This window comes from Cynocephalus volans, chromosome 16 (assembly GCF_027409185.1).
Source record: "Cynocephalus volans isolate mCynVol1 chromosome 16, mCynVol1.pri, whole genome shotgun sequence".
Taxonomy (NCBI): Eukaryota; Metazoa; Chordata; class Mammalia; order Dermoptera; family Cynocephalidae; genus Cynocephalus; species Cynocephalus volans.
Genome location: NC_084475.1, coordinates 43066210 through 43130020, shown reverse-complemented (window position 1 = coordinate 43130020; position 63811 = coordinate 43066210). Strand labels below are relative to the sequence as shown.

Below are 63811 nucleotides of genomic sequence, written 5' to 3'. Positions count from 1 at the left end.
CCAACAGCCTTTGAAATTAAAGTCAGACCCCCTTAAAAAAAAACAAAATACTGAAATGTGCATCTTTCATCTGCCAGCCACCTTCGGTATTCTGGAGAGAGAATATTATTTCATGTCCTTACAATGGTTGTATATCTTAACAGAGGACTATATCATACATGAATATTGATATTTTACCTTAACTAAAGCAGTCACAAGAATAAAAGCCACTGACCTTTGGCCTTTCAGATATGTTTCCAACAAGTTGGTGGGCACCTAATGAAAAGTATCAAGTAAACTGATGAACATCAAGCATTTTAAAAATATTTTAAAAATGTATTTGCCACAGTTAGATAAGAGGAACTAGGTTAATTTTGAAACTCTCAGTTTCCTTTTCTCTGAACTAGTCACTAGTGTGTTCTTTCCTTTGCAGGAAGTTGCAAACATGAGAAAAAACAAAAACAAAAACACAAAACCTAGTTGGCATTATTTTTAGCTTTCCTCTGATTTGGATATAGCTAAAGTCCTTACTTTTTCTTATGGCAACTAACAACTATTCAAGGAAGAAAAAAATGAAGCAGAAGGGAGTAGTAGGGAATTGTGCCAAAGGGCATGTGGCAGGGTTATTGTCACAAAGCTGAGCTGCTGGAATCCAGACAGCCTGAGAGCTGATCGGCTCTGCTCTGCTTCCACCTATGAGGGCTCCCTCTACAACGTAAAGACTCAAGTGTTGCCTAAATTAGGTCTCTCCCAGGCTAGGTGCCAGGGCCCTTGAAGAAATAGTTCGAACTTCTCAGTTCTAGACCTTCCTCTGAATATTAGTACTTTGGTAACTGTGGTACCTAATCCTTGGAGGTCACAGGGTTGTTGCAATGGTGAATTATTTACAAACTGAGTTTAAAATAGCAAGGATGATCTATTTTTGCAAAATTTTTTTAAATTCAGCTTAAGAAAACAGTACATTATGTTAGGAGTCGGCAAAGTATGGCCTGCTGCCTTTTTTGCATAGCCTGCAAGCTTAGAATGGATTTTACACTTTTAATAGATTGAAAAAATTAAAAGACTATTATTTCATGACGTGAAAATTATGTGACATTCAAATTTCAAGTTTGTAGAAATTTGTTTTCTCTCATTATATGAGTACCTATACCATGTTCTCAAATTTGCTTTTTGGCCTGTAAAGCCTAAAATGTTTACTGCTGGGCTTTACAGAAAAAGTTTGCAGATCCCTGGTTTAGAAGAGTGTGGAACTGAGTGTCAGGCAGATCTGCATTGGGCCCCAGGACTGCCATTTACTGATTGTATGACCTTGAGCAAGATATCTAACTTTTCTAAGCCTCAGTTTCCTCATCTATAAAATGGGTATACAAACAGTATTTAACTTGGAGAGGGTTGGAAAAATAGAATAATTTAATCAGGCTCCCCTCACCTCAGGGCCAGTTGGGGATGGTTCAGTAAACATTGTGTGTGTGTGTGTGTGTGTGTGTGTGTGTGTGTGTGTGTGTGTGCGCGCGCGCGCGCGTGTGTGTGTGTGTGTGTGTGTGTGTAGGGGGGGTGAAGTAAGTGCATCTGCCCGGCACGCCACCTTGGCTGGCATTTACTGCCTGCGGCAGCAAGTGTCAGCACAACCATGCTTTCCAACCTACAGCTTCCAAGGACCTTTCGGCCAGTTATCTAGCTCATAGACCTGCGTGTAAGGGGTCTAGTGACCCAGCCTGGCATCTGAGGGGTCTGGGGACTCAGCCTGGCATGTGAAGGGTTTGTGACCCAGTCTGTGAATGGGCTTGAGGGGTCTGTGGGCTCCAGACCCAGCCTTAGCTCGACCATCAGCCCAGTCGGTACAAGATTACTGGCAGGTAAAAGAGCCCGACAACTAGCATGGTCATGTACCTAGACAGAGAGTTAAATAAGATAATGCATTTAATGTGCTCAATACATTATCATTATTGTTATTATTGTTGTTATTTTGCCACAAAGTGAATGAGAGTAAACAAAATAGCAAAGCTAAATGAGGAGGAAGTGTTAAGTTACCTTAGAAACTCTTAATAGATTCTACCATATTATATGTGTACTTAAGAAATTTTTAGCTTATTTTAAAAGGCATTTGAATTAAACAATAATGAAAGCTCACTCAGAAGAGATAAAATTGATAATTCCTGTGTTCGCAGTAAGAAAGTCCTACCCAGCTATCCAGGGGAAGCTGAGAATACGAGTCGTATATGTGAATAAATCAAAACCCTTGCCCTTTGAAATGCCTGCTTGCTAAATTCTGTCCAGTCACCAGATACAGCAAAGAAAGTGGCAGTACTTCACAGAATCCATCAATAGGTATTTTATTGATGAGGAATATGGAAATAGACTAAGGGACACACTTTGTGAAGCTGTGATATTTATACTCCTACCAGAAGTCAGGATTTGAAGCTCCCAAAGGCAGTGCCTCCCTACAAATGCACACTGGCACCCCCACATTTTGATGTACAGATGGGCCTTTAACTTTTTTAAAAAATAGCAGCTTTTTTGATATAAAAGTTCACATATGAGACAAATCACCAATTTAAAGTGTACAACTCAATTGTTTTTAGTATATTCACAGAGTTGTGCTAACATCACCATAATCAATTTTAGAAATTTTCCTCACCCCCAAAAGAAACATGTACCTATTAGCAGTCACTCCCTGACCTGCTGCTTCTGGCAACCAATAATCCACTTTCTGTCTCTATAGATTTGCCTATTCTGGATACTTTGTATAAACGGAATCAAACAAAATGTGGTCTTTTGTGAGTGGCTTTTTTCACTTAGCCTAATGTTTTAAAGATTTATTTATCTCGTAGGAGCTATCAGTACTTCGTTCCTATTTACTGCCAAATAATTTACCATTGTATGTATATATATCACATTTTGTTTATCTATTCTTTACATTTTGCTTATCCATCAGTTGATGGACATTTGGGGTACAACTCCTTTGCTCTGACCGAGGCTCCATACTGTTCCAGCAATGCTTGTTGGCCACCTTGACAGCTGGCCTTATGGGACACAGGTTGTTCTTTGTGAGAGAAAAGAGATTTTAGTATAACATTCAGCCAGACCCATTTAAAGAAATCTGCAAGAACTTACTTGAAAGATGTGTAAAAGAAGGTGGCAGGGCTGTAATCGCTTCTGTTTAGGCAGTAGCGCGGTACTGAACGGTCAGTAAGTGAATAGTGCGATGCCTATGGGTCTGATGTTACTCCTTCCTTTAGGAAGCCAAAAACCCCCAATATTCCATGGCATTCCTGAACCCAACAAGTTCATGAATCATTGTGTTGAGGCCTTAATATTACCTATTTTGGGCTGCCCAAAGAGCTTCTCTCCTCTGGTAGAGCAAAGTGAACTCAACCAGCAGGTTCCAGGTATTTGCTTCATTTTCTCTCTTAGCCAGTTGCTGATTACAGTGTCAGAGCTAGCAAAGCATTCAATTCTTGATTTCTCAGGCCGACTGTAGGTATGAGTATGATGAAAAAGCTCATTTGCACTCCTGGAACTCTCTTCCTTAGCTGTATTTTGTAATAGATGTGATAGTTACACCAGACAATAGTTTCAAGATATATATTCACATCAGTAGAACTAAAGAAATAGACATGATATATTTTATGCGGAATTTCAGAGAAGGAAGAAAGGATAGAGTAAAAATATGGCATCTGGATAGAGTAAAAATATGGCTTTGCATCAGATAGATTTTATGACCTAACTTGGCCATGTAATTTATACTCTTTATGCCTCATGTTTAAAAGGGGGATAACAATAGTTCATAGGGGTCTTCTGAGAATTAAATACAGCCAAAATACATGAAGAGATGCTCAACCTTGTTTAATCAAGAAAATGCAAAGTAAGACACGATGAAGTATTATTTTGTACTCAACCGGTTGATAAAAAATTGTCTGATAATACTGACGTATCAATCAGATCCCTCACACATTGTTGGGAAATGTATGAATTTGTACAATCATTTTGAAAAAATAATTGTGCATTTTCTTGTAAAGTGTAACATTTATATAACCTGAGACCTAGCAACTCTCCTTTTACATAGACATCTAAGAGAAACTTGAGCACATGTACACCAGGAAAAATATTCATTGCAGGCCTGTTCATAAGAGCAAAACCTGAAAACTATTGACAAGAATTGGATAAATAAATTGTACGAGTATAGCCACACAATAGCCTATAATACAGCAGTGGAGTTAAAAAAAAAATAGCAATCCCCAGGAGATTATGTATTGTATGAACTTCTTTCTACGAAGTTCAAAAACAAGTACAATTAAGCAACATATTATCTAAGTACATGTATATGTGACAAAACTAAAAGGAAAAAGCGAAATATTTCATGATTGTGGTTACTATCCTAGGCGAGAGGCTGCGTGTTGGAATAGAGGAGCAGCACATAGGTAGTTGTAACTTATTGATAATGTTCTTGGGTTAGGGATGAGGTCAACGGGGTTTACTACAAACATATACAAATATAAAGGAGAGCTATCCACGGATTAGTGGTGACAGAGTACCATGAACCAATGAATAATTAATGAACTCAGGTTACCTAAGGTCCAAGTAAATAATGAGAAAGAAAAATAAATAAAAGTAACGCATGTGCATTGGAAAAATTTAGATACACATTTACAATATGTAACCATAAAAAAAGTTTCACTGGTTATCCTTCAGGTAAAAAGATTACAGTAAACATTGTACTGTTATAAGCTTCCATTCTTTCCTCTATGAATTAAAACAACATTTAAAAAAAAAATGAGACTAAAAACTGTCAACGTGAAAAAAATCTATGTGGTAACTGTTTAGGTCAGGCCACCCACTCCAGGTTCCAACCAGCTTGGCCTATCAAGGCTGAAGACGCTAGACATTGACAGCTTCAGGGCGGGGCCGGTCAAGGTGCCCCAACAGCACCGCGCAGCCTCCTTTAGGTTCAGAGAACACGCCCTGGGGGCGTGCTCAGCTCCCTGAGGGGCGTGTCCAGCTCTCTGGGAGGCGTGGCCAACGGCAAAGAGGTCCTCAGCCGGAGCCCAGGTAGTCTGGTTCGCGTCGCTGAGTGATGACGTCAGACTCGGGCCTGGTGTGGCGAGTTCAGCGTACGCGGCGGCGGCTCGGCGTCTTTGCAGCCGACTCTTGAGCTGAGGGAGAGGCGTGTTGTAGGACGGGATGTTACAGGCTTTAGGAGCTGTGGATGAGGAAGAGGAGCATGCGGAGGAGGACTGTCCTGAATTGGTTCCCATTGAGACGATGCAAGGAGAGGAGGAGGAAAAGTCTGACCCCGGCTCCAAGATCCCAGTCACAATTATCACCGGGTATTTAGGTAACTAACAATCCCGGTCAGAAAATGACGTGAACTCTGGTATCCTGGGATTTTGGGGGCTGTCGGTGCCTCTTCTCCTTAGGCACTGGGATCTCCTGGCCGAGAGCAAAGGTCTTTGAGGTAGGGGCTGGGTCACTTGCTCCTCATATGGGTTGTCTCTCATTTCGGGGGTTTAATGATGCCCAGATCCTTCTGCGATAGATACATTTCTCAAGAGAGTTCGAAAGTTAGCCTTTGAAACAAGGCTTTGAAGCCCGGACTCTCCCCCTAATTATCCGCATGACCTCTGACAAGTTATCTTACCTTTCTGAAGCTCATCCACCTCACGTGAAAACGGAAATAATAGCGGTCACCTGTCTGACCTTATCTGCAAAATGGGGCAGGGAACGCCTACCTTATAAGTCTGTTGCTATTAAAGGATATCCTGTCTGTAAAATGCTCTACACACCTGGGGCATTCCTCAGTAGATTCCCTACGAGCCAAACTCTTCCAGACATTTTTTTTTGAGGTCTGTTTGCAAAGCACGGTGGCAGAAAGAGTAAGAATAAAATCTCCATCCTCCTAGACTAGTTCCCAAACGGAGGACATTCAGGAGTGCACAGGGATATTTGAAACCACAGATTTGTGAACATGGTACAGTTTCCTGAAGGACAGTTTATGCGTTTACACTAGAGGTTCCTTATTAGAAAAGTTTAAGAAATATTATTTTAAAGTCTTACAGCTAAATAAAAGGGCTAGAATAAATACATAACTATATAAGAAATGTAAATAAAGTGATACTATTTCAGGGAAATAATACCATTGCTAGATGCTGCTAGAGACAAGTAGGGACTTCGAACACCTGAGGTCCTTTTATACAAAAATAAGAATTAAGTCTTTGGTGTCTGCATTTTTTCGTGTTGTTAGATTGTAAGTTTATTCTGTTTATTCCCATTTCCCATTTTTACTCAGGACTAATTTTATAAAGGAATTGATTTTTGGTATTTCCCCACTATTATTCAGAGGCTGCTCTACTGAGAAGTTGAGCACATTTCTTGTCCAGACAGTATACTTCAGACTTGCCCCTCTGGCTTTCCCCAGTTTGCTCACTAGTAGATCAGTAGAGCATTGGAGATAATAGTCTGAAGCTCAGAACTGAGAAATAATGCCAGTAACCTTCTTGTTGCTGAATCTAGGGGATACTTTTACTCATTCTTGACCATTTTCTCTTCTATTATGTTTTTTTTTTTCTGATTTTTTTTTTTTTTTTTTTAGCTGTTTCTCTGGCTTTTTTCTAAACTCCCTCCTCCCCCATCTTTTAGCTTCACACCCATTTGCTTTCTATGTTGGTGTTTTACGGCCATCTCAAACTTAACATGTTCAAAATTTAATATCTTACCGTCCCCTCAAAATCTTTCTGCTCCTTTGATCCCAACCACCTGGAATACTTTGAAAGCTTCCTAACTAGTCTTGCTGCCCTTCAGTATATTCTCTATATTAGCCCTAATGATCTTTATAAATGTCAATCCGTTGTGTCGCCTCCTCAGTGGCTTCCATTTGGACTGAAGTTCAGATTCCCTAACATGAGTTACAAGGACCTGTATGATCTGGCTCTTGCTAACCCCTTCAGCCTGCCAAACTGTGGCCCAGCATGTTGAACGAATTTTACTTCTTAAAGGTGCCAGGTATTTTAAGCCATTGGGATACTTTTTTTCTTACTGTTTCTCCTCTAGGTGGATGTCCCTCTTACCTTCTGCATAGCATCTTGTACATCTCCTATTGAATGTATCATCCTGTGACATAATTGCCTCCTTATTCAGCTGAATTCTCATCTATCCCCTCTTCCCTTAATATTTGTAAGTTCCACAAAGGCAGAGACTGTCTTTGCTGTGTTCAGTTGTTTTCACTAAGACCCAGCATAAAGCTGGTCCATAGTACATACTTTTGAATGAATGAACTATGAGAGAACTACAGAAAGTTCATGGATAAATGGAATTAAAAGATAAAAATATAAACTTTATTTCTCAATATAAGCTCCATCAAGTTTAAGACACTTTTGCATGTGATAATACCAGCCATTTAGTCCATCCTTAAAGAACTGAGGGTCCTGGAAATTTAACCACGTCAATGCAACATTTTTACATTATTAACTGAAGAAAAATAGGTGTCCTTTAAAGATTTTTTTAAGATTAGGAAACCAAAAGAAGTCAGAAGGAGCCAAATCAGGACTGTAAGGGTGGATGTCTAATGATTTCCCACTGAAACTCTCAGAGAATTGTTGCTGTTTGATAAGAGGAATAAGAAGGAGCATTGCGATGATGGAAAAGGACTCTGGTGAAGCTTTCCCAGATGTTTTTCTGCTAAAGCTTTGTTTGGCTAACTTTCTGAAAACACTCTCGTAATAAGCAGATGTTATTGTTCTTTGGCCCTCCAGAAAGTCAACAAACAAAATGCCTTGAGCATCTCAAAAACTGTTGCCATGACATTTGCTCTTGATTGGTCTGCTTTTGCTTTGACTGGACCACTTCTACCTCTTGGTAGACATGGCTTTGATTGTGCTTTGTCTTCAGTATCATACTGGTAAAGCCATGTTTCATCTGCTGTTATAATTCTTTGAAGAAATGCACCAGGATCTTGATCCCACTTGTTTAAAATTTCCTTTGAAAGATCTGCTCTTGTCTGCAGCTGATCTGAGTGCAACAGTTTTGGCACCCATCGAGTGGAAAGTTTGCTCAACTTTAGTTTTTCAGTCAGAAGTGTGTAAGCTGAACCAGTCAAGATGTCTATGGGGTTGGCTATTATTTCTGCTGTTAATCATTGGTCCTCTCCAGTTAGGGCACAAACAAGGTTAATTTTTTCCTTGCAAATTGACGTGGATGGTCTGCTGCTGCACGCTTCATCTTCAATATCCTCTTAAAATGGGTTATCCATTTGTCAACTGCTAATTTCTTTGGGACATTGTTCCCATAAACTTTTCATAAAGCGTTAGTGACTTTATCATTCTGCCACCCAAGCTTCACTATAAATTTGATGTTTGTTCTTTCTTCAGTTGTGGCAGAATTGATACAGAAAGTATAGAGGCTCTTTTCAAACTGTCTTTCCTTCTTAGTGCCTCAAGCTAGATTCTAGATTCAGGCATGTTTATAACAAGTTAGTACGAATTTATTTTGGTGCAAAAAAATTTTGCAATCTGTGCGTAGTTTTTCCATAATATGCATTTTCCATGAATTTTTTGAGGACCTCTCATATGTCTTAAAGTCTTTTTCTTCATAATATGGTTAAATGTTAAGCCCTAGTAATTCTGTTAGAAAGTTTCGTACATCCACCCCTTCCTTTTCAACTTTCCTGTCACTGCCCTGTGCAACACATGTTCAGGGCCTCTATCTCACACTTGGACTGGGTTTAAATATTTCCTCATTGCCTTGTCTTTTTAGTCTGTCCCTTCCATTCTATACTTCACACTTTTGTGATATGATCTTCCTAAAGCACTCTAAACATAAGCCTTTATCTCTTCAAAAGCTTTGAAAGGAATATAACCTTAAAATGTTGAAGATGTTAGAACCCCATTCTCAGTAAATCCCTCCTAGTTATACCCTAGAAACTTGCAAATATATTTCGGAAGATACACATGTACAAGCTATGTGTAAAAGTTTTTAGCAGCACTGTTTGTAATAGCAAAAACGCTGAAAACAACTGGAATATCCACCAACAGAAAAACGGATAAATAAATGATGTATTTATACAGTTGAACTACACTACTATGCAGTTAGGGTTTTCTTTTTATTTCCTTTATAAACTTTAGTATGTACGGTTCATAAGACAAATGTTTTTCTTCTACTTGAGTAGAATATATTAGATTTAATATGCCACCTACTGGATAAAGCTAGTGTAGCTCTATGAATTTGTCTTTAAATACTGAATATTCTGTCCATTGTTAACACTTTGTAACTTCATTTCCTATTTCATAAAATCAATTTTATAGATTGTTTTAAGCATACTAAAAGTAGCCATATTTGTGTCTGGTTAATGTTGGATGTTAGAATAAAAGATAAGTCTTTATATGTAAATTTTAGGGAGGTAAGCCTTATATTCTTGGTCCAGAAACATTGTCATCATGTAAAAGGATTTAAATATTTTATGTTTTATAAACTTCATGAATACTTTATTCCTTGGAATCCATTACTTCAGTAATTCCTTGTTTAATAGAAACTTTAGATGCCTTTATGTTTATTATGTTATGAAGAAGTCACATTATTTTTGTCATATTATGTTAAATAACACTGTGTGATTCAAGGAGTATTTGTGAATATTTGCAAAATTTTATGTCTACATGAAGCATTTTGTAATAGTTTACAAAGGGTGCTTAATCTTTTCCTCTAGAACCTTCTATCATATAGTTAAATAATACAAAGTTACTTCAAAAAGTTCATGGAAAAATAGAATTAAAAGGTAATACAAATTACCCAGTATATGAGAAATAGCACACAAATTCTTAAAAACATTAGGACTCTTTATATCTGTTTTGTGCCTTTAAAATTAGTCTTTGAATTTTGTTATTTAAAACATGTATTTTATAGGTGCTGGGAAGACAACACTTCTGAACTATATTTTGACAGAGCAACATAGTAAAAGAGTAGCAGTTATTTTAAATGAATTTGGGGAAGGTAAGTAAGGTTCAGTAAATGTTATATTGCAAGAATTTATAGGATAGTTTATTCCACTGGTGAATCTATATTTTATATTTAAAAATGAAAATGCTAGATATTATAATGTGAACACACTGGTGTGGATAGCTTTGAAAAAATTAGATTAATTTCTATTAAACTTTATTTTGTTTAGTTTGGGATACTGAAATCAGATAGTTTCTAGAAAATTTTATTTTCTATACCTTTGGAATTCATACTAACAATTAAATTAGATTTTTACTATAAATAAATTGACTCCAGAAGTGAACATCTGACACATGAGAGAAAGTGTTTTTCAGGAAATGGAAAGGTGCTTTTGTACTGATTATATTGTTTATTGCAACTGATGAAACATGTTTGAAAATGCTTCTGTTATTATAAGTTCACCTTATTGAATGTTTATTATCTGCAAAGCAGTTAAAACAGAAGAGTTTAAAAATAAGTTCAACATATGGTCTTTGTCCTGAAACAGTTTAAATTGTCTGTGAAAGTAATTTAGCTTAACTTCTTGATTTTTTTATCTTTAATATTAAACTGTGGTTAAAAAAAATCTATACAGTATGGGAAGCCTGTTAGTAATTTCATTTTTGGTTTTACTAAACTAAAGAGAAAAGTGGTAGACAAAAAAATTTCTAACAGCTTTTTTCCCCTAGCTTCTTATTAATTGATCTTCTATTGCATATGGATAACATTTATTATTTCTTACTATTATACTTCAATTTTTCTGGATTATTTTTACAATTTTGTCCTTCACAGCATTCTCAGTACTTTCCTTTATGTTTTATTAATGTCCTATATAGCCTGAATTCTGTAGCAATGCCTTTAAAAGCTCTTTATTATCACCTAACTGAACTGTGAACCAAAAATACATGTGCATGGAAAACTGTTCAGTTTTTTTGGCCATTTGCTTTGATGGACATTTAGAACTCTTCCCTCACTTTAGTATATTTCTTTATTGGAAGAAAAATAAAACATTTAAAATTATTCTTATGTAACAAGCATCTCAAATATACTTTATTCTTTCTCAAGTAAGCATTGTAAGGAAATTCATGTGCATTTTACTAAAAGTTTAATTTTTAAATGAGCAGATGATAGAATGGCCAAAAAACTTCCTCAAAATGAACTTGGGTTTTTACTAATACTGGGAATATTCAGGCAGTCTGTCTAATAGACAAAAACAATTTAGAGGAAGAATGAAAAGAAAAAAATAGACAAGGCAGTCTCTTAAAAGGTCGAAGGACGTACAAAAGCCAGTACACAAAACATACTAGTTTATCTAGAAAGTTTACCATAGACAAGAAAAAAATGACTTCAAGAGAGCCACTTTATTAAGAAATGGGAGTGGGCAAGTAAGACGCCTAAAGAGGAAGTATGTTCATTAATTTTGTATTTGCCTTTTTTAGGGGCTTAAGTCCTCTTAAAGAAAGAAAAGCTAAAATAATCTAGAGTGCCATAATTTGAATATTGAGGCTGTATGAATAGAATGAAAGAATAAACGTAATAAAATGTAGTTTCTGCTATGAAATCTGTTCCATTATTGAATACCGTCATCTTTGTTTTTGGTTGGCTAGTGAACATAACCTAAAGAGTGCTTCTTCTTAATTATTCTAGGAAGTGCAGTGGAGAAATCCTTAGCTGTCAGCCATGGTGGAGAGCTCTATGAAGAGTGGCTGGAACTTAGAAACGGTTGTCTCTGCTGTTCAGTGAAGTGAGGAATGTGTTTACTGTGTGTTTGTTGGTTTACTAGAAATTTTTATTAATTATATTTCCACCTTTGATTTTCTTGTGTAATTTAACTGAATTTACACAGTTTGCTTCATTGTATTTTCAAATAGAAAATAAATTTAGTAGGATGCATTTTTAAAAAGTCATTCTTCCTATCTTTATTTATTTATTTATTTCTACTCTAATGTTTTGGTAATTTTATTGAGTTTTTTATTGTTTTGATGTCTGGATTTATTTAATTAATGTCTGTAGTTTATGAAAATTATTTCATATGTAAAGAATGATTATTCTGAATTTAATAAGTCATTGGTCTTGTTTTCAAGTGTTCAACCTCTCTAAAACAAAAGTAAATGACTATCAAAAAAGAGGAAAACCTTACATTATGTTCCAGCAGTTAAGTTTTCAAGGGCAGTGTCTGTTTTGTTCACCAATCTACCATAGATTCTAGAAGAGTACCTGAAAAATAGTAGCAACTTAAATACTTGTTGAATGAATTATGAAGAGTAATGCTTGTACTGTTAATTTTGTGTATTCTAATGAATTTCAGCGAATAGGTGTTTGGCTTTGAGTCAAATGTGTTAGCAAGGATAAAATCATAACAGACTTTATTGAACAACTAAAATGTAATTCGTTGTATTTTTCTTCACTTTTGATATTATGAAAAAAAAGGGAAATTAAAACCCTGTACCCTAATTCAGAATATAATTAAATGATATTTAATGGCAGTGTCCCTTTATTATATTAAACTACTGTAGTTAAATTTTATCCTTATTTTGGATGTTGATTTTTTTCTTTCATAAAGCTGTAAAAATAACAGATACTGACTATAGTCAGATAAATTGAAGTTACCTCTTCTTTTAAGTTTAATAAAATTAAAGTATTAACTTATCACATATATGACTTCTTTTTACCTATTAGTTTATATGCATCTATTTTTTTCTTCTCAATGGTAAATACTGGACAGACATTTTGTTAGAAGATTAGGAGTTGAATTTTCACATCCCTAAAGATATTTTTGTCTCAGGTTGTTGAATACATTTTAAAATTTTATAATCATTACTTAAAAATATTCCGGTAATCACTGTATGTTATGTTTTGTTGTTCTCCAGGGACAATGGCCTCCGAGCTATTGAGAATTTGATGCAGAAGAAGGGGAAATTTGATTACATACTGTTAGAGACCACTGGGTTAGCAGATCCTGGTAAGAAATGACATTGTCAGTAACCAGAATATAGTTCTTTGACATTTTAAATAGGTGTATTAGAGAAATAGCTAACACAAGTATTAAAGCTTTACTTTAGATTAAAAATTTTGGGGGGTTTAAAAGAAGAAAAATAACTGGATTTTCATTTTCTTTGGCAGATGAATTATCACAGTGCTTTTCGGTACTTTTAAGCTGTTAATAGAATAGACGTTTATTGATTGATTTAAGGTTATTGGTAGAAACAAAAGCTGTTAAAAAATATGGAAATTTAGAAAAAGTAGAGATTGTACTTTTAAGTATATGAGTATATTTGATTGATTATATTGATTATAATATAATCTATAATAAAATGTATAGATTTTATTTCTCTTTACTTTCTGACCCAGCTTTCTTAGAGAGTCATTAAGAGATATATAAAGGCTCAGTTAATTGTTAGCATTTTCTTTTTTACTATAAAAATCGAAATAATTTTATTTGTAAGTGCTGTAATAAGTTATCAAAGAAAATACACAGTTAATTCAAGCTTACTTGATCTTTTTTCTAGTGAAATTAATGATTATCCATAAAATTTTTTATCTCTGAATAGAATTACATCTAAACTCTCATATGGAAAGCCACAAAAAGTCGACCTATTTTTCACAATGAGTTTCTGTTACCTTCTTAACAAACTCTAATTCTAATAATATCTACTTATTTTCCCCAAATGATTTTTAGGTAAAATCTTTATTCTTTATTTGCATAACATTTAGTTCTTGTTCCTTGAGTCTTTCCCATATGGTTATTTCTTTTTTGATCTGGGTTTATGGTATTGGGCTGATTTGTAAAACTGTATTAAAGTTCCTAAGAGTAATTTATTAAAAGGGTTATAGTCTAAAAGAAATAGTGAGGTACATCTACAGAGGCTTCAAATGTAATCAGTGGCTATTCATTATACTTAAAAGTGTTACATAATAACATTGTCTCCATGTTTTCAAGGTAGTATTGAGTTGGGGCTATTTTGGTCCTTATAGTAGGCATGAGTTTTTCATACATTTCCATACTTTTCTCATATGTCTGACTGATGATAGGACTTGGACTCATATGTTGGTGTTAAATATTCAATTAATTTAAATCTGGTAAGATAGAAAAATATATTGTATGCCTCTTTTTGAAATAGCAAATATTAATTTTTTTCATTATAACCAATTCTGCCACTTTTTAGAGAAAATATTCTTGTTACTTTTCTTTGAGAGTACTTGAGTTTAATAAAACATGATTTGGCTTATCAGGCAAAGAAAGAAAGGTTAAAGATATCAGAGAAATCTTTGTACCAATTATAAGTATAAGAAACCAGTTAATGTTTCTTGTTTCTAACTTTCTTTAGAATCATAATTTTATTGTTTGGGTAAAGGTGGAACATTCGTAAACAAAATTTAAACAATACCTAAAAAAATATAGAGAAGAAAGTTTTATATTTGTTTACTACTGATTTTTGGCTTTTTAAATTTTATTTTTGATTATTTTTGTTAGATTTTGTAGAAGAGATTCTGTAATCTAGCTCAGGGTTAGAATAATTAATTGTTGTGCAGGGGCCGTCCTGTGCATTGTCGGACGTTTAATAGCATCCTTGGCTTCCACCCACTAGATGCCAGTAGCATTCCTATAGTTGAGACAATCAAAAATATCTTCAGACATTACCAAGTATTTTCTGGGGAGAAAAATCACCTTGCATTGAAAGCCATTGATTAACTTCATTTGCTTATCTTTACTCTTTCTGATAAATACCTACATATAAATTTTAAATAGTTTGTGTAGCCTGGCAAGTATTACATTAAAGATAAACATCAGGTTTAGAATACACTCTTATAGGTCAACTTAATAACAGGCAAATGTTAGTGGTAGGACTTACAACCTATTTATCTGAATAGAAATCAGTGAATTTTGAAAAATTATAAAATGACTTATGTATGATGTTAGATATTTTATTGAGTGAAGAAGTTAATACTTCTTTAATGACTTATTGTTTGGAGTAGTGATACTTAGTAGATTTACTTTTTTCTCCCTCATTTATTAAAGTCATGTTTTTAGCCAAGAAATGAAGAAAATTATTATTGGCAATTCAGTTGTTTCCCGTTTAGGAGACTCTCCACTTCTTAGCTAAGTAATTGTTATGGTAAAGTAATTTCCTTGAAAAGGACGACATTGATTCAGCCCTGGTTACTCAAAACTCCTATTTCAGTCAAATTGGAAAACTATTAAGTTTTGGGGAAAAAATCAATAGGTATGAGGAAACCATTAGATCTTGTGGCCCTTGCTGTATCTTGCATGAGTAATCACTGTAAAGAGCTGACAGGTATTTCATTGTTGACACAGAGTGATGCTTGGAGGACCACATCTCGTCAGGGTAGGTGGACAGCTTTAGACATTGGAATGAGTTCAGTTATCCTTGTTTTTCCCCTGTACTCATTCTTTTAGACAGGCCTGTCACTAACTGGGCCTGTGATGCTTTGGAAAATCCAATACTTTCCTTGTTCTCAGTTTTCTTTTTCTTGTGTTGTGGCATACTAATCAGGGTGTGTGGTTTGGTACTAAACCAGTTTGTGTCAAAAACAAGTTTTAATTTCTTATTTAGAAATAATTTTTCATCAGACTCAAATTTTATACCAGTACTAAATAAATACTGTGAGGATTAGTTAGTAATCTCATAGAGTGTGTAATTTTAATTCTAGTTCCTTTTTGTCTACAAAAATAACAAAGTATTTTTTGGACAGGGATTTTGGAATTGTCTGTTTTATTTTGCTTTTCCTTTAAAGGTATAATTCATTATTTGTGAACTCATCATATTTAGGAGATGAGAAAATAAAAATAAGTCTTTTGTGCACACAGCCATACTTCCCAAATTGTTTTATAGTATCTGTTGGTAAATTATTATGGCATTGGTGGAAGCTTGATTGTTTGGTTTATATGTGGTACAAATCAAAGAGTTCGTCTTTTTTTTTTTTTTTTAAGGAAATAGAAGGATAGAAATGGATATAAGTAGTTAAAGGTTCTATTGCTATTATTCTCATAAGAAGATTAGAAAACTGGATTTAATTCATACAGGTATTTATCTGCTAATTCCATCGGAACAAATTAAAACGTGGATAGAATCATGTTTCTCAGTTTGAAGAAATATTTTTATTTGATGAATATTGTCTTAATATATATTTTCAGGTGCTGTGGCTTCTATGTTTTGGGTTGATGCTGAATTAGGGAGTGATATTTATCTTGATGGTAAGTTAAATAATTTTATTTTTTAAAATTTAAAAATTTTTGGCCACAAAACTAGTCTTAATACATTTAAAAATACTAAGATCATAAAAAATATGTTCTCTGACCACAATAATGGAAGGAAATTTAGAAAATTCACAAATATGTGGCAATTAATCAACACTATCCTTAGTAAACAATGGGTAAAAAGAAAAATCACAGGGAAATTAGAGAGTACTTTGAGATAAAAATCAAAGCACAACATATCAAAATTTATAGGATGCTGGGCTCATGCAGTGCTTAGAGGAAAATTTATACTTGTACGCACCTATTTAAAAATAAGAAAAATCTCAAATCAGTAGTGTAAATTTCTACCTTAAGAAAATAGAAAAAGAAGAGCAAACTAAACCACAAGCAAATATAAGTAGGAAATAAATATTACAACAAAAATACATGAAATAGGGGATTAAAAAACAATAGAGAAAATCAACAATTACCAAAAGTTGATTCTTTAAAAAGATTGACAAAATTTGCAAACCTTTATCTAGACCAAGAAAAAAAGAGAGAAGACCAAAATTACTAAAATCAGAAATAAAGCAAGGGCATTATTACATTGTTAGTATGGTTGTTTTATGTGGTGGCAAGATTTATTTTCTTTCTCTTTCTCATTTCCATTTTTGTTCTACCTGTGGGTTTCTTTCTTTCTTGTATTTGTGGTAATGATTATTGATTTCTGGATTCCAGATGCAGGACTTCCTTGAGGATTTCTTGTGGGGTTGGTCATGTGGTGGTGAACTCCTCCAGTTTTCGTCTGGAAAATACACTATTTTTCCCTCATTTCTGATGGATAGCCTTGCTGTGTATAGTATTCTTAGCTGGCAGTTTTCTTCTTTTAGTATTTTGGAAATATCATCCCATTTTCTTCTGGCCTGTGGAATTTCTACTGGGGAGTCTGCTGTTAGTCTGATAAGGACTCCCTTATAGGTGACTTGATGCTTTTCTCTTGCTTCTTTTAAGATACTCTCTTTGTCTTTGAGCTTTGCCAGTTTGACTATAATGTGTCTTGAAGAGGATCTTTTTGGATTAAATCTATTTGGGGATCTTTGAGCCTCCTGGATCTGAAGGTCCACGTCTCTCCCTATACCTGGGAAGTTTTCTGTTACTGTTTCGTCAAATAGGTTTTCCATGCCTTTTCCTTTCTCCTCCCCTTCTGGAATACCAATGATTCAAATGTTTGCATGCTTAGGGTTGTCTGCTAGCTCTCTTAGATTTTCTTCATTTTTTAAAATTCTTTTTTCCTTTTTTTTTTGGTCTACCTGGGTTATTTTGAAAAGACTATCTTCAAGATTAGAAATTATTTTGTCTGCTTATTTTAGCCTGCTGCTTAAGCTCTTGGTTATTTTTTGTTCAGAGAATCTTTCAGTTCCATAAGTTCTGCTACATTCTTTTTTAAGGTATGAATCTCTCTGTAAATTTCCTCCATATCCTGGATTTTTGTTTTTTTTTCACTTTTCATCATGTTGTTTAACTGAGTCTTCTCATATCTCAGTGACTTTCCTTAAGATTGTTGCTCAGAATTTATTTTCAGTCATTTCAAGGGTTTCCTGTTTTATAGAGTATGGTATTTGAGACTTACTGTATTCTTCTTTGGTTTTTATATTTCTAGTATCTCTACATTGATGTCTGGTCATCTAGTAGAGCAGGTGCTTCTTCTGTTACTCTGGAGTGGGCTTTGAGGAGAGAGACATCCTCTTCTTTTAGTCTCCACTGGTCACTCTCTTTGTGTCAGCAGTCAATTGCCTGGTGGGCCTCCTGTTGCCATGGTGGCTGTGGCTACTGTTGTGGCAATAAGCTGCTTTTGCAGCAGTTGTGGCTGTGGTGGGCCACCTGAGCAGAAGTGGTATTTTTGGTGTGCTCTCTTGCCTGCTTCTGGGCAGAGCGGGCTGCCCTTGGCTTCTCGATTTTTTTATTCTTAAGTAAAATTTTATTTTTATGGTGATTGGGAAAAACAAACACAAACTGAAGTGTTTTTCCTATACTTTTACTCAACAGCAACCATCGATGCAGAAGGCAGACTTTTGTGACCAAATGTGTTTTTTTCTCCACACACCGAAGCAATTCTTCAGTGGACACCAGCTAGGTGCTCCAATTCATTTCTGACACTGTCTACCTGGAGATAATATCATATATCCCACAGGTTGAGGGCTCAGTCCCCAAGACTGTCCCCCAACCCGCACCAGTGCCAATCGCAAGCTACAGGTTGTTTTATCTGTGCTTCTGACCTATAAATTCTGGCTATAAATAAGGGTTCCCATACCCCCTCCTCAAGTTTGATTGATTTGCTGAGTGGCTCACAGAACTCAGGGAAACACTTACCTTTATTGGTTTATTATAAGGATATTACAAAGGATATAGGTGAAGAAATGTGTAGGGCGAGGTATGGACAAAAGGATGCAGAGCTTTCATGCCTTCCCTGGTCACACTACTTTCCAGAAACCTCCACAAGTTCAGCTGTTCAGAAGTTCTTGGAACCCAGGAGGATTTCATTAACTGGGTATGATTAATTAAATCACTGGCCATATTGGTGAGCAACTTAAACTTCAGCCATTCTCCCGTCCTGGAGGTTGGGGGGTGAGGCTGAAATTCCTGCCTTGGTCTTTCTGGTGATCAAGCCCCCTTCTGAAACTACCAAGGAGCTGCCAGCCATCAGTCAACTCATTAGCATATTGCAAAAACAACACTTCAGAGATTCTAAGAATTTTAGGAGTTGTATGCCAGGAGATGGGGAAAAGACCAGATATATTTTTCACATCTGGTTAAGCTCATTTTTGTTCACGCATATTATAATTTTAATTCCTTGCATAGTTGTCTTTTTAAAACTTATTTAGTTTGATGATAAAGTAAATTTTTTTCAGATAGAGATTCTAAAGCCCCAGACAGATGTCAGGTTTTAATCTCAATTCCCAGTGTAGTGCTTCCACTAAGGTTTTCCTTTTAAAATGCTATGTAGGTTTCCTGTATTGTCTGTTGTTTGATTTATGCATTTAGTATGTTAGAGATTTTCATTTTATTTTATTTATTTTAATCTTTTTTAGTGGCTGGCTGGTATGGGGATCTGATGCCTTGACCTTGGTGTTGTCAGCACCACGCTGTACCTAGTGACCTAACCAGCCAGTCCCCAGAGCTTTTTATTTTAATCAATCAGTGTGAGGATCATATTTCTGCTTTCATTTTCTCTTGGAAGATTAGAATTAAGCACAACCTTCCCCCGCCTTAGTTTATTTACTTTAACACTTTTGGGCAATCTTATTTATAAACTTCATTTAAGACATATTAGAAACTTTCTTAGTTAAGCAGCTGTGTTCCCTTCCTTCTTCCCCCGCTCTTTCACCTTTCTTTAAACTAGGTCTTTCACAGACTAAGGCGTGAAGTTTAAGAAACATTGAAGCTGGACCCTATTATTGGGCCTTAATATATCTGGCATGTAGCTGGTTGAATTTGTTAGGCATCGTTAAACTCATTCTGCTGTTATCTTTTGAAAAAATTCTTTAGCATATATTCAAAGATTGCTGAACTAATTGATCATTTAGAAACAGGTACATGCTATGTAAAACATTTTTGTGAGTTAGGTTTAGTGAGAGATGTTAGGAATAAGACATCCTGGGATGTCTCAGATTTGTTAAGCAATGATTTAAATGTTGGGAAAGTCTTGATTTTGATTATGTAAAAATAAGCTAAAAACCTGTCTTGTGTAATTTATCACATTTCACTATGTAATATGAAATTTGTCTCATCATATTTTGCTTTTAAGCTTTTTAAAGGCCAGGAAAATCTTATTTTCTTATTTATATAATTTAAAATATTTATTTATTTTATATCTTCTCTAGCGCCTTAAAACAGTTCTAGGCACTCAATACGTATTTGAAATGACTTATTAGTGGAATTGATTTAAATTGAAGCATTGGTAAGAGAAAAAAACAATACTTTGTTTTATTGAGTGGCATTTGTGAACTGAAATAGTAGATTAGTTTTAATTTTCATTCTCAGGTATGGTTGTACAATATTAATAAACATCTTTTTTAAAAAAGTGATTAAAATGTTTATTTTTTATAGGTATTATAACTGTTGTGGATTCAAAATATGGATTAAAAGTAAGTTGAAAGATTGTTGTGAGTCGTTAATGTTAAGAGTTGGGAGTATGGGAGTTGATTGTGTTATTTTCCCTATGTTTGTATCTAATTGAAATTTTCCTTAACAAAAACCTTTTTTAGAAAAGTATGCTGAATAATAGATGAAATTTGTGTGTGTTTTTAAATTATCTTATAGTTTCAAATTAAATATTTCTTTTCTATTACTTTGGTTTGATGTGATAAAATTTGGGATTACAATGTTTTGTAATGAGGATAATGGGAGTCAGGATAAAGTTTGGGTATGTGGAATTGCTAACTAGGATTTAACCCCAATATAGATAAGTTTTTCCATATTATAGAGGAAATTGAGCTTGATAAAGCAAATGAGATCATATTTTTCTTGTTTAACTGCCATCAAACACAAGCTGGAAATGAATTTTTTAAAAATACTGCCTTAGGTTGAAGAAATCAGGATTTGTAGGTAGGAATAGTGAGGAGGAACTCCATTAAAAGATATCCTGCTATGAATATTTTTAAGTAGTAAGGTCCTCAAATGCATTTAAATGGACTTCAATTTATAAAATGCATTTAGTAAGATCTATCAAAGTATGTTGTTGCATAAAGTAAAATAGTGTTTCTCAGTTTCTCAAGTGAAATATCACTAAAGGTAGCCGAGACTGAAATCCTCCATCCCCATGTCCATCTCAATCGGGATATAGATAGGGCCCAAAGTAATAAGTTCTTAGGAGTTTAAATTCAGTGTTTAAAAATTTGTGTCAGTTTTGTATTCTCCTCCGTAATGTATCTGAACTTGTTTTTAAAGTTTGTTTTCTTCCAAATCTTCAATGAAATCATGCTCTGGAAAGATAAGTCAGGCTTGTCAAATAGCTACCAATACCCCTTCACTGGCCCTTCAGTTCCCTCAGAGATAGCACACCCTAATTTGAGAGGTTTGGAAGATGATTCCTTTTTTAGGGTTAAAATATAAATTTATGAATAGTCTTAAGAATCAAAGAAAAATCCCAAATACTTTGCTCAGAAATATTTCAATAACTGTTCTGACATCATGATATTCCTAACAAAATGTTCATGGAGATAGTAAACAAACAAACAAAAAAAAAAACACCCAAATTTTTCATTTTGGATGTTTATTATGGGTATGTTTGAATTCACCTCCTCTATAAATTTACTACTGTGTTTGGGATATTTATGGGATAGAGAGCAGCTAGGATATTTTATTTTTTCTTTGATTGACTTTAAATGCCATACCCAAAGTCAAACTCTCTGTGTATTTTATGATTCTAGGAATAATTTTATATGTAAAGCTGGATATGGAGAAGAGTTAAGTAGAATCTATTATCAGCATGATAGAGGCCAAAAAAACAAAGCACTATTCTGAATAATGCAAACACAGTAAACATTTAACCCCCTGCCACCTTTATAAAACCTCTTAAATTATTAAATCAATATACCTGCACAAAACTGACATACTGTCAGGATAATGGAAACTTTAGATTTTCTAAGTCGGATGCGAGATAAATAACTTTGCTTTTATATAAGGAATTTGCCAACTTGTCCAATTCCTTTGGTTGCAAAGCTTGACCTCAGTAGCTGCTTGTAATTCAGAGAATTCTGAGGCAGTACAAGTAATGACACTTGGATAATGGGCAGCAATTTAAGGGTGTCATGCTTCACAGAGCCAGTCCATCACAAGTAAAGCTGAGAAATGGTACCCTGTGGCCAGCCAGCCAAATTGAAACTGAAGTGGTAATTGATATCATGGGCTATCACTCTAATGGGATTGTCACCCATTGATCTGAAATATTCATTTTTTAATCATGGGCAAAGAATTGGACAACTTAAAATGACAGCTCTCTATTCTCAGGACTTGACACCCAGACTACTGACATTGTTCTTTTCAGTTCTACAAAAGTGACAGCATTTAATGCAATTGAATCAATAAATGAAGTTACACATAAAAGGTCAAGTGAGAGGTTTCTTTTTGGTTCTTCTGTTATATTGCACAAGCTGTTGAAACAGTTCAGTCAGAAAACAGTTTGACTTGGAAAAGGCCAGAAAAATAAATAGACTGACATTATGCAATAATTATTTTAAAAGCTTAAATAGTGTTAGGTCTATAACCAATCCATTTGAAAGAAATAGCTGCTGCTGCTGCTTTTTTAAAAAAAATGACATCTGACATCTTTGTCGATATTTGTCATATTTCCACTTTGGTCGATAACAGTGTTCTTTCTTAGCCAGTGAGTTCTAAGGTAGTTTTTTCTTTCTTTTTCTTTTTTATTTTTGGTCCAGCTTGTTTGTTTATTTCTGCAGAAGACACTATACAGTCCTTAGTGAAGTTGTCTACGTGGTGTTATTTCAAAGGGTTCCTTTGTTTCTTTTTCCCCCTAGCTTTATCGAGATATAATTGACAAATAAAAATTATGTATATTTAAGGTATACGACATGATGTTTTGATATACTTATATTGTGAAATACGTTGCAAAACAATCAAGCTAATTAACATATCTACCACCTCGTACCATTTTTTTGGTATGTGTGGCAAGAACATTTAAAATCTACTCTTAGCAGATTTGAAGTATACAATATTAGTAGTATTAACTATAGTCACCATGCTGTAATTATCTCTCCAGAACTTATACATCCTGCGTTACTGAAAATTTGTACCCTTTGACCAACATCTCACTGACCTTCCCCACCTACTCCCCCCACCCCTTCCTTTTTTTCTTTGTTTCTTGTGGTAGGCTAAGTAAGGGGTGTAAACTTTAATCTTATGAATATGTTGGATTAACTAGTACCAAAATTATTTTTGTCTTTTTTGATATGTAAGCAAAAGCCATAGTCTCTAAGCAGAGATGAGAAATCCTTTCGGCTTGTATATGATATGCAAAAAGATTTTCCTTCATATGCCTATACAGGCAGAATAGAATGTCAAAATTTCCATTTTGTTTTTATTTTATAAATGGAAATCAGTTGACTTAATGACCAAATGGTGTGTAATGTATTGTTGAAGAATGTTATTTCGAATACCAGACATTGGTTTTAATCTTTTCGCAAAGTTTTACTTGAGGAGGTAGATAGTTGTCTTAGGAAAAACGTTGGGCTGACATCCAGAGAAAATAAATGTTATTATGCATTTATTAATTTTTTATGTTCATATAGCCTCAATATGTGCATAGAACAGGGCATTTATCATTTCTACTATAATCACGTATGATTATTGCATATCATAGTCTTAATATGAGTTGTACATATTGGCAGAATTTTATTTTGGGTGATTTTAACTTTTATATTTGATACTTTCTGACTGCCTAGAGAGAGTAAAATGTTAGTTCACCCCAGTTAGCTTTGAGTGAAGATTTCTAATCCACTAGAAAAATAAATGCATTCAAAATAGTGTGAGTTACTTTGTAAAGCTACCATTTTGTTAGGTCCATTTATGTGTGGAAATTCAAAAACAAATCTAATTCTTCTGTCATATCTTTTTTATGCTTCACCAACTCATGGCCAATACCCCCAAATTCATATGTAAAAAAAGCTTCCTAAAGGTCAACAGTACAATATCTCGAAAAACATTTCAGATTTTTAAAAGAATTTTCACGGGCCGGCTGGTTAGCTCAGTTGGTTAGAGCACAGCCTTATAACCCCAAGGCCATGGGTTGGGTTCCTAGTACCAGCCAGCCTCCAAAAAAAAGAATTTTCAATATTTCAGGATCATTCAGAGGCAGATGCCTTGCTAACAATGTATCTTTGTTAAGTAGATTTATCACTCAGTGGAAAGAGGTTTGTTGTTTGCATGTTATATAGCATATTTCAAATAACATTGATGTATCTATGTCAACAAATAAGGGTGTTAACTGCAATTCATGCAACAATTATTTGTTGAGAATGTATGCCAGGCAGTATTCCAAGGTCTGGTAACAGCTTTGTTCTCTAGAAGCAGAGTATATAATAATAGGACTTGTTACAGCCTCATGCTAAGAATAATTATGAAAAAAATATAAAATTTGGTATTTTGGCATGGAGCAATTTTTATATAATACTGTACAAGTTCTGTGATTCCCATAATTAGGCCATGTCCTTCCTAGAGCTTATTTGTTTTCTAGGGAGTTTGAAGGGCCCACTACTGGGATATACTGTGTATGATTTTGGGGTGAGGCATGAGGTATGTGGGTAGGAATGGAGGGAAGTATATTAGATTTTAAGAAAGTACAGTTTCAGTGGTTATTCCTTTTTTAAAATAAGTAATAATGAATATTTAGCGCAAGAATTGTTTTGTAAAAAGGAAAATGCTCCAAATCTATGATTTCCTATGTTTTTATGACATTATTTAAATCTGAGGGATTTTCCTTTTAAGAAAAAGAAAACGTGAGTACAAAATCCTAAACTCTCTGCCCTGCGGTGCCTCCCCTGCCCCGCCCCCCACCCCCACTGCGCCAAAAGTTACAGATTCATTGTAGAAAAATAATTATTAATGGGGAGGAAAAATGCTTTCAGATAGAAAAGTTAGTTCTGAATTTCTTCTGGATTTGTGTATAGAGTAATGGAACTTGTTGAAGTCGTTAGAGGCAGGAAAGAAGTCACTAAAGTAAAATCCTTTGTGTTGATATTAGATTTTGTGTAAGTTACAGCACAGTAACTTTTTTCAAACTTTGTTTTTGTTTAGCACTTAACAGAAGAAAAACCTGATGGCCTTATCAATGAAGCTACTAGGTATTCATATTTAAAGTATATATCGATTGCTGGCTATTTGGAAAGAGAAAATCATTAATATGAAAACCCAAAACAAGCTGAAAAATTTTAAAACATAGTCAAGGAAAATTGATTGTCTTTTTTCCCCATAGGTGAAATATTACTATCTACGGTAGTCCCCCCTTATCTGCGGTTTCGCTTCCTGCAGTTTCAGTTACCCTTGGTCAAGTGCTGTCTGAAAATATTACATGGAAAGTTCCAGGAACAAGTAATTCATAAGTTTTAAATTGTGTGCTATTCTGAGTAGCATGATGAAATCTTGTGCTGCCTTCTGCCCTGTACTTGAATCATCCCTTTGGCCAGCATATCCACATTTGTATATTCTACCTACATATTAGTCACTTAGTAGCCGTCTCAGTTATTAGGTTGAAAAAACATATTATATTTAGGGTTTGGTGCTATCTAGGGTTTTAGGCATCCACTGCGGGTCTTGGAACATATCCTCTATGGATAAGGGAGGACTACTGTGTTTGTAATGATCTGATAACTAAAATTTTACCTAAAACCTAATTTTTATTTTAGCATAAAGTGAGTGAGTGCTAGACACAGGAGATCTTCAGTTGTGAGGAATGTTTGAAATAGTAACATTTAAAAATATTTTCTTGTTCTCATACAATTTCTTTGAGGTTGAAGATTATTATAAAAAATAGTTGGTTTGCTTAACTGTCTTTCACAGTAGTTCATTTGATTTCAGTGTTCACTGTTATTCATAACAATTGAGGAACAAATATGGAAAGTCTTAATTTGTCATTTAAAAAATTTTTGATTTAAATCCTTTTATTTTCCAAATTGATGTGTTTTTAAACTTATAAATATTTAAATTAGTTTGTCTATCCTAAGCAGATAGATTACAGTCACAAAATATGCTGCTGGGTTTAAGAGTGAGGCCCCCTGGGATTTGCTACAGATGATCCAGACATAGATGATAAAGACTACAAGCAAGCAGTTGATTCCCTATTATTCTGGAGTATGGTATTCTGTTGTTTTGTAATCCTGCCTAAACACTGCATTTGATATATTATTATGATTCAAATTAGAATTAAATATTTCTGTAACTTTTTTCCTTATGAAAATATATTTATTACAGAAAATATAAATAGCCAAATAGAAAATAGCAAAATGTTATAAAAGCCAAAAGAAAATTAAACACAGAAGTCCTCCAATTTAAAGATTGCAACTGTTTATGTTTTGAGATAAGTACATTCAGTTTTTATTCAGATAAAGTCCTTAAACAAAAATGGGATTGTGATGTACATATTGTTGAAACCTGCCTTTTCAGTGAGTTAAAGTTAATTTGGTTTTGAGAATTTGGTTGTATTCTTTGAGATATTGCATTAGACTAGGATTAGAAGCAAATAGTCTAGTGATTAAAATTTCCTGAAGAACTGAGGAAAATTGAAAGAACCCTCAGCTTTACTACTCCTGATAATAGATAAATAGAACTTAATTACAATAATCTGTCTTGTTAAATAACATTCTGTCAACTGGATTCTTCAACTTGAATTTCTGTGTATCTATTTTACAGAGATAATGTATATTTGTAGTGATGAAGAAGGCATTTGTGCAAGATCCTGATATATCTTCTGAAGTGTAGTTTTTTTTTTAAAAAAAAACTAATGTAATGTTTAATGTTAAGTGAAATTGTTCTTCATATTTCTTTGAAAATATGGTAACTATTACAAGAAATATTTTAGTAAGTAGACTCTCCTTAAATCTGTCATATTCGGTATCTGAACTTGAGTTGACAGTCATCCTTTTGATTGTAAACTGTTTTAGACTTATCTTTGTAACTCCAGAGTAGCAAGTGAAAGCACTTAGTAAATACTTTTTTGAATGAATAATGGGAAGTCTGAGTTTATATAGTGATGAATACAATTCATCCATGGTATCTGAAGAATAGATAGATTAAGAGTAAACTGGGACTGGTCGATTAGCTCAGTTGGTTAAAGTGTGGCCTTGAAACACCAAGGTCAGGAGTTTAGTTTCCCATACTGGCCAGCCACCACAAAAAAAAAAAAAAAAAAAAAAAAGTAAACAGAATCACTACTTTAGAGTACTATATAGTTCTTAACTGACGTATTGATCTGAATGAGGTGTTTCTATTTATCTTTAATTTTTAACATTTCTCTTTGACATCTATTCTCTGTTTGCTATTTTAGGCAAGTTGCTTTGGCAGATATCATTCTTATCAATAAAACAGACTTGGTTCCAGAAGAGGATTTAAACAAATTAAGAACAACCATTAGGTACAAAATTATAAGTGTGTTGAGTACCTACAAATCCGAAGTGTTCTATACAAATATTTTTACCATAACCATTGCCCTGTAGAAACTTAAGTTTCGAGGTTGAGCTGCCTCAAGACCATTAGGGAATCACATATGTTATTGTTGGCTAATTGTTATGTAAATAGTAATATATAAAATTATTTCCCATTGCTTGCAGAATATAGTTCAAAATTTGTAGACTGACATTCAAGGTCTGATTTCAACTTTCTTTTCCTGTCTTGTCTTTGACTCTTTCCCAACATGAAGCCTCCCTAACTTTACCCAGGATGGTTACTTTACTTTTCCATGGGTGTGTCTTGCTAGATCCCTTTATTCATAATGTGTTCTCGCTCTGCCAATCCCTAAATTTCTTCTTCATCTCTGTTTTTTAATATTTATTTTAGCCGTTTTATTTCTGTAGAGCCTATTCTCCACCTGCCTCCTCCCCCCACACCATAAAGCCTTCTCTGACTCAGGGGGTCTCATTTTTCCCTGAATTCTCAATGACTTTATGTCTTCCTTAACTGTCAACTGTACCTTTGTGCCTTGTCTTCCAGCTTGCTTTATTATCTTCAGTATCCATGGCCAAGGCTGATCAAACATAGGACAGTATGAATGATACTCAAATATGTGTTACATGATCCAGCAGTCATTTTACTGACTGTTCTGCAGACTCCCATTCTTTTTGAAAACAAAGATGGACTTTTCAAATGAGGTTAGAGTTCAGGGACTTTGGAATTATTTTGTTAATACCCAGACTAATAAATGCCATATGAAAAGAGACAGTAGCTTTTATTATTGGTCATCTTTAATGGATGCAAAGCTTTGTACATCACGGCTCAAAATTGCTATTTTTAGTATTTATAACTTCTGTTAACAACAGATTTTGAATCTGTCATGTCAGTTCATATAGTATATGTTATAAATTGAAGCAGTAAAGGTAGGGCTTGTAAGTACATTGTTTGCAATGATTAATGATTGCAGAAGAAAGAAATTCATACTTTTCTTCATATTTAGTCTTACTTTTATAGTAATGTCCTTAGACTTTAGAAATTATAATAATGTCTCCATGTGGAGGGTAGGTAATGTTGCATAATGTTTAAGATCATGGACCTTGGAATGTGCTTGGGTTCTAATCTTTGGTCTGTTTCTTACTGTGTTCTTAGAGAACGTATTTAACCTTTTTGAGTCTCATCTGTAAAACAGGAATAATACATATCTTATAAATTTGCTTTGAATATTACGTGAGACAATGCTGGTAAACTTTGTAAGTGCTCTATTAGCTATTATTATCGTTCTTATAATGTAGACTTTTTTTTCTTAGCTTACGTAGTAAGTTCAAGTTACAGTGAATAAAAAAATGGAAGAAAGAGAAAGATGGCTGATATTTTTGAAAAGTCTAGAAAGGTAAAAGTGATAAATGGAGATTACTTCTTTTATTCCTTTTGACATTGGTATTCTAAATTTTGTTTCTCTTTTCAAAATCTTGTGCACCATTATGATTGTTAGGAAGAACATAATCTATTTAGCAAACATTTTTGGCATTAAAGGAGTGATTATTACTACTTGGTTTATATATCCCCATATTGACTGTCTAAGCTGGATCTCTGAAACTGACAGTGTTGACTCTTGGTCAGCCTGTTGCCAGCCTGTACTTTACAATATGCCAGAAGAGAATTTGGAAGAAGCAGTTTGATAACCAACAGGTCTTTCAGACTTTTTACCTCCATTGTACATCAGACTTGTGACTGATTCAGAATCGTATTTGGGGAGTTGAAAGAAGGTAAACATGTTTGAGAGGAAATAGCCATCAGATTACAGAGTACATTCAAAAGGGAAGGTTAAAAATGTTGTAAAATATTAAAAGAAATAGTAGAGAGCCTTACCTCAGAATCGTTGCATGTGGGAAGCCTTACCCATGAGAACAAGCTTGAACAAGTAGCAGATATCTCGGGCAAGTAACCCTGAGGACAATGGAATTAATGATATAAAGATAAATAGATGAGGTGCACAGTATGTTGAAAAGGATTTAACCAGTACTTTTTGGTGCCATACAAAGGGAACCATATTTCATTATTTTAGTATCAGAAGAGGGAGAACAGGCATAATGGGCTGAGAGCTTTGTTAGGGAACTGATGTAGTTATTTTATAAAGGAACCTGGGATTTGTGACTTAGTGTGAATACTGAGGAGAAGCTGGGGTCAAAGCCACTTGTAATCAGGTTTTTATTCCTAGCTATTTCCACAATATGTGCCTGGGGAAAAAACTGTCTATCAGTAAAAATTTTGAGTGCCTACTCATTTTAACAACACTAGACTTACTAGCACTTTATGAACCACTTTTTCTAAAGTGAAGAGTCTTTTTATAAATCACAAAGTAGCCCCTAGTCTGTAAGTTGTGCACATTTTTGCATATCATGTTTTCCTAATGCATGAGTGTTATATACCTGATTTATGGTTTGAAGGAAAAGAAGAGTTAAACTATAAAAAATGTAAGTTTTGTTTTTCTATTTTTAATTTTTTTCTAGCTCCAGATATATTTGTGTATGCTTATTTCCTGTTTTAGATATGTGTTTTGTGTGCTTTTTAAAAAAATTAACATTTACTTTTTACCTTCTCTTTCTCATTTTTAAATTTATTTCAGATCAATAAATGGACTAGGAAAAATTTTAGAAACACAGAGATCAAGGTACTTTTAAGAAGCTATTACTAATACTAGCAACAAATAATTTTAGTTATTAATAAACATTAAGTAATTGATAAATACGCTTGATTTTAATATGAGAAAATACAGGTGTATTTAAAAAGGGAACCAAAAATATTGTTTTGAATGCTCTTTATAAATTAGTTTGGCATATTTAGTTAATATATTTTCCTCTCCTTGTAACTAAGACTACAGAGCTATGATAACACTGTGTAACTGTGCTTTTGCTTAATGAAGAAGAAAACAGTACTTTCAACCATTCAAGAGGGTAACTCAGTACAGAAATCTGAAAAAGTATACTGAGGAATCTTATCTTAATTTGAGGTATTTAAATGGCTTCTCAATATTTTAAAAACTTTCTTAGCATTTCATAGTTGCAAAAAAATACATCATGTTAAAATAACATGGAATTTTTATGTTTCTGATACATTTCTTTATTAAATGTTGACTTCCATTTCCTTTGGCTTCTCTCTTTTTGCTCTGTTTGTACAGATATGCATTACTGAACAAAATAGATGTTCTCTTTAAACAGCTGTAAAATGTATTTTTGTAGATTGAACTCTGTTTACCATTGAATATGATCATGATTTCATAAAATTTCCATAAGGGGTATTTTATTAAGCTCATTTTTTGGTGAGAATGGCTCAGCAGCTGATAGACCCAGCATCATGCAGCCAGCAACTCTGAGGCTTGCAGCTGGCAGTCTAGTGCCACCCAGTCCCTAGTTGAGAGATTCTTTTCTTGAAGGACAGCAGAGGCCTTAGCTGAGTAGCTCGTCTGCTATGGCAGAGATTAGAGGTGCTGACAGACTACCATTAAGTGTTAGGCAATAATAGCAGCAGCTGCTTATATGCATGTCAACAGCTGGGGTACTAATTTGGTATGCATTCTCAGGAGCCACTCATCCGCCAGCAGAGGTAGCAGAAGAATGCCCCTAGTGTAAGTCCTCTACAAGCATACACCAAATGTGCTCCCTGCATTTCAAATTCCATTGTAGAAAATCTAATAATCTAACTCATGCCATGAGCCATTCCTCAGTGTGTCATCTTGCTTTTGCATTCTATGTTTCCTTCTTAATTATTTTCTTTACAAAAGACACACCAACAACTGCATAATACTTAAATAAGCTTTAAGCAAAGTTTTAAAAATCATATCTGTAAATAGCTTTGTTTCTGTCATAGTAACATTTGTTTAGTTCATATTTACAAACATCTTAAAGTTATTTTCTTCTTTTGTTAGATTTCATTTTGGAAATAATGCATGTCCTGAATAAAGGTTTTATCTTGATTGGTTTATGATGTAAAGATTTTGTTTATTTGACATTTTTAACATTTCTTTAATTTGCTCTGTTATATTATAGAACAGTAAACATCCAGTGATTAATTTTTGTTACTTCAAATGGATCAATGAACAAGTGAATAAAATCTTTTTTCTTCTGTTTCTTCAATATCTGGTGTTTGCCAGTGCATCTGAAAATCTAGGGACTTGCTGAAACAGTACTTCCCTGCTATGAAAACTGAAGTTGAATCAGATTCTTTTTCAGTGTAGATCAAACATTCATAGTAGAATTATTAATATTGGGTCATGAATCTTATGTTTCATGAGAAATATTTATATTTCTCAAGATTCCTTGAAGCATAGCAACTTGAACTTCCCTGTTTAGAAACTAGAAATTTGGTTTTTAACAAAATAGTTGAAATCACTCTGATAGAAGTTTTGTTTTATTTTTTGCTTTTTTGTTGTTTTGTTTTTTAATTTAAACCCTTTCCTATTTTGTGGATGACAAATGCTGACAATAGCAAAACTGCTATAAGCATGAATAGAAGAAGGCTCACCTTGAGTACTTAAGATTAAGGAATAAGAATAGTGTGTAGCGTTGTCTGGTAAGACTGAAGTTGATTTAGAGGCAAATGGAAGTTTTAGTGGACCACATAGACTTCAGCGGCAGGAGTGGAAGATTAGAAGACGTGCCATTCTTATTTTCTCTGGCCTTTTTTAAATTTTAGAGATGTAAGTGGACTGAACAGAAGTCAATAATCAATTCAACAAACTATTTATTGAACATTCTATTGGCTGCTGGGGATTTTATAGCATGTTGAGGATACAAAGCAATGTATTAAACATTATTAACATAACAGGAATATTAAATGCACAGGGTACTATAAGAATAGGAAGATAGAGGAATGACTACTGAACTCTTCATGAAGAATCTTGAAAATTTTGGCTAAGAAGGTGATGATTGACCTGAGTCTTAAAGAATGAATAGTTTTTCAGTTGGACTAGAGTGGGAATGACTTTCCAGGTATAAGGAAGACTTTGTATTCCAGGGACCTGTAAATATTTTAGAATGGCTAAAAGAGGTGGCGTTACGTAGCAGAGAGAAAAAGTGGTTTGACCGAGGAGGTAGAGAACTTACCACAAGGTGTTTGGATGCCATGATGCATTGTTTGGATTTTTCTCCTGCAGGCAACAAGGAGTTAGTGAAGGATTTTAAAAGCAGTATGACTCTGGGAGGTGGATGCAATCTGGGGCTATTTTCTGAGGTACAGGACATACAGGAAGGAGGAGCAACTTGGGAGGGGTGGTGGTGTAAGTAGATTTGGGAAAGATGATTAGCTCAGTTTTGTAAAATATTTTCAAGTTTGAGGTGCCACTGGCAAGGACCTTTGGAAACTTAGTTCTAGAGTTCATGGCTGAGCTATTGGTATCTAGAACTCGTATACCTGGAATTGGGTGGTGCATCCTGTTTGTGAGACTCACTGTAGTTTGAAAAGACGATTACTTAGAGTGTCCCTAGAGTAGCAGCTGCACTCTCTTCCCTGCCTTGGAGAGCCAAAACCTTCTTCCTTTTCCTTCTCCTGTTCCTGATCTTAGGCTACTTAAAGCAGTCTTTAGACATAGGGAAAGTTGAAAGTAGCTATTCATAGGAAAAAGATAAGGTACTCCTGATATAGATCATTCAAGAAATTAGGAAAAAAAAATGTACTTTTGAAGGTTTTTTTCCCTCTTTTTGTTTACTTCATTCTCCTATTCTGGTTTTAAATGATGGATTGGTCTTTTTATTTATTTGTTTGTTTTCTATTTTAGTGTTTTGGAAAAGATCTGCTGTTTTTATCTCCAAAGGAGTAAATTAAATACATTCGATGTCATGGAAATTAGTTTTCTGGTCATATGCTTTGAAAAAGTGAAGAATTTCTTTTTCATGGCAGTACTAGATTTGGGGAAAGTTCATAGAAACTTTCATCTGGATGTTTAGAGGTTTTCCTCTTTTACTCTTCGTTGAGAATTTGGTACAGAGTATAATTTGTTGTACATTTCTGTTATTGATCCTGTCTGTATGGGAAGTATCAAAAGAATCTGGGTTTAAAGCATAATTATCTCTAAATGACATGTATTCTCAAGGACACTGTCACAGTGAAACAGTAGTTTATTTAGTAGTTTGTTTCAAACGGAATTTGATATTCACACAATTGACATGTGAAACTTTATTAAACTTTAAGCTATTTTGTAAAGTGAAGATAATAAACTTAGGAGGAGACTGCATTCGTTTGTGACCTGTCAGTATGTATATTTGTTTAGTTGTGAGGGTGAAAAAGGAAATATTTTTAATATTAAGACTTTGGTCCCTTAGTGTAAATTGATATTCAAAAATTTCTTCATGGGACCTTTATTTCTTTGCTTGATCATTTTCCTAATTCTGCACATCTAGAATGTCCAGAATTTGAAGTGTTGTTTACAGTCTATTAACACAGACCTTTGGAGTATTCTTTTTTGAATAAGATGAGAATTTGTCTGTCTTGTGCCAAGATAAGCGTTCATAATCTAATAGAGTGTTGTTGCCACAAGTACTGAGTATGTGGTAGACCGCTGAGAATGAACAAAGCAGGCACAGCTGGTCAGTCCTCAGTTAAAGGAGGTGTGTTATTTTACATGTTTGTGCATTTTAAAGAAATCTCGAACCTGACCAAGTTTTTGTTTCCCTTGTGAGAAAATTTCATAAATGTTTGGCAAGCTTCTGGAGTCTAATTTTGAAATTTAATTATACTTTTGTCATTCTGTCTTAAACGTTCCTTCATTTTAGCTTTCACTATGGAGAAATCACTGTGCTGTTTTATGGATTTATTTTAAAATTGGAACTTAATCGCCAGTCTTTATAAATTTACTTTTGTGTATTTAAAACAATTGCATTCCTAATAAGATCTAATTATCACTAATTCTGTGAGAAATAATGTCTATTCAGATAGAGCACTAACTGGGGAATTTCTGTCTATGTGCAATCTCATTCTGAATGAATGAAATCACACAACATAGAATGAATTAATATTTATACATTAGTTGTTCAGTTCCTTGTATTTTGTATTACATGTTATATCATGGGAGGGGGAGTAAAAGAAATGCAAAAATCCCAAGGGTATTCAAAGTAATACCTATACTACTATGTTATTTTCGTTTGACATTTCTTTTGTTTCATCTTTTGAGTCATAAGCTGCTTGGAAAAGTTTCAGTTCTTTAGCTGATGAGGGGGCTATAAAAATGCGTTTGAGAAGCCCATAAATTTTAGAATTGAAAATACAGTTGAAAGTAATAAAACAACTACAGTTTGTTGAAGCAATAACTAAGTAATTTTCTGCCTTCATCTTATGCCATTCACCCATTTTTATGAATTTTATGTATAAAAATGTTTTACAATAGCCTTTTTGTTTCTTGCCTGTCATTTTTATGTATTTTCCAAAATAATATAATATGCTGATTAGTCTTTATGCCGACGTTTTTTGGCAAAAGAGTTGTAGAGATTTTTTCCTAATTGGATGTAGTTCGCAGGAATTCCAACTGTTCACATTGGTTTTCTTTCTTTTAGAGTTGATCTCTCTAATGTATTAGATCTTCATGCCTTTGACAATCTCTCTGGAATAAGGTATATTTGCTATATTTTGGTTTTATTGTAATGTCCTTTTTATTCCACAGTTACAGAAATGATTTACACAATTGCACCCTTGATTTAAACTTCTTGTCATTCATTTGGCATACAAGACCATTCTTAATAATTATATTCTTGAAAGTTTTGTTACTTGGTTGTTTGGAAATCACAATGCATTTTCCTATAGAAATTATAGTGTAAATGATAGTCAACTTTAGAGACTAATTGTTGTTATTTCTATGCTAACCACTGTGTATTATATTCTTTCAATGGAAAAATACATGAAATACATATAAAATTTTATCTTGTCCTCACACAAACACCTTACTTCCCCTTCCTTTAGTGATGGATCCGTTTTCTGCCTCTTTCTGGGGGGAATCTTTTTGATAAAGAGGGGAAGAAATTATTCATGGACATCAGTAGTATCTTTTTTTTTTTTTAATTGTGGTAAGAACGTTTAACATGAGGTCTACCCTTTCAACCAATTTTTAAGTGTACAATACAGTGTTGTTCACTGTAGGCATGATGATGTACAGGGTATCTCTAGAACTTATTCGTCTTATGTAAGCGAAGCAGCTCTCCATTTCCTCCTCTCCCCAGCCCTTGGCAACCAGCATTCTACTCTCTGCTTCTATGGGTTTGACTATTGTAATTACCTGATACAAGTGTAATCATAAAGAATTTGTACTTCTGTGACTAGCTTCTTTAACTTAGCATTATGTCCTAAAGGTTCATCCACATTGTCACATAGGGCAGGATTTCCTTTTTTAAGGCTGAATAGTATTCCATTTTATGTATATACCATACTTACTTTATCCATTCATCTGTTGGTGAACATTTAGGTTGTTTCCACTTCTTGGCTATTTCAAATCATGCTGCATGAGTACCTTTTTAAGTCTCATATATGTCCATGCAAGATTGTGAGAATGGACCTCTCTGGACATTTTGAATTAGTGAAGCTATTTTACTTAAGGGTATGCATGGTGGGTGGTTCTATACTTGAGAAGCCCAATTTCCATTCTTATATATATTTTCAATTTTGCCTTAGCCATGTCTTTAAAAACTAATTTTATTCTCAACTAGTTTTTGTTCCCCCTCAGTCTCTAGTATTGTCCACTTTAAAAGTAGCATCTAAAGTAACATGTGAGGATAGGGCATGATAGTGTTTTATTAGACCTCTTTTACCTTATAAATTGGAGAATTTAAATTCGCATTTAGTTTCTTAAAAAAAAAAAATGTTTGGAATTATTTCAGCACCTAGAAGTGTGGGATAGGTAGGGCAGTTATCTTCTTCCTCAGTTTGGAAACTGAAACTTAAAGAGGTAAACTTGAAAGTGACAGTCATTCTAGAAATCATTTCAGTTGAGAGCTATTCATTTTACCTGTAGCCTCTGGTGTTGGACCAGCACCTTTTTAGGTTAAATGAATAATGGGTTAAAATTACAAAGACATTTCTGGGGTACCTGGACAAAAATCGTCATTTGCCTTTTCAGTTCCAGTTAGGAGAAAGGTGGCAAAGTTTGGCACACCTGAATTACATGTGAGTGATTCCTATTTTTTAAAAAAATCCTTATAAATTATGTAAGGTTAGAGTGCCTGCTTTTGCTTTATGGTAGAAATAGGTATATCCTTTCAGGCCACTCCTGTACAAAGTTGCAAAATCTCCCTCCAGCACCCTGACCCATTTTCCCTGATGTCAATTTCATGTACTACACTAAGTTTTTTCATACAAAGCTTTTATGTTTCTAATTTTGAAATGAAGGGCCCTTTAAATGAATACAGCCCTTAGCATAAACTTGGTTCGGTCAATTAAAAATGGTCTTTTCTCCCTTCTTAGTTCGGGCTTTACTAGAGAGATAGGTTGGTTGAGGCTGTCATCTAATTGTAGGAGCATAACCTCTATCTTTTACTACCCATTTCTAAAATGACCAGAAATCTAGTCCATCTTATCCCTTATCTTGCTGATTCTTTTCTTCTTTTTATTCCAATTAATACTATTTCAGCAGTTAGCCAGGCTCCCTTTCTCTTATCCTCCCCATCTGGCTTATATATAGAGCTATATTGTTTTATTTGAGGCTATGGACAGTTTTGATGGTTACAGATCCTGTGATACATTTAAATGTATTTACAAGGGGTGGGGGTGAAACAATATTGCTTGAAATTCGCCTTTTTAAACTAGTTTATCTCTGCTGGGTCTAAGACCTTGCAAATTGGTTGTCATTTAATATGTAAAACGCTAAAATATTTCTTAGTTGAAATCTTTGTTTATTCCCTTTATGTATTTTATTCCTAAAATAAGAATTACAGTGTGAAATTATTTCCCACTTTGATATTCAGTTTTTGTTTTTCCTTTCTACTTATGTCATTTGCTATAATTTGCTGTTTCTTCAAAGCATCCAGTTCTTTATAAAATTCTGAATTTTTACTTGGAAGAAATAGAAAAGATGCTAGTTCCATCTTATTATGAAAAGAACTGAATTATTGTTTTTTACAAAACATAATGATTTATTTACAGAACACTAAACTATTTTAAACTTACACACTTTATTAGAGACAAAAATTTAGTAGAGACAAAAATTCTTACAGGATTACAAGTAAGCGTGCAAAATGGGGATTTTGATTCATGGATTTCAGTTTTTCGTATTATATTCTTGACCACTACAATAGATGGTACTTTCCTTTTTTTGTACAATAGAGAACAAATTAAGGGCTAAAAATTCTGAGGCTTATTAAGAACTGCATTTAAATGTTCATTGTTAAATTTTTGACTTTTTGCTTGCATATGGAATTTTAGGCATTGTCCAACAACATTAAATATTGAACATATGGAAAAGGCATAGGCATTTTCAAAAATTTTCTAACTTAATCTCCTTCTACATTGGATTAAGAGCAGTTATAATGCTTTAGTGACACTTAAAGAAGTAGCTGTTTAATGTGATCCCACCACTATAGATAAGGCCTTTGCATAACTTTTTTTTGTGCTTAGCTGCTAAACAGGAGAATCATTTCCTGAGCAACCAGCTGTGAAGGATTTAATTTGACATTCTCACTACTAAGACCCCCCAGTGAGACTAATGCCCTCCAACAGTTCCTACAAGCCCTTTCTCTTTCCTAAACTTGCTGTTACTAATTTACCCCTCACTGTTCTTCAAGGCAAAACATCTGCAAGGTTTTAAGTCCTTTTCCCCCTCCCATCCTATCTCCATCAGTGTCTAAATGTATGCTACAGTTGTTATGGTTGTAATTTGTTACGCCATGTTGATCTTTTTGCCCTTTTCATATCAGAACAATGCATTTTTAAGATTCTGATTTTTTTTCTCTCAACTGGTAACAGACTATATAGAGGGTTTATATTTATGGATAGCATTTTTTTTTTTAATAAGTAGATATGCTCAAGAGAAAACATTGATAAAGAAAAATTTACCATTCTAACTTTCTTTAGATACTAGCATTATTTTCATATTAGGAAGTATGGGGAGAATTAAGAAACTTTGAGCAGTACTAAAATGGTTATGTATTAGACCTGTTAGAATTATAAAGAAATCTCCTGACTTTTTTAACTACACAAAATAGTGTTGCTAAAAGATCAGTTTTTCTCTTTATTGTGTGTATATTTATGTATTTGAATGTGTGTGTATTTTTAAGAATTTTTTTTTAAAACTTAATCTGCCAGCTTGTCTCTATGAGAATATGTGAACAACATGTAAAAGTATAACTATGAATAGATTTATTTATGGAAAGTCTCTTACTTAGCTTTGTGACTGTAGGCAGTGTATAAGGTTAAATCAGAAGTTAACTTTTTATCGACCTCTGAATTAATTAGTTGTTCTCAGTTTGCAGAAAAAACTTCAAAATGTGCCAGCAACACAGCCTCACCTTGATCAGGTAAAAAAAATCTTTAAAAATGTTTAAAAGTGGTTTCTTCAACTATGTTGACTATATTTGGGGGTTAGGACTGTTTTATTAGGACTCTTTCTAAAATGGATTTTTTTTTTTTTTTTTTTTGGCATCTGGCCCATACAGGGATTGAATCCTGGATCTGGTGTTAACTGCACCATGCTCTAACCAACTGAGCTAACCTGCCAGTCCCCCTCTAAAATGGTATTTTTGAACTGTGCTGATAGCTTTTAGAATTTTGAATGCTTTTGAGATCATCTAATCCAGCCTCTTAACACATAATAGGAATTCACCAAACCAGAGTTGTTTAGAATCTTAGGAAATAATGCTTTCTAGTTTCTCTATTATGCAGGTCACTCAGAATATCTCAATCAGTTCTTATCATTGTAGTTACTACTTAAAAGCAGCCTGGGGGTTCTGTATGCAGTGGATTTTTAACTACATTGAAATGATTAAGAAAAAGTCTTGTATAAATATGGCTTATTTAAATAAAAATTAACTTTGAGTTTTGCCTTCAGATAGCGCTATATATTGAACTCCTTAACGGGTTTTTCATGCTTTAAAATTCTAATCCCCAAGGTAAATATTTATATGCTAGGAACAAACTAAATATATTTTCATTGTACCCAGGTTGCTGTTAAGCAGGTCATAGATGATAGAGCTGCTCCATTTAAAACACTGTGAGAGGGAGGATGTGTGAGTGAGCAGTGTGCCTTGTCTTCCCTCTGTCTGTAAGCCATCACTCAGTTTTTGAATCATTCTTAGTTGTAATCACACCATTATGACAGCAGCCACTTGTTCATTTGTCTTCATTTTGGCTCATGTTTATGCAGTGGGGAGCTATACTACCTTGTTTGTGGCACCTTTCTCTGAGAAACTTACCTTAATAGAATATTTATCTTCACTTATCTTAAAATGAGTAAATGAGAGAAATAGAAGTCCCTGGCAGTAAAAGTTTTGGGAAAAAACTGTTTATGATACTCAATATCAGTCATAAAGATGAACTTGAAGCACATTCTTATTGAGCTTTTGGGTGAAGGACATCATACCAGGAGTCATAAGGATTAAAAGATAAAGAAGATGTAGAACAGTCATGCTTCGGTATCTATGGGGAATTGGTTCCAGGACCTCCCTCAGATACCAAAAGCCATGGATGCTCCAGTCCCTTATATGAAGTGGCACAGTATTTGCATATAACCTATGCACATCCTCCTGTATACTTTAAATCATTTTTAGATTACTTATAATACCCACTACAGTGTAATGCTGTGAAAATAATTTTTAGACTATATCATTTAAGGAATGGTAAGAAACAAAAATCTGCATATGTTTAGTGCAGAAGCAGTTTTTTTTCTTACTATTTTTGATCCATGCTTGGTTGAATCCATGGATACAGAGGCCTGACTGTACTCACTTATAAGAACCTTTATAGTTGCCAATGCCAATGCCGTAGTATCTTGAATGTACCCCTATCATGGCATGTATAATCCCTTGTAGTTTGGGTTGGAATGCTTTAAAAAAAAAATTTTTTTTATTAGTCTGTAACTTCCTGAAATATAAATTCTTCATTGCTTAGCACAGGGCCTGGTATGTGGTAGGTGCTTTATGAATATTTGTTAAAAGAGTGAATAACTGTGATTCTCAAATGGAGGTGTAAATCAGAATTATTTATGGAGCTTTTTAAAAAAAAACTGGATACACAGTAGTTCCCAGCTCTTAAATCTCTAGGAATAGGACTTGGGTATGTGCATGTTAATGTGTATTTTTAACATTTTATTATGGAAATTTTGAAAGATATACAAAAGTAGAGATAATAGCAAAATGAACCTCTTATATGCATCACCCAGTTTAAATAGTGTCAGCATTTTCGATTTTATTTCATCCTCCCATCATTTATTTCACTGTAGTATTTAAAATAATTTTTTTAAAGTAGAAAATTTCAGATATTCATGAAAGTATAATGAACCTGTATGTACTCATCACCCTTGTTGGAGGGTATTAAAGCAAATCCCATACATGATGTCATTTCACCAGTAAATAGGTCATGTCTGTTTTTTTAAAACCTCTACAGCAGATTCTGGTGCACTTTCCTGCTTTAGATATATAAACAGAGGGCAAAATATAATAACACAGACAAAGGTATAGCACAGAGGTATGAACAGTCTCATTTGGTTTAATGGATCTGAGTTGTAGAGAAGGAAATACATCTTTTGCTCACCCATTACTAGGTTCATGGCTGAGGCACCTGTAACAGAAGACACATTAACAAGAGAAAAGCATACAAATTTGTTTAATATACACTTTACACGAAATGGGGGCTTTCATGAAGAAATGAGGACCTGAAGAAATAGGTAAACCAGTGTATTTTCAATGCTGTTTGATATAGAAGTGGATAGTCATGGAGAAATATAATTGGATAAAAAAGTATGATCTAATGGTAATAAACTGGGAGGAAGTTAGCAAGGCCTGTTTTTTCAGATTCTTCTCTGTGACCCTATGGCTTCAGAGATAGGGATGTTCTTTTCCTCCAGGTGTAGGGAGATTCACACTGTAACCAACACTACTTGAATGAGGGTCTTATGACCTGCTTCAGGGGAAGGTAGAAAATCCTTCCCAGGTTTTATAACCTGCTTCAGGGAAGAGCATGGGGAAGGTGAGAGTAACCTTCCTGCTTTGCTGTTTTCTTAAATACCAAAGTGTCATATTTTGGGATAGTATGCCCCAAATCCCATTAGGGACTTCATGAAAAGTAGTAGTTTTTTGTTTGTTTTTGTTTGTTTTTGTTTTTACATAAAATAAAGCATGCAAGTTTTTAGTGTGTAATTCAATGTATCTTTACGTATATTTGACCTATATATCTATTTGTGTGCCCACACAAGTAAATATCCTTGTAACTACCACTCAGGTCAAGATATAAAAGATTAATAAAATTGTACAGTTCTTTGCCCCTTCCCGGTCAAAGGAGTAACTGCTACTCTGACTTAAACACCAAAAAGTAGCTTTTAGAACCTGGTAGAATTTTCTTGACCGGGAGTAGTAAGGGAAAGAACAATCCAGATGTTTGAGAGTAGGGGGGAATGTATGTTCTGGAAGATCAGATCTCTAGTGCTGGAGTCTTGGTGGACTGTTGGTACTAGAATCCTGGTCTAAAGGATTGGGCAAAATGAATTCATGCTGTGCTGTCCCATCAGCAATACACAGGCTGAATTGGAGTCAGAAGACCAAACAGGAAGATAACATGTGATGAGGGCCTGAACTGTGTTGGTTACAGTGAGACTAAAAATGGAATAAATCTAGAGCTGTTTCACAGTAGACATGCCTGGGTATGCTGTCTGGTATGGATCAATAAAAAGAGGGAGGAATGACAGGGAAAAAACCTAGACTGACTAGAGGATCCTAGAAATAGAGAAATCTGGAAGGCAAAGTGATTTGGATGAAAATGCCATATGCTCACATTGTACCTGGTGGCAGGATATCATAGAGTTATTACACAGGCAAAGAGGAATAGAGAGCTGGAGTGTGGAGATAACAGATTTCAAGTTTAAGCATATTAGTGGGCTTAGTGTTCCAGATGAAGAAAACATGTAGAAGTTATTGCATACTAGGTATTTGCAAAAGAGTAAAAAACTGAGAAATAACCCAGTAGGTTAATGAAAAGACAGACCAAGTAAACAAACTTTGAGTTACTCCTAAATTTTATTTTAGAGGCAGCTCCTTATTGTGCTTTAGTTTTTGGAATTATTGCCTCACTTTTCTGCTTCTGTGTTTTCAGACATTATTAAAAGAGACTTAATTTTAGACTCAAAGCAAAAATAAACCCAGGGTAAAAAAGTCTGAAATGGATAATACCTAGGACATTCTATGTATGTGTTATTAAAGTTTTATTCTTGAATAATATTTGATGCAGCTCTCTATTTTTCATGGATTCCTTGTTCATTCCCCATAAGGAGGACCTGGGTTTGGAGGGTGGGAAGGTGGAGGAGAAAACCCAAGTGGCAGTCTATGCTTGGTTTATTATACAAGCCAGGTGTGAATTGTGACCCTCATCTTCTGAACTGGGGATTTACAGATTTCATATTCTGGACTTTTCTAAAGTGAGAAGCATTTATTGGTATTAAAAAACTCTAGTTCTCTGAGCCCTGTGATACATTATCTGAATTTTAAAAAACTTTTTTGTCTCAGACTAGTGTTAATTGTACCCCTTAAACATAAGTCATATATCTCTAAGCTGCCAAAAGCAAAAACCATTATAAAAATCTTTAAGATTAAAGCAATAGGACTGTATTGAGTCCTATATTGAGACATTTTCAATATTAAAATCTAGGTTATCCAACTTGAATAAAATACATTTTAAGCGTTTTATAGGCCAAATTACTATCTTTTGTAACTGACAAATTGTGTTTTATTTGGCAGCTTTTTCTATGTGTTTCGATTTGCCGTATATTTGGATTTTTAGGTATTTGCAGTGATTTCTTTAATGAGGAAAGAAAATGATTGTCATTTTGTTTAAATGCATACTGTTCTTACCTTAAACTCTAAAAAACAGTTTAGGGCCGACCCGGTGGCGCACTTGGGAGAGTGCGGCGCTGGGAGCAGCGCAGCAGCGCTCCCATCGCCGGTGCGCTCACTGGCTGAGCGCGGTGCGGGCGGTCACAAAAAGTATATTCTGCAGTTTAGAAGCAGAATATGTTATTAAGATTTCAAAGTAAGTCTTTTTTATTGTGGTTAAAAAACACTTAACATGAGATGTACACTCTTAACAAAATGTTAAGTGTATAATATGGTATTGTTGACGATATGCAGATTATTGTACAGCAGATCCCTTGAACTTTTTCATCTTGCTTGATAAAAACTGTACCCATTGAACAGCAGCTCCCCATTTCTGCCTCCCTCTAGCCCCTGGCAACCACCATTGTACTTTCTGTTTCTATGAGTTTGACTGTTTTAGGTACCCGATGTAAGTAGAATCATGCAGTATTTGACCTTCTGTGATTGGCTTATTTCACTTAGTATAATGTCCTCAAGGTTCATCCATGTTGTAACATATGACAGGATTTTCTTCTTTTTTAAAGCTGATTAATATTCCATTGTATGTATGAGTGTACTTCAAGAAGTTCGTGGAAAATTCATATTTTAATTCTATTTTTTCACAAACTTTTTGAAGTACACTCATATACCACATTTTCTATATCCGTTCATCCATCAGTGGACATTTAGCTTGTTTCCACCTCTTGGCTATTGTGACAAGATAAATACTTTTAATTGTCTCACATGTTAAAGTCTGACATGAAACTTTTTTTTAAATTGACTTGTGCTTCTCATATTTGGGCAAGAAAGCACTTTCTGCTTTTTCTGTTACTAGCAACAGTGGAGACTAAATGTCAATGTATTTGAGCTTAAATTGGTCTTTAATACTTACCTTTAGCTATTCTCTAAATTTGGATTTAAAAAAAAAACAACAGTTCTGTTCTTTTCCTATTTTCTACTATAAACATATATGGTTTTTAAATGGTGGGTAAAATTGCTGGGCCAGATATGCAGTTCTAGGAAGTTACACAAAGCTGTGCTTTAGTATGTTCTTTCTGCCTGTTTCAGCCATTTTGAGTTTGGCTTGAGCATCTTATTATCTAAGATAGGGTTTGTGTTTTTATCATGTTACGCTTAACTCTTGTGTATTTTCATCACCAAGTTTGAAATTTTGGATTATATTGTCAGATGGAGATTTGGATTTTAATTATGTGACCTGTTAAAGGAAATCTCAAGCTTCTGGTTCTTTAGAATGGACATTGTGAGGTATATCAAGATCAAGAGGAAAAATAAATCTCAAAGCTAATATTCCATAAATGATGATGTCAACCTTCTAAAGCCAAAGATGACATTATACGAGTACTGTCATTCTCATCTCTAAAAACTCTTCCGCCCTTAGCACATGCTTGTTTACTTACAGATAAATCGAACTTTTCCTTTGTATTTATTTTTCCAAGAGAACAGAATTATACTTTTTCTTTTGATTTTTACTCCTAGCTCTGAGTAGTTTATTTTTCTGAGCCTCATTTCCCCCAGTTTATAAAATGGAAAAAGTTATCTTTACTCCTCCCCAGGACTGTTGGGAAGAGTAAATGAAAAGATGAAATGAGGTGGCCCAGGCAAAACTCAGTACATAGTCAGTACACTATATGTTACATTCCTTCCTATTGCTGGAAATCTGGGAAAGAATGAATTAAATAATGAGGGCCCTTCCATGGGAGATTTTTGTGTAAATATTTTTTTTTTTGCACGAAATAGTATTTTGTGTAAATACTAAGCCATTGATCAACCCCATTGAACATAGAAAATGGAGTTGCTAATTCTAAAAACCACATATATAGTGAGAAAAATATAATACCTGATGTATATCGTTAGGCAATATAAACTTCTATGAATATGCTCCTTTTCATCTTAAAACTTGTGGTTTTAAAAATATTGACATTACTATAAAAAATCAGTATTGATTATTTCTCTTGGTTTACAGAGTATTGTTACAATCACATTTGAAGTACCAGGAAATGCAAAGGAAGAAAATCTGAATGTATTTATTCAGGTGAATGCAATTTTTAAGTGATTAATGATTTATCAACTGTTTTGTTACATAGTTGTTGCTTGGTCTTATTAAAATATGTCACTTGATACAGAATCTCCTGTGGGAAAAGAATGTGAGAAACAAGGACAATCACTGCATGGAGGTCATCCGGCTAAAGGTACAGTATGCAGTTTACCACTGTAGACTTTTGGACAAAGTCCTTTTCTTCTTATATAAAAATCATATTTGGTCTTAAATAGATTTAGTTTTAGTACAAATAAACTTTGCTTTCATTTTTCTTTAACATTTACATTGCTGAAAAGGAGCTTTGGAAATCACTGCATAAAGCATGATTTATTTGCACAGCCTGTGTGCTTTGAAGTGTTGCGTCCCCGCCCTCTCTGCTCCCAGGTGTTCTAAGCAGTTATCTGGCTAATGAGCTTGACGTCAAAACTCTCCTCTTGGCACACAGATTGGTCACTTAGAGAAAATTGTTTATTTTTCCAAGAGAGCTTCATTAGCAGAGAAATAATGTTGGAAACCCATTCATATTACTTGATATTTGGGTATTTATGTCATAAAAGTGTTTTATCTAGGAGGCAGTGGTTCTAGGTGTATGCTTAACCAATCAGCAGTCATTTGAGTGTCTACTTTTGTGTGTCCACAAGTATGCATAAAGTTTTTATTATTAGTGTTTATTATTATTACTATGAGTAACTAGATTCACTCTACAAGTAGCAACTGACTTACTGGGGTCACTAGAATGACAGAGGTTGACACTTTCTATTTAGATTTATTTATTTAGAGGTTGAAAGAAATTATTTGGATTTAGATTTCTTCACTCCCTGTGCTGGCTCTGCTTGGGATTGGCTCTGCAGAGCAACACAGGTGAATCCCAGTCTACTTCCAAATCACTCCCACTCAGGAACTAAGCCAGATCTTGCTGCTGCTTTATGACTGCAACACCGTCTACATTCCATGATTCTAACTGGCAGAGCATATTTCTTTCTATAACTGCTTTTGTTCCCTGTTACTGAATGGGGGAGAGGAGGTGGTTACTTAGAAAAACAGCAGCTTGGGCATTTACACTAATGCTGCCACCAAGACCTCTGCACAAAGTTCCATGGCTTGCTTTGTACCATCCCAGTTTGGATTTTGTCCTTAAGTATGTGACAGTTTTTCTGCAGTTGTCCTCTTTGGTTCTTCCTTTGGCCTTCCACTCATCACAACACCAAGGGATTCTTGCACAAGGCAGTCTGTCTTCATAGCTCTCCTCTTTCCTGTTATAATGTGTTAGTCTTATAATCATCAACATGTTTAAAATATTAACTTGAGTAATAGTTTTTTTTTTTTTTTTTTTTTTTTGTCTTTTTGTGACCGGTAAGGGGATCGCAACCCTTGGTGTGGTGTCGCCCGCACCGCGCTCAGCCAGTGAGCGCACCGGCCATTCCTATATAGGATCCGAACCCGCGGCGGCGGGAGCGCCGCTGTGCTCCCAAGCGCTGCACTCTCCTGAGTGCACCACGGGCCGGCCCTAACTTGAGTAATAGTTAATGTGTCAAAATCTTTATAAAGCACCGTAATTCTTTCCAACGAGTTTGTTATTACAAAAATTCAAATTTAAAAAGCAGAGCACAAAACTGGGCATAGGAAAAGAAAAATGGGAAGGAAATAACAAATATGCCAAGAATACACAAAAATTGTGTGGTGGGAATGACTATGAGTGGTTTGTCTCCTATTTAAAAACGTATAAATTTTATAACAAATGTGCAACAGACATTATTTCAGAGAAATTAATTTCATCCCCATAGGAGCCAGTTTATCAGATAATTTGTTCCTCATTTCTGTAAGTCAATGCAAAATGAATGTTTCTCCAGATAAATATAAATATATTTCCTTTATTCATCATTGTCTACTCCATTTATTGCAACTGATTTCCAAAACATATTATTTAATTATCACCAAAATCCTTTAACTTCTCAAATATTCCCACTAAAACTGTGAAAACAAGTATAAAAATTTTAAAAGTAGAATAATCAGTAGGATGTGATACATATTTTATCTTTGTTTCCGTTTTTTTGTTGTTATAGCACTGAAAGAACATCCTAATATATGTATTAATTTTATCATTAGAATCAATGTGCATAGAAACCTTTTTAAAATTGAAGGTTTTAAGAAACTATTTTTTTAATGCATGGATAATTGGAGTTAAGTAATTTTCATAGCTTCTTCATGAGTTTGCTATTTTTTTTTCAAAAGACAATAATTAATCCATTAACATTGATACTCTATCTCTGCTTTTAAATTTGAGCTGAGGCTGATCGATCATTCTCCTTTGAGCAGGGGCTAGTGTCAGTTAAAGACAAACCACACCAAGTGATTGTCCAAGGTGTCCACGAGCTCTATGATCTGGAAGAGACACCGGTGAGCTGGAAAGATGACACTGAGAGAACAAATCGATTGGTCCTTATTGGTAAGTGACCAAGGGTTAAATTTCTAAAGCAAAGTAAAACATAGATTTGAAAGGGATACAATGTGCTACATAAGCAGTATTAGCCAATCAGATCCTCTTTTGTAACTAAATAAGGTTGTGGTTAATGTATTTGTCTTAATCATGTGATAACCTTCATGAGAACTTGTTTAGCCTTTTATTCTTCTTCAAACAATTTTAGAAAAGTGATTAATCCAAGCACCAATCTTATTTTGAGAGTCTTAACTTGAAAGTTAAAGAAGGAATCACTTGATTACTATTGCTTTTATAAATTTCTGAAGCTCATCAAGCATTTAATGATCTGGAATTGATAGGTGTACTGTGTCATTTTAATAAGTATAATATAATCGCACCATATTTTGTTTTATTTACAGGCAGGAATTTAGATAAAGATATCCTTAAACAACTATTTATAGCTACTGTGAAAGAAACAGAAAAGCAGTGAACAACACATTTCAAAGAAGACTGAATTTGTCTATAATTCCTGAAGCATTTCTTATCAAAAGGATCGGGTGATAAAAATGAGAATAAGTTTCTTTCTGGATATATTTCAATCATCTATTTTCTGTTATGAATTCCAATGTACTTTAAAATAATATTTATTTTGTAGAATACATAAAATTTAGTAAATCAGTATTGTAAAACATTTGACATTCATGTAATAAACTATAATATCCTCTGAAGTTTCTTTTTTGAAGATAAGTATTTCAGAAAAATGTCTTTCAGATTGGATTTGGAGTTTATATATGCTGAACTTCTCACCTGTGGAAGTTATTTATCGTAGTGATGATAAAACATTCTTCAACATTATCATTTTCCCTTAGAACTTCAGCTGATTACAGAAATATAACGACTATATTTTTATTAACAAAATTTTAAAAAAACAAATAGCATTTTTATTAAATGAAATAAAAGGTTTGTGTGGCTAGAGACTTAAAAGTGGAAGAAATCTGAGTCAAATAAATTAATTTAAACCATCTCTAATTCTTAATGCTAAGCCTTATTAGTAGTCAGTGTAATGAAACTTCAGGCATTTATTTTGTAATATATTCCAGTTGTAGAGCTTTTAATTTTAAGTAAACTTTGCTACTGGTATTAAATTCATTTTGGTTGTTTTTGAACTTCTGTTTTCAGTGTAAGTTAAAATTTGATGAGGTACCAGACTTCAGCTATAACTACAAATAAGTTTTGATAGTTTAACAATCTTTATATAAATGGTTGGTGTGTAAGTATACAATGGCTCACTTTCCTCCTATTCCTACTAAAGACCAAGTCAGCATAACTATACTCAAATTGTACAAGAAAAGTGTAGATGGAATTTAAAGAAGAGCTTTCCTAAACTAATGGTTGTTAAATATTAGAGAAAGCTATCACAATGGCTTTTGGAATTTTTTGTTCAGATTTTAAATAAAGGAGTTAACATCTGTATTTTGAATGGTTCCTGTGGTTGGAGGCAGAAGGCTACTCGATTAAATTATCTCAAGTTGGTTGTCACTGTTCTTTTGGTTCTACCAATGAGACTGCTGATCCTGATCTTCCTTCCCCTCTATTCTGTACCTTTTATATAACTTTTTTATATTCATTCAGTTGCCTCCTGAATCCATTCTCTCAATTCATGGTTGAGAGAATATGGTTATTTTGTGGCAGCTGATTTTTGAGTCTGATCTGGGCTTTAATTCCAGCTTTGCTGCTGGCTGGCTGTGTAATCTTGGGCAAAGTACTTACTCAGAGATTAGTTTTCTATGTATAAAGTAGATAGTGGTAATATCAACCATCCAAGGATTAAATAGGTTTGTAGTGCTCCCAACTCAGCTCCTGACACATGGAAGAGCCGAGATAAACAGGTTCTTCTTCCTAATAGTTTTAAATTGTTTTATAGTTAATGTCACAATAACACTTAATATTTCTTGGGAAATAGGTCTGTTCTAGACTATGAAAAAGGGCCAATAACTACTTGTCCTGTTGTGGGAGAAATGTTTGAAATAATATTAATCCATACTTTTGAAAATCTATTTATAAAATTTATTTGGTTTTTCCTTTAAAATGTATTAATCTTTAAATATTTTTCATTACACAAGTATTGTATAAATATATTTTTGTTATAAAAATGCAAACATCACAGGTGAAGTAAGTCTTCCTTGACCCTTTTTCTTCAATCCTTGTCACTTCTTAGGGCTAAGCCAATATTCTATTCTATTCTTTCAGACATTTCTTTTCACTTACACTTTTCCCAAAGTAAATTAGTTTTCAGTGATCAGAGCTGTAGTTTAAACTCGCTCTTCAGGAAACTTAGAAACTTGCCACAGATATCAAGGGAAGGTTTAAAAAAAAAAAAAAAATATATATATATATACATATGTGTATATATATATATTTATATATGTATGTTACAATGTGTGTTAAATAAAACATTATTCTTTATACTTTATAATGCAGTTTGCTTAAAGAAAAAAGTTTTTTTTAGTCTAAGATCTTTCCACGACAGTGCCTATAAATCTGTCTATTCTTTAACTGCTGCGTAGAAATTCATAGTATAGCGTGGAATACATTCATGTAAAAAAAATTTATTGAGGGATTCCAGTATTAGTGCTGGGGCTGAATCTGCACAGGCTAGGTGTTCATATTGCTTACATTCTGGTGCAGGGAGATAAATGTCCTAAGCAGACTGGTAAAAATAAAGATCAACTTCAGATTGAGTGGTCATAGAAGGCCTCTCTGAAGAGAGGTGGCTCCTAAGTTGAGAAATGAATTAAAAGGAGTCATGCATACAAAGTAGGGGAAAAAGCTCTACACAGAGTGAGTAGTGCAGAGGCCCATTATTTAGGTGGGCACCAGCACAGTGTGTTGGGAGACCAGGAAGAAGGCAGGGGTGGTGGAAGATTAGAAAGCAAGGCTATGAAATGAGATTGGAGTTGTGAGCCGGAGCTGGGTTTGTTGCACCTTATAGGACAGGGTAAACATTTGGATTATTCTTAATACCCTGGGAAGTGACTGAGGGGTGTTAAGCTGGAGAACTGATGTGAGAATGATCTCTGAGGTAGATGAACCAGTTGTTTCTGTTTTTGAAATTGCAAACAGCATTGCTGTGAACACCATTGTTCATGCCTCTTTGTTCTTATGTGCCAGTGTTTCTCTAGAATAGGCACATAAAAGTGGAATCACTAGCTTCTAGGATATGCATATTTGAAATTTTAATACAAACTGATAAATTGCCCTTCCAAAGAAATGGCTTTATGTTTTGCCTTGATACAGTAGTATATGGAGTGTCCATTTTCCCAATCATAACTAACACATTTTAACTTTTGCCAGACTGGATGGGATGGCATCTTACTGTTTTATTTTGGGTCCTATATTGTATTCTTATGTTGTTTATATATTATTTTAAGGGTGCATTGTCCTGTTCTTCATTATTTTTTCCAAAATGAAGTATTTTCCAGTGATCAGAGCCATAGTTTAACTTGTACCTTCAGGAGACTTTGGAACTTGCTGTAAATATCACAAAGAGAAAGTTTTATTTTTATAATGCAATAATAATAATAATAATGTGGCCCTTATTTTGCTTGCTATAGAAGACTTGCAGAGTATTATGATGATGATGATCAAGGTTTAGGTGTGGTTCATCTAAAACTTCATGGTTTACTGAGGGATACAGTATAAATAACAAATCTCTTTGAGTCTCTTCCTCCTTATTCATAAAATGGAGATAACAATGCAGATCTCTCTGGCTTGTTCCAGGGATTAAATTTAAAGCACCCAAATTTCAACAAATGTGGATTTCCCTTTTTCAGTAAAGCTTGATATACAATTCGAGCTTCTGCACACCTTAAAACAAATGGTTCCTTGTGAGGCTTTTTCCAGCTTTGAGTGAAAAGGACAAGAAAATTGGTACACAGTTGAAGAGAGCCGTGGGAAATGTCAGTACAAGGTGTGAGCAAAGACCGGGTGATTGAAAGGGTCAGCTTGGTAAAAGGGCTTGATGCCTATAGGTTTCTTCCCTCTCAGTGACTATCAGAATGTGTGAGCTAGAAAAGACCTTCCAAATAGCTCATTTATTCTTGTTAGACTGACTCTTAAGCATATTTTAAACCAAAGGGGTATTTAATTATCTTCCCTTCTTGCTACCTTGAGTTACTTTTTTGATGGTTTGCTTCAATCAAATATATAGTATTTTGATTTTTTAAAAAGTAGTCTTATACAACTTGTGTGTAGAAATTGAGATAAAATGTATCTTTCTTTCCAGAGTTTATAATTCCTAGATAATGAATTTTAAGGCAATTAGCAACAAGATAAAGCTAAAAGGCTTTTAAAGCAAAGATGATCCGTGCTTTGTAACATTACGGACTTGGTTGCTTTCTACCAATTGCATAATTGTTTCCTTTGGATTACTGATGTAGGTGAGAAAACTGCATTTTGGGGTTGCTTTCAAATGACTTTCCCAGTTCTAGAAAAGCCATATATTTAGTGGGGATGATGTGGAAAGAAGTGAATTCTACCTTTGAATGTCTGGCAACTCACCCTGCTTTGATGAGGAAGAAAGATATGCTGGAGTTCTTGTGTCAGAGTTAGCCTTACTACTAGAATCAACCTTTTAACTCTGTTGATGACTAAATTGCCTTTAATTTTAGGGTGAAAGAGAAAGAAACCAGACATCACCATCCTTCTCATAGATGAGGTTAAAACGTTTTGTTTTTCAAACAAGGATGGCATCTTACAAGTCCCTGATTTGTTTATGGGGGTAAAAAAAAAAAAAAAAAAAAATAGAAAACCAAACCATACCAACCAAACAAACAACTATTCACCCTTAGGAAAGAAATAATCAACAATAGTATTGAGTGCCCACTGTGCACTAGGCTCCATGTTAAATGTTGCAGGAGCTACAAAGTATGACTTGATTCTTAAGGCAGCACTATAGGATTGATGAGACTGGGCAGTAAGAGTTCGTTCTTCTGATTTTTTGTTTAGAATGATATGCCGTTATGGAGTCTTTCCAAAGCATTCTGCTTTTCATTGCTACAGCTCTTTGTTTTTACATTGATATATTTGGTACAACACTATTAAGATATAATTCATATACCACAAAATTTACCCTTTAAAAGCACATAATTCATGGTTTTAGTATATCTGGTTAAACAACTGTTAACCATTATCTAATTCCAGAACAGTTTCATCACCCCAAAAAGAAACCCTCTGTCCATTAGCAGTTACTTCCAGTTTCCCCCTGCCTGCAGTCCCCACTAGTCTACATTCTGTCTCTGTAGATTTGCCTATTTAGACTCCTTTCACTTAGCATGTTTTTAAGGTTCATCCATGTTGTAACATGTATCAGCACTTCATTTCTTTTTATTGTTGACTAATATCTCATTGTATGGATATATCCCATTTTGTTTATCCACTCATCAGTTGGTGGACATATGACTTTTCACTTTTTGTCTATGAGGTCGTTTTTTTCCTTCATGTTTAATTTTTTGTAATTAATAGAATGTTTTTTAGAAATTTTAGATTTACAGAAAGATTGAGCATATAGTACAGAGTTCCTATATATCCCCTCTCCCCCCACTGTTAACATCTGAAAATAGTATGTTACATTTGTTACAGTTAGTGAGCCAATAATGATACATATATTATTAACTAAAGTCCACAGTTTATTCACATATCTTTTGTTTTTACCCAATATCCTTTTTCTGTTCCAGAATTCCATCTGGGATACCACATTACATTTAGTAGTCATGTCTCTTTAGACTCCTTTGACTGAGACACTTTCATAGACTTTCCTTGTTTTGATGACCTTGACAGTTTTGAAGCGTACGCAAGATGCTCCTTTGTTGCAATTTGTCTGATGTATTTCTCATGATTAGGCTGGGGTTTCGGGGAGGAAGATCACACAGTGCCATTTTCATCACATCATATCAAGGGCATATACTATCAACATGATTTATGACTACTGATGTTGACCTTGATCTCCTGATCACTTGGCTGAAGTGGTGTTGGTCAGGTTTCTCCACTGTAGAGTTACTCTTCCCCCTTTTCCATACTGTACTCTTTAGAGGGAAATTATTATGTGCAGCCCACATAAAAAGAGTGGGGAGTTATGCTCTACTTCCTTAAGGGTGGAGTATTTACACAATTTATTTGGAATTCTGCAGGGGAGATTTGTCTCTTTTCACCCATTTATTAATTTACATGGTCATTTATTTTTATCAGTGTCGACACATGTGTATTTATTTTATACTTTGGGTTATAATGCAATACTACTTTGTTGCCCAAATTGTCCCAGCTTTGGCCACTGGGACAATTTCAGTTGTCTGCTCTGCCCCCTTTCATATATCCTCATCTGTGTGGGTTTTTTGTTTTGTTTTGTTTTTGAGTCTGTCCTTACTTTTCTCCTTTCATTTTTAAATAACCCAAATCCTCATAGAAGTTGACTCTAGGAAAACTAACAATACTCCCTTTCCCAGATAATCGGATTTCCATGCTGATGGAAGAAATGTGCCTCACCTGCAGGGGGTCGAGGGGGAAGACATCTGGGAATATAAGGTTGAATGAGACACCTGTCCTGGCCCTCATGGAGCTCAGTTTAGTAGATCACACAAGTAGGCACTGGTAAATTTGGGATTCAAACACAAATGTGTTAGGCTCAGAACCTTCTGTTATTTGTCCTACTTCAAGCTTCCTATAACCAGAGAGTCTTAAAGGGTAAAAACCTCAGGAATAGAGGCTAAGGCTTAAAAAAAAGTTTGCAAGAAAGCTGCTCTCCAAATTTTATCCTGAAGGCACTAGCTACTTTTAGCTTACCTTTAATCCTGAAGGCACTAAGCTACTTTTTCTTCTATTTCGCCCTTGTGGCTGGCTTCTGATGTCTCACTGAAAATTTATCATGTTGCAAACACTAATGGAAGATTTACTATGTGACAATCAATGGCATAACACCATATTATTTTAGGCTGCATTTTAATTGAATGCTATCTCAAAATTTTCCCCCAAGTCGGTGGGTTTTAAATATTGAATGTCTACTGTGGCTTCGTATTCTACCAGAAGACCCCTATTTATATAACTGACATTAAATTGTATTCCACTGTACGGCTACTTTAGTCTCTGAGCTAGCTAACTTAAACGAAGCCAACCTAAGATCCTCGTTCCTTCCTAGGATGTCAGATGAGTGAGGTAAACACAACTGCTGTCATCCACTTCTCTCCAATGTGTGGATACCGAATGGCCACCCAGTGATTCAAATATATCGACACTGCAGACGTCCTTTGCTTCATTTAAGTTTCAAGTTTTATTACGTACTATTGCAGTAAAAATGCTTAATGCTGGCTTTTCTGAAAAGAATGAAGGGAGAGGGAGGGAGTGGGAGAGAGAGAGGCAAAAGCCACCACACACTGGGTGCATCCCTTTGAGTTGGGCCAATTTGTGAAAAGAGGATTTTTGTGGTGAAACCAATTTAGTTGATCGTGACCATTAAGAAAAGAAAAGAAACATCAGTGATCACTGTAGTGTATGTTGTTTTGTGAATCCCATCTTAGTTACATATGTCTGTATGTGCAGGACTGTGGTATAAAATGTATTTCTCACTATGGTTAAATGTTTAAAGAGGTTGAAGAATCACTGCTGTAAGGGGACAAGGAGACGCTTCTTTCTCCTGCTTTTCCTCCACCCTGAACTTCCACAACTCACTGCTAGGACATTTCAGACTTATCTGATAATTTGAGTCAGCGAGGGCATTTTGGGCAGCTACACCTGGACACCCCTCTTGAGCTCGGGAATATAGTCAGAACATTAAAAATAATTCAGTCCACTATTCTGGATGAGGACAGAGCCCACCAGTGAAAATGAATGATCAGCCAGCTGTGAAACACGAAAACATGCTTTTACTGTCACACATTTTGGACGAACACCGTATACATTTCAGTGCTCTCCTTCCGCAATTTCGGCCTCCATGTCGACATGGCCACAGATGGTTGATCTCCTGCCTCATTTTTATTTGCGCGGTTTTGCAAGCGCGTTGACAAAGCCCCGCGAGTCCGGGGCCGACCGGCTGGCTGAGCCCGGCGAGGGGAGCGTCTTCCTGGGTGGAGGGTGGGTGCGGGGAGGCGGTGGCCGGGCGCCGTCCGCGTGTGCGGGGTTTGCGCAGCGGACCCTCATCATTGGCTGCGTCAGGAGCAAGGTCGGGGAAGGAAGGGGACCAGGGGGCGGGGAGCCCACCGCACAGGCCGCGAGGACGCTTTAATAAAAGGCAAAGTGCATCTTGCTGGACGGCGCTGGAAAGGAGGGGAAGCCAGCAGAAGAGAAGAACACCTGGAAGCGCGACCGAGCGTCCCCGCTTCCTGAAACACTTATCCCGGGCCCACCTCCCCTGCGTCGGCGGGACCTGCTCGTCCATGAACTTGCCGGGAGCTCAGCTCCTTCGCCCCACGACGCCTCGCAACCTCCGGGGCTCCGACGGAGAAGACGGCGAGATCGACGTCCTGGGCGAGGAGGAAGGTGGAGACGCGGAGGGGAGCCGTCGGTTCGCAGAGCAGCCGCACGGGCCGGGGCCGCAGGGGGCGCTTCCCGGAGAGCGCACCCCGGAGTGTGGCACCAAGTTCGGGGCCCCGACGAGGGCCGCGGCGGCCTCCGGTGAGACCCCGCCGCCGGCGAAGCCCCCTTACTCGTACATCGCGCTCATCACCATGGCCATCCTGCAGAGCCCGCACAAGCGCCTCACGCTCCGCGGCATCTGCGCCTTCATCAGCGGCCGCTTCCCCTACTACCGCCGCAGGTTCCCCGCCTGGCAGAACAGCATCCGCCACAACCTCTCGCTCAACGACTGCTTCGTCAAGATCCCCCGCGAGCCGGGCCACCCGGGCAAGGGCAACTACTGGAGCCTGGACCCTGCCTCCCGGGACATGTTCGACAACGGCAGCTTTCTACGGCGCAGGAAGCGCTTCAAGCGCCCCCACCCGTCCCCGGGAGCCCACCTGCACCAGCCCTTCCCCCTGCCCGCCGCGCGCGCCGCCCTGCACGGCCCCTACCCGGACCTCCTGCTCGGGCCCGAGGCCCGGCCGCAGCTTGCCCCGGGGACCTACCCCTCTGCCGCCCCCGGGAGCCGCCAGTGCACGCTGCTGCACCCGCATCCCCTTCGCTACCTGCTGCTCTCGGCCCCGGCCTCCTCTGAGGCGCAGAGGAAAGCGCAAGGTGAGGACCTGGCGACCCCCCGCGCCCTCCCGGCGCTGCAGCCCTCGCCGAGCTCCCAGCCTTGGGAGGAGGGCCAGGGCCTGGCGTCGCTGCCCGGTGGCGGATGCACCTCCTTCAGCATCGAGAGTATCATGCAAGGGGTTGGCGGAGGGAGTACAGGAGCCGCGCCGAGTCTGCCCTCGACCCCGTGGGGCTACTGTCACCTGCTGCAGCACCCGTCGTGCCTGTTGCGTCCCCAGGCCGCTGCCCCCTTGCTGCACATGTCCGCTGCCGCCGCCGCCGCTCGGACGATTTTGTTGCAGCAGCAGCAGCAGCAGCAGCAGCAGCAGCAGCAGCAGCAGCAGCAGCAGCAGCAGCAGCAGCAGCAGCAGCAGCAGCAGCAGCAGCAGCAGCAGCACTGTACCAGCGGCTGCGCTCCCATCAAGGGCGCGCTGCTGGGCCGGCACCTGTCTGCCGCTGCGGCAGAGGGCTCTAGGCTGGCATCGCTGGCCGCCCCTTCGGACGGAGGGGGACCTCGCCGGCCTTTTGAGTAACAGCCACACCCGGCCCCATGGCTGACTCCACAGCGCGCACCTGGAGCCAGGTGGGAGGGTGGAGCTGCCAGCTGTCCCGCTGTCCTCGCGCGCTCCATCTTGCACAGCTAGGAGCAAGCGTCTGCGTCTGAATCCCGCACCAGAGCAACCACTGATTTCTGCTCACTGCAAAATAGTTACAAAGGAACAGTTGGATTTTGTCCCCTTAAAGACAACCTGAACATAAATTACGAAGGGCGTCAAGTCTCGCCCTTTCTTTTCCCGCCTTCAATGGTGGCTTCTACAGCTTTTCCGATTTGCACATTTTCCGAGAACTGTGAACGTGAGTGGGGTATTTTGTTCTGATATTAAAAGAAAAACAAAGAAAACAGTCTCTAATGCAAAACATGTTTCCCCTTCTTCCCTCCCTAGCACCTGCAAGTATTCCCAAATGCAAAATGCTAACGCCCTCTGTGTCTTCCTGAACTCTACATGTGATATAAGTAGAATTTTAACTTCAGAACATTTATTTCTCATGTTTGTCTGACGCGTCATCTTACATGTAGAGATGTTAAAATTAAGTCTAAATAAAAATGCTAAATCACATTAAAATTAAGTCTAAATAAAAATGCTAAATCACATCATTTGTGTTTTATTATGCCTCATTATTCACTTTCTAAATGGAACTTCTTTAAAAACTTACATCCTTTCCTCCCAATTAAACAATTTATTTTTACAATTCATATTCATTATAGGTATGATAAACAATCCATTTTAAATATGGCTTTTAAATTTTTTTGAGTTTGAAAAAGTCCTGGCTTTTAAAATAGGAGATTTATCTCCGTTGATTAGAGCGCAGTGTTAAACCACCAAGGTCAGGGATTCAGATCCCCATACCTGCCAGTTGCAAAAATAAATACATACATAAATAAAATAGATTTAGTATTTATGCAACCTCAAGAAGAAAAATAATTGGAGGACATGTAAATATATTCTCCATTTATTTTTCCATCTTGCTAAAGACGTTGATTTTCCCCCCCTCCTGAATAAGCTGGAGGACAACTTGAGATCAATTTGCAATATAGTGACCGACATTTATGCAAGGACAACAACAGGCAATATATATATTTAAAGCACTAGAATTTTCAAAACCTTTTTTTCTTAATGTTTTTCGAAATTAGTTTTGAAAGGACTTTGCAACCAGAAACATTTCACTGTTCCTCGGCCTCAGGTGATTGACTGGGAGAGAAACACGGCGGGAACACCATTACGCCCCCGAAAGAAAGCAAATTCCTGGAGACCTGGCTGTTCCCGTTGTCCTAAACAGGGTTCACGTTTCAAAAGAACTGCATCCGTGGCGCTTCGAGGGAAGCCACTGTACGTGAGAACGTCCCCCTCATCTACTCCCTACCCCCAGCTATGAACTTCGTTTCAGGAGGATGGGAAAACACGGAGATACACTTTTGCAGGCGTTTAATTGGCCGATCTTTACTCCAGACCCCATCTCCACCCCGTCACTTGGAGCTTCTTCAGCCGTCCCTGCCTGCGATCCGTACCTTCTCCCGAATCCTGCGGTTCTGGGGACGTTCTGGAAAGTTCCCAAGCCCCACCCGTGGTAGCTGCCGGGCCTCAGTTTCCAGTTCCGCCCTCCCCTTTGCGCTTGCAACCTTCGCGCGCAGAGCACTCCCTACCGGTGTTTTAAATAGATCCCTTTTAGCAAATTCGGCAGGTCTGGGGCAGTCTAAGGGTTTGGAAACAAACCAAGAATAGAGGGGTCCTTTTTCATGCCAAGTTCCCGCCCGTTTAAGTTCAACCTTGTGCAAAAACGTCTGTCTGCAGGCCTAGCTTCGTTTATTTATTCAGTCAACAAACGCCCTGGGAGCGCCGGCTCCAGCGTCCGCGAAACCCAGAACGGACCCCCTCAAAGCTCTCTCGGCTCTCTCCAAATTCTCGTCCTTCTGTTGCGCGAGGCCAGGCAGGGACAGTCACGAACACGGGTGACTCAAGATCAGGGCCCGCTTCAGGCCGGCTTCTAAGCTCCTAATGTTCCTCCAATGAAACCGTATCGAACGATGAATTTTCAAGAAAAACATCGATTCGGTGGCTTAGCAAATTAAAAGTTGTTCTCCAGTCGAACACGGAGATCCGGGTCCACCTGACGCGAAGCGCCGCACCGGCGCGGAGAGCTCGGGGCCTCGGGTGGGACCCTCGTGGGGAGCCCGCCCGGCTCCCGGGACGGATGGTCGCCTGGTGCTGCTAACACCACGCCACCAACGCCGCTGAGCACGCGCCGGACCTGACATCGGCTTGTGGCGGCCGCGACCCCTGGGCGGCGAGGGCGCGTCGCTGGAGCGCGTCGTGCTCCGCGCGGTGGCCAGGCCCGGCCGCAGCTCTGGATCCCAGGCCCGGTCCCCGCGGTCCTGCGCAGGGTCCCAGGCTTCTGATGACCCTACGGCGGGAATTGAAAAGCACGTCGCTTCTGGGTTGAGCGAAGGATCGAGTCGTCTTCGACCCTAGAGACCCTGGGGCTCATCTTTTGGAGAACAGGTTGGCAGGATGCGCCCAGAACTACCAGGGGCGGAGCTGAAGGGCTGGAGCAGAGTGCAAGGGGCTGAGAGGCGCGGAGACGCTGGGCGAGGGCCGGGGGAAGTCGGGGGGATCGACGCCCCCACCCGCTCTGTCCTGCCAGCTGGAAATAACCTTAATAATAGTAACCATGGCGGCTGTTCATTAACACTCCGCGCCTGTCTGCCAGGCACTCGATTCCCCTTCAGCAGCCCCAGCACTCAACGAAGAAGACACTATAGAATCCCCCATTTTACAGAGAAGAAATTTGCAGCTCAGAGAAACTAAGACACTCGCCCGCGGACCCTCAGGCGGTAGCACTGGGCCGGTTTCTGAACCACTGAGTCCATGCGCGTCGGCGACCTTCTCCTGCCTGCGTCTGTCACGGGTCGCAGAGGCCGAGGCCCAGCCAGGGCCAGGGCCCCAAATTCTTCCTCCCGGCCTCGACTCCCTGGTCCCCCACGCCAGGAAGCGCATTTCTCTGCGGGGATCCGGACGCGCCAAAGGACGCGCGCGCTGTCGGTTCCCCAGCCCCACGCCAGGGGCTCTGCTCCGCGTTTCCCCAGGAGGCGCCTCTGCAGAGCGGCGCAAGGTGACCGCCAGGACCCGACCGGGTGACGCCCCGGCCCACGCCGAGCTAGAGCCCTCCACTTAACAGAACGTAGCCAGGGAGGAATCAGGAGAACCCTGTGCATTCTTCCTCCCCGGCGGGATTTTCGGTCTCCTTTCCCTCGTGGTCTCTCCAAACCCAGGCATCCCTCGACTTGGTCACCAGCGGGACCTCCGCCCCCCACCTCCCCTGCAGCCCTGGAGCCGCTGCCTCCTGCCGGCAGCCCTCCCTCGGCTGTGGAGGTGGCCAGTTCCCTGCCCTGCGCTGCGGGCGCTGCCCCGGGATGCCGGAATTCTTCACCCAGTCTCGACCCTGCGCTCCACTTCGCGCCCCGCGCTGGAACCTGGTGGCGTGAAATGTGGCCAGGGACCTAGGCCTCACAGGCCCGGGGCGAGGGTCTGAGAGGCGATCGGGGTCGGGAGCGCAGGGCCGTGGGACGCACCAGCCCCCAGTTCCCAAGAATCCGGGTCTACTGGAGTGGGACTGGGGGTGGTGGCCCCTGCCAGGTAGGAGGGAGATTGTCTGGGGGTCAGGGGCACTAGGGTCTCTGGTGTCTGGCAGGGGGCTTCGAGCCGAGGTGACCAGCACGCCCAGCACAGGGGCTTTACGGAGGTGACATTCTACCCGGCCTGATCCTGTACACATTGAGTATCCAAAATGTACAGTACCTGCCCATACACCGGACTGCAGCCAGTAACTCAGGAATCTCTCTCATCTCCAGACTGCCTAAATCAGACGCCGGCTCCTTTCATTGTGACTTGGATTCAAAATGTAGAGAACGTAGGTATACAGCAGAAACTACGAGAAAATAATGGAATCGAACAGCAGTAACGACTAAGAAGGTGGCTGCGAGGTAAAGCAACGCTTGTCTGTCTGCTGAGCCTTTTCAGCGTCCTTCACCCCATTTTACAGGAAGTGCGGGGACCTCCTACCTCTCATTCCCTCCAGCATTTAGGGAAAATTTCCACATGAACATCTGACGATAGTCTAAATAGTGATCTTACTCTAATCGCTAATGTTACCTTCCTGTAAATTCAATAGAAATCGTTCCGTCTTAATAGCTGTTTTTTCATATCGCTACTGAAATTATTTAAATGGCTTCTAAGCGTTCATTGACTCCATGTACACCGCTACCTGTGAAGAGCTTATTACAGATGATAGCTAATAATACCAAAATTTGTCTCCACCAAAGGAAAATTTACGTGTAGGAAAATAAAAAGGTTGAAATTCAGTTCAACCTCAGTTCCCTGTGGCTCAACTACCTTAACATAGCCAAGGGTTACCTGGATTTACACTTCGTTTTCTTATTTCTTTTTAGAATGCAGGAATATGTTTATTAAATCAGTAATTAAGTGTATTTTGGGACAGTTATGATTTACTTACCAATGAAGCAGTCTCTATTCCCAAATCCAGACAAAGAGAATGAGATTAAATGAAGTATAAGAAATTTCCTTTTCGTCAGATACTGTGCTTTTGTCATGTATAACTATGACTAGATTTAAAGCCATATTTGTGACCAATAGTTCTTAAGGTTAAGGTGACTAGTATTTTGTTATCCAAAGTATCTGTTGAATAATATATATAGTGCCATATTTCAAATAGTGCTTATTTTTTCTTTAATTTTTAAATCTTTTTTTAAAAGTGGAAACTTCCAAACATATACAAAGATAGAGAGCTTAGCATAATTAATCTCTATGTACCCCCTGGCTGGGCCAACCCTATTTCACGTTTACCCTCTGACAGTCCCCTCCCACTGGATTATTTTGATATCCTAATCTTAGAATATCCTATCACTTCATCCATAAATATTTTTCCAAAAGATAAAAATTCCATCCATGGAACCACAATACCATTATCACACCTAAATAATTTAATGGCACCAATTTATCCAGGCCATATTTAAATATCCTCAGTTGTCTCAAAACTGTTTTTGTTTGAAGTTGATTGGTTTGAATTAGCATGCAAATACGGATCACACACTGCCTTTGCTGGACATGGTCTCTTCTGTCTCTTTTAGATTTCTTCAATCATCTTTTTTTTTCCTTGCATTTTTGTTGAAGAAACTGAACTTTGTTCTGAAGAGTTCGACAGGCTGAATTTTGTGGTTACAGGCAATATTTTCATAGCAAGAATCCCAGGGATAAGGTTACTTAGGCTTTTGAATATCGGCAGATAATATTTTGTTTGTAGAGGGAAAAGGAGTCGTTGAGATATCTTGAAGAGTCAACTGTTGAGAAAAACTTTTATCAGAGCAAGCTTGGGTCTGGTAAAGTTTATGTACAATTTTCCTAATGTAAATAATACATTTTCTTAGAACTTTAAACAATGGATAGTTATTTTCCATGTATTTAAAGAAATGTAAAATTACCAAACAAATATTTCAATTAAAAATTTAAATCGTTTTATTTTGGTGAGATTAAAACTCTTTATACACTTAAAATTTTAGTTGAAGACCCAGAGACATTTTATGTTTCAAAATTTTATGTTTTTATAGTGTTTTGTCTTTTAGAGTAAATGCTAAAATGTTATAACATGTAGTAAGCATTAGGGGTAAGGTAATGGCATAAATTCTGTGCTCATGAAATAAAAATTCATTTTGGGATAATTCTAAATTAAAGGGACTCAGGCTATGAAAGAAATTAGGTTGTGCCATCTGATCTTTGACAAAGGCACCAAGCCTATTCACTGGGGAAGGGACTGCCTCTTCAGCAAGTGGTGCTGGGATAACTGGATATCGATATGCAGGAGAATGAAACTAGATCCATACCTCTCACCGTATACTAAAATCAACTCAAAATGGATTAAGGATTTAAATATACACCCTGAGACAATAAAACTTCTTAAAGAAAACATAGGAGAAACACTTCAGGAAATAGGACTGGGCACAGACTTCATGAATACGACCCCAAAAGCACAGGCAACCAAAGGAAAAATAAACAAATGGGATTATATCAAACTAAAAAGCTTCTGCACAGCAAAAGAAACAATTAAAAGAGTTAAAAGACAACCAACAGAGTGGGAGAAAATATTTGCAAAATATACATCTGACAAAGGATTAATATCCAGAATATATAAGGAAC

At 36.6% G+C, this 63811-nt stretch overlaps 2 protein-coding genes across 4 annotated transcripts; both read left to right on the top strand.

Annotated features, from left to right (window-relative positions):
* The first annotated feature begins 5078 nt into the window (after positions 1-5078).
* On the top strand, positions 5079-48446 carry LOC134364391 (zinc-regulated GTPase metalloprotein activator 1A). 3 transcript variants are annotated; one of them, XM_063080288.1, is made up of 15 exons: positions 5079-5314; positions 9871-9957; positions 11590-11686; positions 12813-12904; positions 16100-16159; positions 20249-20286; positions 24953-24999; positions 27198-27284; positions 29946-29990; positions 34864-34920; positions 38757-38808; positions 45332-45400; positions 45492-45557; positions 47723-47852; positions 48245-48446. In XM_063080288.1, the coding sequence occupies exons 1-15, from the start codon at positions 5161-5163 to the stop codon at positions 48313-48315; spliced, it is 1152 nt and encodes a 383-aa protein (XP_062936358.1). In that variant the 5' UTR covers positions 5079-5160; the 3' UTR covers positions 48316-48446. The 3 variants fall into 3 exon arrangements, with proteins under 3 accessions (XP_062936358.1, XP_062936360.1, XP_062936359.1); XM_063080290.1 differs by lacking the exon at positions 9871-9957; XM_063080289.1 differs by lacking the exon at positions 27198-27284.
* A 7802-nt stretch (positions 48447-56248) lies between these two features.
* Positions 56249-57577, top strand: LOC134364515 (forkhead box protein D4-like 1). The gene has a single exon (XM_063080411.1). The coding sequence runs from the start codon at positions 56249-56251 to the stop codon at positions 57575-57577; it is 1329 nt and encodes a 442-aa protein (XP_062936481.1).
* Positions 57578-63811: the final 6234 nt, after the last annotated feature.

Bases quoted from the DNA above. Each gene is read 5' to 3' on its own strand.
- LOC134364391 (XM_063080288.1), top strand. From the start codon at position 5,161: ATGTTACAGGCTTTAGGAGCTGTGGATGAGGAAGAGGAGCATGCGGAG. The intron at 20,287-24,952 runs GTAAGTTGAAAG...GTTTTTGTTTAG, and splicing joins ATTCAAAATATGGATTAAAA to CACTTAACAGAAGAAAAACC. The intron at 45,558-47,722 runs GTACAGTATGCA...TCCTTTGAGCAG, and splicing joins TGGAGGTCATCCGGCTAAAG to GGGCTAGTGTCAGTTAAAGA.
- LOC134364515 (XM_063080411.1), top strand. From the start codon at position 56,249: ATGAACTTGCCGGGAGCTCAGCTCCTTCGCCCCACGACGCCTCGCAAC.